Source organism: Lactuca saligna, chromosome 2 (genome assembly GCF_052625555.1).
Source record: "Lactuca saligna cultivar CGN05327 chromosome 2, ASM5262555v1, whole genome shotgun sequence".
Lineage (NCBI taxonomy): Eukaryota > Viridiplantae > Streptophyta > Magnoliopsida > Asterales > Asteraceae > Lactuca > Lactuca saligna.
Window position 1 is genome coordinate 4,336,541 of NC_136418.1, and position 72,089 is coordinate 4,408,629.

At 37.1% G+C, this 72,089-nt stretch overlaps 2 protein-coding genes and 1 long non-coding RNA gene across 4 annotated transcripts; 2 read left to right on the forward strand and 1 right to left on the reverse strand.

The window, feature by feature from the left end:
• Positions 1 to 6,877: 6,877 nt before the first annotated feature.
• Positions 6,878 to 10,252, forward strand: LOC145030598 (coiled-coil protein). 2 transcript variants are annotated; one of them, XM_078978971.1, is made up of 6 exons: positions 6,878 to 7,065; positions 8,445 to 8,664; positions 8,796 to 8,913; positions 9,303 to 9,463; positions 9,796 to 9,883; positions 9,987 to 10,252. In XM_078978971.1, exons 2-6 carry the CDS (start codon positions 8,515 to 8,517, stop codon positions 10,091 to 10,093), a joined length of 624 nt encoding a protein of 207 aa, XP_078835097.1. In that variant the 5' UTR covers positions 6,878 to 7,065; positions 8,445 to 8,514; the 3' UTR covers positions 10,094 to 10,252. The 2 variants fall into 2 exon arrangements, with proteins under 2 accessions (XP_078835097.1, XP_078835096.1); XM_078978970.1 differs by having other exon boundaries at positions 6,879 to 7,065; positions 8,451 to 8,664.
• Positions 10,253 to 10,676: 424 nt separating this feature from the next.
• On the forward strand, positions 10,677 to 12,617 carry LOC145030599 (uncharacterized). The gene is made up of 4 exons (XR_013676646.1): positions 10,677 to 11,016; positions 11,361 to 11,449; positions 12,092 to 12,143; positions 12,479 to 12,617. It is a non-coding gene; the product is annotated as an uncharacterized LOC145030599 (long non-coding RNA).
• Positions 12,618 to 18,151: 5,534 nt separating this feature from the next.
• On the reverse strand, positions 18,152 to 26,283 carry LOC145030601 (Calcium-binding EF hand family protein). The gene is made up of 13 exons (XM_078978973.1): positions 25,843 to 26,283; positions 23,468 to 24,524; positions 22,550 to 22,768; positions 21,853 to 22,085; positions 21,216 to 21,287; positions 21,025 to 21,096; positions 20,825 to 20,923; positions 20,639 to 20,710; positions 20,430 to 20,544; positions 20,247 to 20,315; positions 19,503 to 19,773; positions 19,313 to 19,397; positions 18,152 to 18,835 (listed from the first exon to the last, which is right to left on the reverse strand). Exons 1-13 carry the CDS (start codon positions 25,960 to 25,962, stop codon positions 18,314 to 18,316), a joined length of 3,006 nt encoding a protein of 1,001 aa, XP_078835099.1. The 5' UTR covers positions 25,963 to 26,283; the 3' UTR covers positions 18,152 to 18,313.
• Between the last annotated feature and the right edge of the window lie 45,806 nt (positions 26,284 to 72,089).

Genomic DNA, 72,089 nt, shown 5'->3' on the forward strand with positions numbered 1-72,089 from the left:
GTATGATTGAGATCCACTTCGAGTTTGGAGTCCAGATCTGAGGTTACGACTTCAGATCTAGACTTGTATTGGTCCAGAAAGTCATAAAGCATCAGTTATTGAATTGTTGGTGAAGCCCTTTTGCCTAAAACCCAAACCCTAATGTGTTTTGGGCCCATATCTCTTTGGTTTCATGTAAAGGTTGCAACTTTATGTGAGGGATAGATTGTAGAAGGGTGGATCTACGGATTGGAGCCTCAGCATGGCTCGAAAAGCCTCTGAATGGATTGAGAACTGGAGAGACTCGGCGAGTCACATGGGTGTACTCGACGAGTTATATGAACACGTGCATGGACTCGACGAGTTGGAAGAAAAACTCGGCGAGTCTGTTGAAGATTGCCTTGGACTCGGCGAGTCTGCTCTTGGACTCGACGAGTCAGGTCGCAGAACCCCAAACTCTTTTGGTTAAAGCCTTGGATTAGTGAGTCGGTTGGCGACTCAATGAGTTGGACAAGATGGGACTCAGAGATTGTTGGACTCGACGAGTCTTGGGGTGACTCTGCGAGTTAAGTTGTGTCATGAGAGTTTTCTGGATAAGGGAACTCGGCGAGTCGACGGGGTGACTCGGCGAGTAGAGTCAACCAGGAAGGTTGAATTTGACTGAGGACTTTGAAATTGACCAAGAGTTGACCAGTTTGACTTCCAAGGGTACTTTGGTAATATTGGTATTTATGGAATTGGTTCTTTGGTAATGTTCAGTGGCGGCGATCGTTTCGGAGGTTGGAGCAAATTGGTCTTATCTTTTCAGTCAGCAATTTCAGGTGAGTTATCCTCACTATATCAATAGGGTCTAAGGCACCAAGGCCGGCCCTTTTAGTTGTTATCTTGGTTACAGTATGCTACATGTGGTTATGATCTGTTAGATTGGTATCAGAATAGATAGTATGTTGTTATGCTCATGTGATCCGTTAGGATTGGTATGTTAGTGACTTGGTTAAGTGGATGCCTTGGTCATGAGAGATTGCTATGATCGATGATCTGTGAGATAGTTATATCCGATATTTGTACTTGTACTGTTGATGTGCTTATTGATATGTTAGATCGGCGTCCTGGTAATTGGGATAGTATTATGTTAGTGACCTGGTTTAGGCCGGTATCCTGGTATATAGGATGATGCTATGTTAGTGACCTGGTTTAGGTCGGTATCCTGGTATATAGGATGATGTTATGTTAGTGACCGGTTAGGTTGATATCCTGGTAAGGATGATGCTATGCTTTATGATCTGCTAGATCGATTTGTTTGCCTATGGACTGTTATGTGATTTCGTGTTATATGTACACATGGTTATTTGCTTGATGTTTGGGTTGAGGCGGTCCTGCTTTGTGCTGAAGGCCAACATACCCTACGAGCGGTTCGGATAGATTGTAGGCCCGTATGGCGGTCCAGTCATACCAAAGGCTCGGATAGATCCAGATAGACTGAAGGCCCGATGTGGGCGGTCCAGTCATATTGTAAACTCAGAGAGTGGACCAGGTGAACTGAAGGCCTGTTGAGGGTGGACCAGTCACGCTGCAGACTTGAGAGACATGGTTGTTCTGTATTGTGATGCAATATGTTATGATTATGGTTGTATGTGGTTGGTATTTTGGAGGTAACTCACTAAGCTTTCGGGCTTACAGTTCAGTGTATTATTTCAGGTACTTCAGGAGATTGTGGCAAGGCGAAGGCGTGATCGTACCGCTCCTCATGTTTTATGATTCATGTGATAAGGTTTTAGGGGATACTCTGATGTTTAAACTATTTTGAAAATAAGATGTATGAACTTAATGTTTTTGAATGAAATAAAATGTTTAAAATTGGCTCAAATTTTTGGTCATTACATATGGTGCAAATGCAACCCTAAATGCTTTGGATCTATGTTTTCTCTAATTATACATGCAATTTGATTTTTTCCAAAGCACTATCTTAACTAGCATACAAAGCAAGGTTACTTGAACAACAAAAACTAGTTAGATGACTTACCTCTTGTTGTAGCTTGTTAACTTGGACCTTTAAGAGCCTAGCACCCCAAATGTGATGCCTCAAATGCTTCACAAAACACCACCAACAATGGAGGACTTGAGAGAGAGTAACTTGCACAAAAATCGGCTCTTATGATCTTCTTGAACCACTAGTCCCGATTTTAGGAGCTAAGGCACTCCTTTTATAGTGTGGCAAAGTCTAGGGTTACATACATGTAATCCCTAATGGACATGACCTTTCATATTACTTAGGCTCCATGGGTTAAACCTCCATGGACTATCCATGGACTTATATCCCAACCTAAGTAACCATTGGCCCACACTATAAGAATCATTAATTTGCCAAATCAGTCCCCGTATATTTAATTAGTCTCTTTTGATCATTGAATTAATTCTAAATTAATCTCTGACCAATACTAATTAAATAATATGATTTTCACATTAATATATTAGAACTTATGATATATTAGTAAATCATAAATAACCTCTTCTCAAAGTCCATCCTGTCAAATTGTTCCGGTGAAATGCAACCCAAATGGATCATGCTACTCTTGGGTCAAGTACATATCAATTATAGTTATGGGCTTAGACACTAATTCCAATAGAACACCAATCATATTCTTCGAGATATTTAACTATACCTAAAGTAAAGTCAAATATGGAGATTATAGTATTCATATAATTCACACAAATTAAATTTAGCCAGACCCATTAATAAAGCTCTCCTTCTTTTGAGTTAAGTATGAATGCTCACACTTCGGTTGTAAGAATTTATTATTCTAGAAATAGGATTTTGATTTGGATATAGTATTTAGATATTGGAACATTTTAGTAACAACTATTACATAATATTTTGATATACTGGGATATGATCATCACATTAATACTTGGTGCATTCTATATTAACATGTTTAATCCATGAATAATCTTATTATTCTAAAAGTTCATAGTCGTTTATAATTGTGGGAGCAATTATGAAGTAAGACTAGTATGAATCAGATTGGTTGACTCTTACTGGATGAAAGTAGGCAAGTGGCTGTAACCAAGTTTCATAGGTACTTGTCAGAGAACTAGTATTGAACGGACCCACAACAAGATCAACCCATAAATTGTAGTTATAAGTGATACTTTATTAAAAGGTACTATATATGTATCTTTAATTCTTGAGATTACATAGTGGGGCATAAGTGTAGGGAGTGTTGTGCTTTGATATGGTCAAATGTTAATCCTTAATCGGGCATTTATAAAAGCCATTTTCGGGTATGGTGTGAACTATGCAATAGGCTTATATAGTCAATATGGGATTTGTTCCTCTTATGTATTGAGATTTGAGAGTTAGACATCTAACGCACCTTACCCAAAGTTGAATTACAAATGAGATTGATTGCGATCTAAGTATCATGTTCAATAGGATGTATGTAACAAGGGGATAACTGATAAACTCACCTTAATACATCACTTGAAGCTTGGAGCTTTTGGGAATTGGATGTTGATGAATGACATTCTTTGTCATATGTTATTGGGGGCAGTAAAATATTGCTAGACATTCACCACTATCTATATCAATCTATGATGATTCTTGGGAGATTGAAAGATCTATAATGACTAAGAGTCATTATAGAATGATATTGCTAATAATATATGATCATATAGGGTCACACCTTATAGCAAATTACCATCAATTGATTATTTATTAGTAAAGTTTGATTATTAATAAATATATCAACACTTGTATTTAATTGGGAAAACATTATTTTGGGAAATAATTTTTTACCAACATGTTGGGAATTATTATTTCTATAAAAAAAAACTAGTAATATATCATATAGTATGATTATTTATGTCATGTACAAACAAATTGGCACTTTGAGTTGCTAGATAGATAGATTCGATAAGAATGAAATCATGAACTCAAATGGCGTAATCAAGAAGAACATGAGAATCTAAATAAGATCTTGCTTTTAATTAGAGAATAAAGGAATGCAATTACAGTGAATGTAAGACTCCATAAAAGTTACTCTCTACTTCTAACTAACCTTTTGTTTATATGACATAAAAGAAAGCTAGAAAGGCATCTAACCAATAAGGTCAAGACACATGGATTTCCAACAACTGTCATAACAGAAAGCTAACAATTGTGAACCTAAGAAACTAAATGTGAATATGAACATACTAATTGCATTAAGTAACACAAAAGATCCAATCATACTTAACAAAATTTCACAACCAGACTCAATACAATCTATTACAATATGAACCCTACATGAGTACATTTAATAAGTATATGAAACTAGTTCATTAAATAAAGTAAATAGTTTTTGGTCTTTGTCCCCTTTGACTTGGATTTGGTCTCCTTGACCACATGGATGAAATTATCAGTAGGCATGGTCCAAAAATCCCTTTTCTTTGTTTAATATGTGTTCCATGACATGTTTATTGCTTTACGGTTACACATTTTGTGTAAATGGGATGATAGATAAAAGTGAAGGACTTGCAAGCATTTGAAGCTAGTTCTTTTGGGGAATCATTCTTTTTTTTTTTAGGTAAAATCAAGAGCTAGGGAGCTCTCCAAGGGATTCCAATTTCGAAGTTGCAATCCTTCCTTTTTTTTTTTTTTTTTTTTTTTTTTTTTTTTTTTTGCATTTTGTGATAAAGAAATGTCCATTTGTTGGTTCACCTTTGAACATATATTTGGTATATATTTCAATGGCTTATGAAAAACAAATGACAAGTATTTACTAGAATACTTTGATGGTTCTACTCTTGCTTGGTGGATACTTCTAGAGAGTTTCTTCTTTGGAGCTTAAAGTCATCTTCATCAACTTCTTAATTGCCAAAAGGAACCAAAGTCTTCAAAGGTTGTAATGATTTTCTTTTATGGTTGTTTTAATCATTCAAAGTCTTGCAAAGTGATCCTTTGGTGGGAATAAAAATAGTTTTATTTTGTTCAAATCTTAAGTCTTTCGTTGTTATGTTTATGTTTTTTAAACAATTTTTGAAAAAAAACCCAACACTCAGGCTATCCAACGTGACTACATACAACTCCTAGGACACTCCACTAGACGATTACCTACCTAATGGTACTCTAACCAGCATACCACTACTCCTATATCCTGACATACAAGGATATACACTTTAATACATAGTATAGTAGGAAACTCACATGAAATGCAGAACTGGATAACACTGCAACACTCTCAAATCCTCACACTGGACAATCTCGTGAACTGATTGCCACCCAATCAAAGAATACACCTTGATCAACAACCAAAAAATAGTTGGTTAAACCCAAGTTCAAACTGGTCAAAAGCCAACGGTCAAAGGTTAACAAAAGTCAACAGGTCAACATGTCAACGACTCCCACATCGTGGCAAGCTCTTGGACACGTCGTGGCCAGCTAAGGACAAAATAATTGAGCATTTGAGCACCTCCACATTGTGGCAAGCCCTTGGCTATGTCGTGGTTTCTGACAGAATGTCAAAATCTTCATTAAGTGCTTAATCCTTACAGATCTAAAACCATAACTTCAGATCTACTTCTTTTCAATGACTTAATAGATAAAGTTTCCAACTTTATCCATTAGGACTCCATTCGTAATCTAGATCTAAAATATTAAGTCCATTAAGTCCTTAATGGGGCCAAAACTTGTGCATGGACACAAGGTGACACCAACATGGCTCCCTTTTCCCATTCTACAAAACATATTGACCATAAGATGAGCCATACCAAGCTCTAGAGTTCCTTAAACTCCAAGAGTATCCATGGAAGGGACCAAAACCACCCAAATATGCACTCAAACTTGAATCTAGAAGAATAAGTGCAAGGTTATGAACTTTATACCTTCAACAACTCAGAAATCTGAAGAGAATGGTGGATCCAAACTTGCTCCTTGTTCCCTTGCACCAAGATGAACCTCTCCTTTCTCCAAGCTTTACAAAAATCAGTGACCATTTTTCATCTCCATCTCACACACCATCATCCAACCTTCAGGCCTTTGATCATCGTGTTCCTTTTCATACATTCTATGAGAATAACTGTATGAAGTCGAATTATGTAAAAATGAAATTTTGTGAAAATGTTTTTATATGACAAATAATAAAACAAACTTTAGTAATTTTAAAATTCTTTGAGAATGCTTTTATATGATAAATAATGAAACAAACTTTAGTAATTCTGATAGAATGCACACCACATGGTTAGAACCAAGTAACACCAATAAAACACACCACATGGTTAGAATGCTCTTTTTGTTCTTCAAGAATTTTAACATAAAATTCTGTTTTAGGTATTTCCTGTCATGCACCATATATAGACAGATATAAAAAAACATTTTGTCAAATTCATTTAACCACATGAATTCTTTCGAAACACATTAGCAAATAAGGAGGTTGAATGCTTGCGTATGACTAACTTTAACCTATAGCTTATCCTTCAACAATTTAATTGTGAAGTTAGTAAAACATTTTATAGTTCACAGATAAATGCAAACACTAAATCACAATTGGAGTAACCTGTAACCTTAACCTATAACTACCCTTTAACATAAAACAATATATATTTTTCAAAAATCAATGCAAAAAAAATCACAAAAAAGGTTGTTTCAGTTTCAGTCATAAACAAAACATATCATACAAGGCTTTATTTATGTATTATGATTCAAAATCAGAAAGATAACAACAAATTAATAAGCTTTTAATTTGTACATGTTTATAAGAAAGATCATTGAATTAACTCTAAATAAAATGAAATTTTGACTTCGGTCTTATTTAAACATATATTCGAAGGAAATACAATAAAATTATGAAAATAAGATAAGATAATATAGTTATGAAAAAAAAAATGTTGAATATAAAAACTCATACTTGATAACTTGAAAACCATAAAATATGAAAAATCGAAAAGGAAGAAACTTGAAATTGAAGTGCATGATTCGACCTAGTTTCGAGAGATCAGGTTGCGTCGTACACTCTCGTTTCCACATCGCCACCGACGAATCTCCTTCCCATCGCCATCTGCTGTCGCCGCCACCCTCACCGCCGCCAACTCCAGCCGTATCCACAACAGGTTCGTCTATCTCTCTCTCTCTCTCTCTCTCTCTCTCTCTCGTTTTTTTCTTCTGATTTTGCTTCGCTTTGATGCTCCTGTCGACTGATTTATGATATTGCTCTTCACAAGACGCCCTACCACTTCGTTTTTTATTATTATTTTTTTTCACTTTGCACTTCGTTTTATTTCTTTCCTAGATATTGCTCCTATTCGTTTTGTTTTCCTGATATTTTAGTTGCTGATTTTGTGTTTATTTGTTGAGATGGGTTATATGTTCATTCATGACTGAAATCTGTTTCTGAACCTTGATGAACCTTTGCTGATTTTGTGTTTTTTGGGGTGAAATAAATTACTGAAATTTTGTTCCTAGTTGTTGATAATGTGTTTATTGTTCTGATTTGTTCCTGTTATTGATTTGGGCTGAAATATGTTGTGAATTTACTGAAAATGGACATTTTTATCTTTTTATAAATAAAAATATTGAGTTCATAAAAAAAAAATAACGTAAGGATAAAATGGTTATTTTTATCATTCAACATTGTAATTGAGATGATCCAACCAAACAACATTTAACAATTCAGATCTAAGATTTCAGACCCTCTTAGAAATTCAGACAACTTAATTTTTCAGATCTTAAGCATTAGATCCTGCCATTCAGACATCCTATATTAATAAATTGCTGGATTTTCATGTTGTCTCAAAAAGTAATTTAAATCATTATAATTGGAAGATATATTCTAGGTTTTATAAAGGTTTCATTTTTTTGATTCTATTCATTATAATCGGATATTAAAGCTTGCATTTTGACATCCCCTCATTTGTTTACAAAGCTTCATTTTGTGCTTATGGGATTGATAAATTGTTTATGTCTATATATGGAAAGTATTTGTTTGTAAAAGCTTCTCTATAAATGGTTTGATTTGTGTTTATAAAAGCTTCATTATAAATAGTTCTATAAGTTATTTTATAAATGATTTTGTACACAGAAGGGTAAAATGATCATTTACTCAGATTCAACTAGTTTATTCAAACATACACTATATGGGAATTTCCAATTTAGGGTTTTCTTTTTGCTAACTATTATATCATATTATCATCTGTCTATGTTTTGCATATACTTAAAGTCAATTTGTGTTTATTTTTGTATCTTTCGGGTTGCAATTTGGGGTCTTTTAGTCATCTTGAGTACTTAGATATGTTCTTCTTCTTTAGCCACTTGACATGAAGAATGCCAAATAACCTATCGAATTTTAAAAACTTAAAGAGTTGTTTTTTTATGGAGAAACTCGACTCATTCTAGTTTCTAGCTGAAATTTTCATTTTTATCAATTTAACTGATCAGAGACAAAATATCAAAAACTGATAAATGTGAAGGTTTAATTAACCAAATCTGATAGTTTCAGGGCAAAATTAGCAGGAGGGTCAAACTTGTCAATATCAGTAAAGGAAGTTTTGTGATTTTCCACCATGGGAGAAGAAAAAGAAGCTGAAAATACTCAAGTTTCTGAATTATCCACAACAGAATTAGAAGAACAAAATGAAAACACATTGAATTTTCTTGATTCAGTGGATAACTATCTCATCTTGATTGAATCATTAACTTCCACACTTCGCCAGGTTTTGGATTCTTGAAATTTTCAATCAAGTTTTGATTATTCCATTAACTCATCTAAAAATTATATTATAAATACACAATTTGTATCTCTTTTTTTTAAAAAAAAATGATATTTATGTGAATTGAGATGCAGGGATGGCTGGAGTTAGCTAGTGCTAGACATTCAATGGGAGGTTCACGTGTAAACACTGCTTTGCTTACCCTTAAACAACACTCTGCTGCTACAAAAGTGGAAGTAAATTATGACAATGGTATTTCTTTACCCCTTTCCTATCTTTACAAGGGTAAAATGGTAAATTCTTTCACTTGGGAATATTGCAATAAGATTCTCACAGATGAGATGATATGTAAACATTAGGTGGATTATACTTCCTTTGTCAACTTGACATGATTTTATAGAAACGTATGATTATTTAGTCAAATGTCTAAAATGCCCTTTAACAAACTAAACCTCTTCCAACAATCTGTAATGCTAAACTAAAAGCCATTCATTTTAGCTTGAAATTTTCTTGTATTAGGTAACATTGAATTGTTGCAACTTTTTATTATTGTTACTCTAGAATTTTTGTTCACAATTGTTATGTAGATTTTCTTGTTTACAGTTGTAGGAAATAATTGGTTACTTCCTTTCTGTGTTTAGGTGGCTCAATGAAAAAGTCACCACATTTGACTTTATGCAAATGGACATCTTCTGACAAAAAAGACTCGTCTTTTGAGAAAGAAAACACTGACAATAAAGATTCAACAAAAGAAAGCAATGAATCTGAAACAACTGCATCACCACATAAAACAGAAAACCATGTGAGTGATTAAAATTACAAGTTTTTTTTTTTTTTTTTTTTTTTCAGATATTATTTTAAATCTCAAATTACTATTTTTTTCATTGTTATCGTGATAATTTTTTGTTTTATTCCACAAGATTCTCCTACTTTGCTAATATTACAAGAAGGGTGTTTCAACTGTTTCTCTTAAACTACACCAAATCATACTCTTTAGTTTAACAAGAATATATTTTGTTACTACTTAAAATGTCTAAAACGCCTTTCAATGATATGGGGAAATAGGAAAATCTGCGTGACAAAATTAAATCATATCAAAAAAGGAAATTACTAAAATACCCTTTCAATGCACAGCTTCAAAAAGAACGAGGGAAAGTACTATCAATGTTTGGGGGTTTGGTTTCTCCTAAGCTTCGGGCTTCTCAACTTTCATTTGAGAAAGGTAAAAATCACACTTTCATTTTTATAATAAATTGGAAGAAACTTTTGCTGTTAATTCCCAATGTAAAAAAATATAAAAAATTACTGTTTCTTGTTTGTTGCAGCTCTTGAAACACTTGTGGAGATAGCAAATGTACGTTCATCAATTCTTGGATCTCATCATGCATTGTTACAACACAAGGTTAAGGATACGAATAGCACTGAGGAATGAAAAAAATTGGCCAATTGGGTTTTAACTAGTGTCCAAAATAATTACACACTATAGTTTTGACTCCATTTGTTGTCCACTCTTTTATATTTGTCTCCTTGGTGATTGATATTTGTAAATTACCAGTTTTGCTATTACATAGTTGGATGTGACTTTATTAAACTATCATTCTGTCAATATTTATATTCATCTTCTATGATATGATATTTAAATATGTTTTATAATAGTTAAGGATTTTCAGCATCTATGTGGTTGGTTGAGTTTTAATATATTTTGATTTTTGGTTATTTAAACCACAACAGTGTAGCAATACTGAATCATTAGAAATTTGAAGGTCAAATTCTATAAAAACTATTGTAGTTTGGATATATTTTTTTGTGCAACCAATCAAAGAATTTTTTTTCTTGTTTAACCACTGAAACTTTATGATGCAGGAGCATCCGATCACAACCTCATTGGCTGATTTTTTTATGTTTTAGTTGATTTGTTTCCTATTTGAATTATGTTAATATATTAAGAGATTTAGTGGAAGATAATATTTGTTTACAGAATATATCTTTAATCTAAATCTTAGGAGTATTTTTTAGGAAAGTTGAGCTGTCTTTTTTTTTTCCCAAAGTTATAAGTATTTTCCATGTAGCACGTTGAGGGGAGGTTTATTATTACTATTTTTTTGATTATCGATAATAAAACATCGACACTTTCATTGTTCTCGTTTTCTTCTACCTTGTGATTTTCTGGCCATTTGATTTTACTAGCTTTTGGCATCATTTGGTATCAGAGCACAAGTTATCTCTCAAATGGTCGGACGTGGTAGATGTGATCCTCCTCCTCGTAGATACACCGACAGAGGCAACAAAGGAGAACAACCAGATCCACGAGATGTTGAGATCGAAAGGCTATAACTGTAACACCCCGAGATTCAGGTGCATTTCTTTAACTCTTATTCTTTGTCAATTGGTCATGATTAGTTCTTGAGTGGAGGGAATATAGCAAGTGAGTACGTTGGGCGTACTGGAGGGGTACGCTGCGCGTACTCATGCGCTTAAATTGGACACGGACTCGCCAAGGTACGTTGGGCGTACCTAGAGTTACGCCGGGCGTACCCGGCCCAGGTGCAAAAACCCTAATCCGTCTTGTGCACTATTTAAAGGGTGCTAAGGCTCATTTCTCGGCCTCCATATCAGTGAGTGAAACCCTAAGAGAGAGCCTCCCATCGTCCTTAGTGTGTGAGAGTGTTGTTGGAGCTAATTGTGCTTTGGTGACTTAGTGAAGAAGAAGGAAAGGAGCTCTTGGAAGCTAAAGCTTGAGGTGCCATTTTGGATCTGAGATCTACAGAGAAAAGGGCTACACTTAGAGGTATAAAGTTCAAAACTTTCCTCTTCTTTTGGTTGTTGCATATGCAATTTCTAGGGCTAAAAACCCCAAAGATGGAGACTTTATGAGTGTAAAGTGCTCCATGGTCCGAGATTTGTCCCTTTTCAGTCGTATTAGTGATTTAGAACCATAAAGTTTCCATCTTGGATGTTAGTTTGAGGTCATGCTTGCGTAATAAGCCTTCTAGAGTTAAAGGATGGAACATTATGGGAGTTGGTGGCTTGTTCAGCCATGCAAAGGCTTAAAGTCATCAACTTTATGGATTAAGAGGCTTAGATGTGGTCAGATCTAGAAATTGGACGTGGGACTTAACTGTTTAAGACCTTAAGAGCTAAGGGGGCTGAAGCTGGGGAGTACGCTGGGCGTACTCCCAGTACGCGCCGCGTACTGGGTGGCGTTCCCCGATTCTGAGATGCAGTCGGGTACGCTCAGCGTACACATCTGGTACGCGCAGAGTAACCCAGAAAGTTGACTTTTGGTTGACTTTTAGGGTATGGTCTATTGTGGGGCCTTTGAGTTATGAGAGGGGTAAAATGGTCTTTTACCCTTCTCAGAGTGTCATAAGAGGACATAGTCTAGGCTTTGAGAGTTATATTAAACATAGTATTTATTTCATATGATTAGGCGGAGGCTAGGCCAACGTTTACCGAGTCAGAGGTTTACCGAGATACCAGAGGTAAGTCTTCTCACTATACTTTACCCGGTGTGGTAACAGAGTTATGTGACAGAGTACTATAGAGTTATATACCAGTGTATTTGCATATTATTTATGTGTTGTGATTTATTGTGATATGTGATATGCATGATTCAGAGTTACAGAGTTGGGACTTTCGGGTCCCTAGAGTTAGGGCCAGAGGGCCCACAGAGAGTTGGGGCTTGAGGGCCCCACTGAGACACATTGACCAGAGGGTCAACAGAGTTACAGCCTCGAGTGGCTATTATGTATTAGAGTGGTATTTTGGGAGAACTCACTAAGCTTATGCTTACAGTGTTACGTGTTATGTGTTTCAGGTGTCAGCGATGACTGCGGGAAGGCGCCGGCTTGATTCATACACACACATGGGATTTTATGTATTTTGATCTTGGTAGATAGTTTGTGAAACAAAGACACGATAGTATAACATTTAATGAATGAATGAGTTTGGAAAAATGTGTTTGGAAATGTGAAAATTTGTTTTAATTTTTTACGGTGTTACAACAACGAGTTCGGGAATTGGAGATACAAAAAGAGGCTCAAAACCAAGATTCTCAATCAGAACACAACCTTCAAGATGACAAAGAGAGGGACATGAATCCGTTCGGTGGGGGTTTCCAAGGAAGGAACGCATATGAAACTTATCAACGGAATACCCAGAGGCAACACTATGATGACCTTTTACGAAACTTGGGAATGAAGATAGAGATCCCTGAGTTTGATGGGAAAGCACATCCCGACGATTTCATAGATTGGTTGAGCACCATAGAACGGGTCTTTGATTTAAAGGATATTCTCGACGCCTTGAAAGTAAAACTTGTAGCCATTAAGCTAATGAAGTCTGCTTCACTTTGGTGGGAACACGTGAAGAAACAATGCAACAAGAGAATAAATCAAAAATCAAAACATGGTCGAAGATGAAAAAGCTATTACATGGAAAGTTTCTCCCAGTAAATCATCATCAAGAAGCCTTCTTAGATCATCATAGTTTAGCCCAGAAAGCGTCTTCTGTTGAAGATTTCATTGTTGAGTTCGATCGACTTAGGATGCGAATAGGGCGTCTCAACAAATTTGGGGGCTCTAAGTAAAAAAAAAAAATGGGGCCCTTCAAATAAGCCAACAATTTTGAACTTGAGACCATTAGTTTTATAAACTAGCACTTCTACCACCAGGCCAAGCTCCAACTTGTTTTTATAATCCAAGAAATACGTATATATACATATATAATAGAATAAACTTTAAAATTGAGGGCACTTTAGAATTGGGGCCCTAAGCCCTTGCTTAGTTTTGCAAAGGGTAGAGCCGGCCCTAGATGCGATGTTCTGTTGAGGAAGAAGAGGAACAAATTATTGCACATTTTTTGGGAACCCTCAAACCTGAGATTGCTGATATTGTTCACCTTCAACAATATTGGACGTATGTTGATGTATGCCGTTTGGCCTTAAAGGTTGAAAACAGTTAAGTTAAGAAACAGAGGAAAACTTGGAGCTAACAGGTTTGTGTCGTCCTCCCGTTCACCATTGACACAACAAAGCAAGGGAACCAACTCTAAAATTGACACGCCAACAGGTATTGCAGCCAATCCACCTGCTACACGTGTTTTTCGATGCTTCAAATGTCAAGGTGTGGGTTATATGGCGAGGGAATGTCCAAACAAACAACTGGTCACTTTGGTGGGGGAACCGATCCTGTTTATGATACTGAAGGGAAGGATGAAAGTGATGGGGAGGAGATCGAGGTGGTGTATGCTGATCATGGCAATGCTTTATTTACTCAGCGTGTCCTAAACGTTGATGTAGAAAAACAGTAGATGATCGTTCTTGGTTGCGCAACAACATTTTTCGCACCAAATGTACATCAAAAGGCAAGGTTTGTAGTGTCATAATCGATGGGGGCAGCTGTGACAACATGGTGGCAACAACAATGGTGGAAAAGTTAGGCCTCAAGATGGAAAATCATCCATAACCATACCGATTAACGTGGCTCAAGAAGGGGAATGTTGTGAAGGTAAATAAACGTTTTTTAGTTCAGTTCTCGATCCGGAAAAAAAATATGAAGATGAAGTCTGGTGCGATGTTTTTTCCATGGATGCATGCCACGTGTTATTGGGAAGACCTTGGCCATATGATCGAAAGACCAAACACAACGGTTTTTTGAACACAATTTCAAGAAGGATGGAGTTAATATAATGTTGGCACCCCTAGACACCAGGGATAGTAGTACTGGTGACAACTTGTTTCTCTCCAAAACAGAATCCATTGGGTTAACCAAACTCATCCCTCAACCTACCATTTATGCTTTAGTTGTAACAGAGGCTGTGCCAGATCTGATCCAATCATTACTCGATGAATTTAGGGACGTCTTCTCTGAGGATATTCCACCTGGTCTACCACTTATAAGGGAGATACAACACTGCATTGATTTCTTACCCAGTTCCACTATTCCAAACAAGCCCGCCTACCGTATGAACCCAAAAGAGTTTGAGGAGTTACACCGACAAGTCAGCGAGCTACTCGACAAAGGACTAATATGAGAGAGTATGAGTCCGTGTGTCGTACCAACCTTTCTAGTTCCAAAACAGGGGGTACCTTTTCGCATGTGTATTGATAGTAGAGCCGTGAATAAAATCATGATTAAATATTGATTCCCTATTCCGTGTTTCGATGATTTAATAGATCGGTTGCATGGGTCGACGATTTTCTCCAAGATTGATTTACGGAGCGGGTACCATCAGATTCGTAAACGACCTGGGGATGAGTGGAAAACCGCCTTTAAGACACGCGACGAACTGTACGAGTGGTTGGTGATGCCCTTTGTGTTGTCAAATGCACCAAGCACTTTTATGCGGCTGATGAACCATGTTTTTAAACCTTTCATAGGTCAATTTGTTGTTATTTACTTCTATGACATTTTAGTTTATAGCCAAATTGTCGAGCAGCATGTATCACATCTTCGAGAGGTGTTTACAGTCTTGCGGGAGCAGAAACTGTAAGCCAACGGGAAGAAGTGCCATTTCCTAACCAATGAAGTTACCTTTTTTGGCTACTTAGTTTCAGGTGATGGGATTCAGAAGGATAATTCCAAGGTTGAAGCTATTACGAGCTGGCCTACACCCACTACGATCCATGATATTCGTAGCTTCCATGGGCTAGCCTCCTTCTACCGGCGTTTCATTCTAAATTTTAGTACCATTATTGACCCTATGGAGGAATGTATGAAGGGCGGGAAGTTTTCTTGGACTAAAGAGGCTGGAAATGCATTTGAAGAATTAAAACAGAAGGTTACACAAGCTCCTGTTTTGGGTTTTCCTAATTTCAACGAGGTGTTTCAAGTCGAGTACGACGCTTCGGGTCTTGGTATACGCGATGTTCTAAGTCAAAATCAAAAGCCGATTGCTTTTTTCAGCGAGAAGTTCAATGAAACGCACCGCAAATACTCTACCTATGATAATGAGTTCTATGCCATTGTTCGTAGTTTGGAATATTCGCGACATTACTTACTCGCTAACGAATTTATTCTCTATTTTGACCATGAAGCCCTCAAGTATGTCCAGGGACAGCAGAAACTCAACCCTCGCCATGCCAATTGGGTCAAATTCTTGCAAGCTTATTCCTTTGTTATTCGACATAGGGTCCGACCTTTAAATACTATTGTTGATGCTCTAAGTAGACGTCACGTGCTCCTTTCAGAAATGAAATTTCAGGTTTGTGGTTTTGATTCATTCAGGGACTTATACTAGGATGATCCAGATTTTAGAACCATCTGGAATTGCTGCCACGACAAACCCCTTCACGACTTCTCAAGACACGATGGTTACCTCTTTAAGGGTGCTCGGTTGTGCGTCCCCGTGAGCTTGTTACAGGACTCAATTATCAATAAAAGTCATGCTGGAGGTCTTGCGGGTCACTTTGGCAGGGATAAAACCTTGGACTTAATCCATGGTCGTTTTTTTGCCCAAGATGGAGCACGATGTTGCTCGTATAATTGCTCGATGCCGTGTGTGCCATGTGGCCAAAACCCACCACACTGGTGCGGGCCTATATACACCGTTGCCTGTTCTCATTGCCCCGTGGGAGGATGTTAGTTTGGATTTTGTCCTATGTTTACCTCGAAATCAAAGACAAAAAGATCCGTGATGGTTGTTGGTTTTCAAAAATGACTCGTTTTATACCCTATGCTAAGACTTATGATGCCAGCCAAATTGCAAAATTGTATTTTTCTAAAATTGTCAAGCTTCATGGAGTTCCAAAGACCATCAACTCGGATGGGGATGTTAAATTCATGAGTCATTTTTGGCGGACTCTTTGGAAAAGTATGGGTTCTAAGCTGCAATTTAGTAGCTCTCACCATCCGCAAACGGATGGCCAAACCGAAGTTACAAACTGAAGTTTGGGGAATCTTTTACGGAGTCTTATTGGTGATAACCCCACATAATGGGATTTAACCCTTGCTCAGGCTGAGTTTGTCTATAACCGTTCCACGAACCGCACTACTGGGTTGAGCCCGTTCATGGCCGTATACGGTCGAAACCCCCTTACTACGCTTGATTTGACACCTATTCCCCTGGTTGACCATGTTAGTGTTGAGGCGGAAAATCAATCACATCATATCAAAACTCTCCATCAAAAGGTTCGTGATGAAATCATTAAACATAATACGACGTATCAAAACCGAGCAAACAAGCATAGGAAGCAAGTTGTCTACAAGGAGGGTGATTTGGTTTGGATTCGTTTGAGAAAATAACGTTTTCCATCCGGTCGTTTTGGGAAGTTGAAGCCCCGTGTTGATTGTCCTTTCTGGGTGCTCAAGAAGATTAATGATAATGCCTATAAAATTGAACTGTCTGGTCATTACAACATGTCAGCAATTTTTAATGTTGTTGATTTATCGCCATTTCGGGAGGGAACAGATGAAGGAGCACACTCGAAGGCGGTTCCTTTTCAAGGCATGGAGGATGATGCATGAGCATCTTATCACAGCCTCCTATCGGCTGACTTTTTTATGTTTTAGTCAATTATTGAGTTGATTAGTTTCCTATTTTGAATTATGTTAAAATAATAATAGATCTTTAATCTAAATCTTAGGAGTATTTTTTAGGAAAGTTGAACTGTTTTTTTTTTTTCTTTAGAGTTATAAGTATTTTCCGTGTAGCACGTTCAAGGGAGTTTTTGTTTATTTTATTTTATTTTTATTTTTTTTATTGATAATAAAACATTGAGACTTTCATTGTTCGTGTTTTTTTTCTACCTTGTGATTTTCTGGCCGTTTGATTTTGCTAGCTTTTGACATCATTTCTTTATATTCTTTTTCAAAAAAAAAAACTACTCTTTCGTTTTTTCCTGAGTTGCAAATAACAAATAGAGGTTACTTTTTTTTTTCAATATCGATGGTTAATTTGAAAAGATTTATTTTTTCAAGTGGTTAAATCAAACAATTTTCAAACTCATAGTGGTTTCTACAAAAATCAAAGTTTGTAGTGGTTTTTTAAAAATAAAAAGGAAGCTCTCAATGGTTAAAATAGAAAGAAAGAAAATCTGTGGCTAAACTGAAGAAAAAAAAAACTACAGTAGTTTTTATGGAATTATTACAATTTCTATTTTCTAATAACAATCTACCAGATTGCAAGCATATTCTTTTGTGATTCATATAAAACTTCAAAAATATCTCGTATTAATTTGCTTTTTTTACAAATTTGTCTTGCATCTTTTTTTTTAAACAATAACTTGATAAATTATACCATTAATCTTATTATACATATAATTAGCTAATTTCACTTCAATATATAACATAATAATACAAGCAACAAATGTTATTATTAAAAAAGTTATATAATTAACTGAAATAGAGATGCAAAAACTGAAGCTTAAAGAGCCAAAATGTAGTACACATGAAAGTTCAACAGAAAATGGTGTACAATAATAACATATAACACCAACCAACAAACTTGGTGTTATATGAAAAATGGGTACACGTCTAAAAGAAGCATCCAACAATCAAAACCAAGTATTTCATAATAATAACAATCAACAAATATAGGTAATTCTAGTCAAAATTATACCAAAGAGACATAGTCAAAGATGAAGCAAATGATACAAACACAACTATCAAACCAATAGCACAAAACAAAAAATTACATGAAATGATATATATAACTAGAACGCCCATTTATCAGATTCATTTTTACCCGTTTGACTATCTGTTGACACCTTAAACGGTCCACTCGACCCAAACGGATCCGAATCATCAAACGAATACGCTTGACCATGGTCATACCCCGCACTGCTGCTCATAGAATCAAACCTTGCAAAATTACGATCCTGTGTTGTGCTACTCATCGAGTCAAACCTCGAGAAGTTGTTATTATCCTGTGTGGTGCTGCTCATGGAGTCGAACCGTGAGAACGTATCTCGTTTTGGTGAACCGCGATCCGTGGCACTGAATGAGTCGTATTGCGAGAAATTGTCGAAGAAGGAATTCTCTGCTCCTCCCCCGCTGTAACGCGGTGAGGTCCCGGCTCGAGATGCAGGTGATCCAGGGACAGAATCGTCAAATCCGAATGGACTCTTTTTTTGGAAGAAGGTGTTGGAGTGAGGGGAATCGGTTCTCCTTGGACTTGCGGTGAAGCTGCTTGAATCGAAGAAATAATTCTCTCCGTGTTTTTCATGATCGGGTTCCTGCGAAAAAAATTATATTTATTCACAAGGGTGTAAATGTCATTTCATGACTCCTATGAAGTTTGACTTTCGCAACAAATTGCATTAAGATTATTTGCAAAGGGCATATACGTCATTTTGAAGGATGCCACTTCCGCGAAATAAAGTCGCATAAGTTATTTGCAAGGGTATAAATGTCATTTCAAGACTCCTACGAAGTCTGACTTTCACAAAAACTTGTGTAAGTTTATTTGCAAGGGCATAAACGTCATTTCAAGACTTCTACGAAATTAACTTTCACAAAAGAAAAGTTGCATAAGTTAATTCCAAGGGCATAAATGTCATTGGAGACTAAAAAGTTGCCATTTTTTGTCTCATCCAAAAAGGTGGACATGGATTCGCTCTGTCAATTGTTTGTGCAAAAGACATAAACGCCCTCATCATGAAAAATAGCCTAAAAAACTAAATGTAATGAGAACATGTGAGAAATGAAGTCACCTTAGTGGCTTCACTATTGAAGCCCCACACTGAGTCCACATCATCATTGTTGTCAAAAGTACCCCATCCTTGATCATCAAAGCCACTAAAAGGAAAACAAGAACATGGGTTTAGTTTCTATTTTTTTTATTTCACCAAATAAGGTTACATGCATTAATGCACAAAGTACAACCCCGAATACAAAAGGTACCTTTGAGTATCTGTGTCTGCATCAAAGCTCTTTCCGAAATGGCTAAACGAATCCTCCTTTGTTGGACTTTCAAATATTTTTTGTGCTGTGGGACTGCCAGCTGGACTTTTTGCTGACTCATCTTCATATGCTGACTCAGTCTCGAAAGGCTTCTCTGATTCCACGTCAGCATTTGAATATGAATCCTGAGAAAAGTTATCCATTGGAGCCGACTTTTCTGGTTGAGATGTGGATTTAGGATTTGTAGGTCCCACAACATCAAATGAGAATCCTGTCATTACAAAAATATATTTAAATCCAAAATCTAATTACAAGTCAAAATGGGTAATTAAAAACTGTATTATTAAAACAATAATCTAATTATTTTTGAAAGAATGACTTAAGAGGTTGTAGTCATTTGAATAAATAATAATAATAATAATAATACCAACAAATTTCCTTTTTAGCTAATTTTTTATTTTAACCATTTGACACATCGGAGCTAAATAATTAACGTATTAACTATTAAACAATAATCCAATTTGTCAATTTTTTGTTTTATAAATAATTAATGTTTTAAATGTGATTTTAAAAACTATATCATTAAGAAAATAATCTAATTTTTTTTTCCCATAGAACGACTTAATAGGTTGTATCATCCAACTCATTCCATTGATTTCTTATTTAGCTATTTCCTATCTATTTATTTTAGCTAAACTATAAATCAAATCAACCCCTTTTTTATGTAAGAAAAAAAAGTCAAACCTTCATCTTCAAATTTATCCCAATCTTCATCCCACACTGCAGATATCTCTGGAACTCCAGGCTGCCACCCTTCAATAACAAAAAAAAAGGGCAAAATTAGATCATAATAATAATTATTATTATCATAATATGAAATTACTGAGGTTATTGCTAAATAAAGCATCATCATATGAAAGATTATACCTTGTGGAAGCTCAATAATTGCAGTTGATTTGACACTGATTCCATGCTTCTTACAACGTTCTGATAATGCCTTCAGTAGTTCCTCAAGATCCGATTGTATACGATCAGCTCGAACCTAGATCCAAACATATGTTTATCATGAACTTGTAGGGTGGGTGGGGTGGGGTAGGGTAGGGTAGGGTAGGGTAGGGTAGGGTAGGTGAACTTACTTGAAGGATGCCATCAGCACTACCACCCTGTTCCATTTTCACAAGAGCTTGATTCAACTCCATCTTTCTCTCCTATAAAAATAAAAGCCATCAAGAATCTCTAATTCAAATAACAAAAAGATTTGTAATAATATATAAAGTTGGATTATTAATTTTATAGAATATGAAAAGGGTAAAATCTTTTACCTGAATATCACGGAAAGATGCCTCCTCGATAGTTAATTTAGAGGCCACGTCAGCCACCAGCTTGTATTTCTCTTCGTATTTCTTGGCAAGAGACTCTGCCTGAAATAAAACAATGACAATTTTTTTTAAAAAAAAATTAACAAAAAAGTAAACGAAAGATATAAAATAAGAAGACATGGTTTTTTTAATCGAAAAAATACCTCACGTTTATCAGCTAAGGCACGTTCTGTGATCTCATTAAGACGATTATCACATCTGCTTTTGTATAACACCTGTAAATATATAGATTATATTTATGTATGTATATAAGTTTCAAGATAATTTATAGCTCATGGTTAAAACAAATGCACAAAGACACGAAAAAAATAATTAGATAAAAACAGGTACTTACAAGGTCTTGCATTTTGTTTCTGAAGAAGGTCATCTTTTCTCTAGAATCAAGAATCAACTTCTTATCCTCAACCTTTTAACAACAATGGAAACCAGCCACAGTGAGCATTTTACCAAAATAACCACTCAACTGATGTCTAATGTTTATCCTAAATAATAATAATAATAAATCATAATTCATGATTGACCACTTTTACCCAAACTCTCAAAACTAATTATTGCTGCAAGTTAAATTTGAAAATGCCAAATTAAATACACATTCAATTCAAACACACATTAATTCTTTGGTTTGAAGTTTTCTTTATACCATGGATGTTGGCCATCTAAGTTTAGCTTTAGAATATGATCAATTATATAAAAGTAATCAAATGTACATAAAAATAGTTGTAATCACACATAAAGATACTTAAAACTCATCAACCCCATTCTCCAAGAAGTTCATGTATCAGAAAACAAATAAACTGAGACATTTTGTCACAAATAAGACTAATAGCATAAAGATAAGAGTTCTACCACTTTTTCTGGTAAATGGAAAAGTACAAATCCAGTAGTATTATTGATATGATAACAATTCCAAAACATCAAAAACTTGAATTGAAGGTAAATGGAAAAGTAAAAACTCAGAAGAAAAGTTTTACCACTTTTTCTGGTTCATTTGTGGAACGAGTAGTATGTTGATCACCATTAGTGAGATTATTTGCATGAGAAGTATCCATTGAGTGATTAGGTCCTTTCTGCTGATTATTATTATTATTATTATTACTATTATTATTAAATAGCAATGGCTGAGGACCAGTCATAGGAGGCCTCATTAAACCAGTATGTGGAGGCATTGGTTGACCACCAGGCATCACTTGCTGAGGTGGCGGACCTAAACAGGATAGAAAAAAATATATATATTCAGAATAATAATTTAGTAGTATCTAAATTTCAATTTTCATGGTTTATGAAAAGATACATTTCATATATTCAAATTTTAATCAACCACTAATGTGCCCAATAATGGCGATAAAGGACTAGAAGTTTGCTAAAAAAAAAAGAAGAAATTTTCATGTTTTCAGACCACTATGATCATGTTTGGTTAATTTGGGAAAATGTTTGAGACTATTATAGTTTGATTGGAAAAAATAAAGCATCAATCGTGAAAAGTTTATAAAGATTCATGCAATTAAAGAACCATATAAAAAAATATGGGTTATATTACAGTTCTCATTCCAATCCACACATAAGGAATGAAAATAACAAAATGGAAGGGGCAGAATGGTCCATTCCATTCCATCATAGCAAACACTATTTTAAATTTTAAAATAATGAAATGGAATGTAAAACAATTACCAGAAGTGGGCCCCCAGTTTGGAGGTCTAAAAGAAGGATTAGGTGGACCAGTGAGAGACAAGAGAGTTTCATCAAGTAAGACATTACTAGGAAGTGTTGGTGGAAGGTTGTGGCCTTCTCTGTATCTTTCCATTAAATACAAAGCAATGCAGAATTCCCTTAAGGAAAGCATGCTGTCATTATCTTGATCAGATAAGTCCCAAACCTGTTTCAGAATTTCTGTGAACAAAAAAAAAAAAAAAAAAAAAAAAAAAAAAGAGAATATTATGGGTTTTGTGTTAAACGAAAATATGTTATCAGACAGAAATAACATCTTTACTCCAGACAATCAGAAAACTGATTAAATTCAAGCTAGGGATAGGGATAGGGATAGGTAAGTAATTTTACAAATATCCAAATAAACAGTTTTCTTCTGCTTCTACAAATCTTTTTAGTGATCCAAGTAACCAGAAAATCATAATCATAATAATTTTTACCTAAACACTCAAACATGTATATTGCGACTACAAGTCTGCAAATTATAATAATCAATTTAAACGCACATCCAAATAAATAATACTTGTGTAGTGTCATGTAGTTACCAAAGTTTTTCTTACAATTTACGCCAGATTGCAGGAAATAGCAATGTACTTACACTGTTTAACAATGATATCCATATGTAAACACATAATAGCAACATACTTACATTTCTTTACACTTAATAGCAACTCCATTGCAATTACGTATACTTCCATTTACAATAGCAATATGCAAAATGAAACTTGTAAGCATTTCACAAGTTTCATGTTATATATTGCTACTATCAGTAAAGAAACGGAAGCATGTTGATATTACATATAAAAAAACTATGATACTATTATGTATAAACAACAAAGCACATTGCTTGTATTTATAGCAAGAAAAAAAAAAAGTTGATACCTCTTGGTAGTTTCCAACTTGTAAACAAATTACGTGCCTGATCACCAGTAATTTTCCCATCTCTATCAGAATCAACTTCCATGAACACTTTCATATACTTATTAACACCTGCCCTTGTCATTTTTGGCCACTGAGGTTGTGACAACACATTTGGACCTTGTGTTTTCACCTCAGCTGGAAACCCAGACGACCCAAATGAATTGTTTTGAGTTTGAGTTGGACCCGGTTGACTCGGTCTCGGACCTGGTTGCCTTGTGAAAGCGGTCAATGCACCAAGAGGGTCAATCTTGACCGGACCCTGTGGCTCAGAAGTTGCGGTTTGTGTTGGATTGGATAAAGATTTTGAAGCAGAAAACACATCACCTCCAAACATAGCATCAGAAATGTTTCCACTTCCTAATGATGGTCTAGGAGTTGGAACACCGGGGCCCGCGAGACCTGACAGCCCGCCACCTGGCAGCAAACTAGGCCCACCACCAACACTAGGGTTTGGTCTCACTGATTGATTTTGGGATGGGAAATACTGAACAGAAGAAGGTGGGGCCACTGAAGAATTCGGAGGGACTTGTCCTCTTATACCAAAAGCTTGGGGAGGAATGGAATTGCTAATTCCAGGCTGCTGTACAGGAGGGCTTGGAGCCATTGAATTCAGTTGAGCTGGAGGAATGGAATTGACGATTCCGGGCTGCTGTGTAGGAGGAGGACGTTGAGGTTGAGTCATTGGAGGGATGGAATTGATGATTCCGGGCTGCTGTACAGGAGGGCTTGGAGCAGCCATTGAATTCGGTTGAGATGGAGGAATGGAATTGACGATTCCGGGCTGCTGTGTAGGAGGGCGTTGAGGTGGAGTCATTGGATTGGGTTGAGATGGAGGAAGAGCTGAAAGGTTTATCTGAGGAGGGGGGATTTTAGCTGAAGCGGGCCCATATAAGGCTGCTTTTACTATATCTGGTGTTAATTCTCTTTTGCTTTGTGCAACAGTTACAAGTTTAAGGGCATTATAGAATTCTTGACGCCCAAGGAAGCCAGTTCTATTCTGATCAGCATGCTGCCATATCTGTAATTTTATGTAATATATTAATTAATATACTAATTATACAAATATTAAAAAAGATTGATGAGAATGACGTTGTACCATATGAAAATAGAGTAAATTACAAATATGGTCCCTGTGCTTTCGGATTCAAACCGTCTTTAGTCCAGAACTGAAATCTTTTTTCAAAACCGGTCCTTCTTTTCAGGGTTTCAGGGGTCAAAATCAGTATGAAGCCTTTAAATAAGAACCAAAACTGAAAAAGGTTTCAATTTTGGAGTAATCAAGGTAAAAATCAGAAAGCACAGGGACCGTTTTTGTAATTTCCTGCAAAACTACTTGTTTGGTTCTGAGTCGGTTTAAATCTATTACCCAAGCCACCTATTTTTCCACATGTAAGTCAATACTAAACTCAACTTTTGTACCTAGTGCTAGAAGTTACTACATGGAATTAGTTTCCTATGTTTTTTAAATGTAAAAACATGGTGTGTTGCATGGTCTAGTAATATGATAGGAAAATAAACGATTTTCCAGAATGAAATGTAAATAAGTGAATTTTGTGCATAACATCCCATTAAAGTTGCAACAATTTCCATTTCGGGGTATATGTATATCGTAAATATCAAAAAATATCATTTACTTTTGGAAATTTTCAAGATAAAGGTACCTAGTTGATAATTGTCACCTACAACTTAATGACAGAATTAGTAATGACCAAATATATGTTGCATTATTGAAGGTGTTTTAGACATCTATGAGACAGACATCTTTAATCTACCTGAACTACTTTAAAGGTATTACAGACTTTAACTCACAATATGCATATGGGAACTACTTTACAGATCTTGCTATTCACAATAGTTTTGGGAGAATTGAAGGAAATGTTCCAATGTCTATCAACTTCGTTCCAGTGTGAATAGGAAGATCCAAATGCACTTGAACCCCTACATTCTTCTAACTTCCTACAACTCCTAGCTTCTAATTACCAGTATTACAAACTTTGATTCCTCACTTCTAATATTCAAGTTAGTGGACTCTCATTATACTATTACTCTACAGTCAACTCAATTCATCCGCACTGTTCCTAGAGATGCTCACGAATCAAAATTCAGTGGAGAGTGGAAACCCAAAATGGCTTGTAACGGTTTATAGCACAAGATATGATACGAATTCTCCTTAATATTCAAGTATTCAACCATCTGTCAGACTGCTCCTCGACTATAGAACGGATATAGTATGAAATATTAAATAGATTAGTCAATGACTGCAGAAAGTGGATATCTAAAACCCCTTACAAATTCAATCGGGAGTTCAATACACAGAGATGTTGAATTTTAAGTACCTGAGCAAGCACTGGCTTAGGTAAATTAGAACCCTGAAAGAAAGCAACAGCTTCAGCTCCACTGATTCTTCCATCATGATCCAAATCTGCTCTTCGGAAAAGCGCATCGAATTGATCCATTCTCCGCTTCAAGTATATCGTCGATTTCCAAAATCAATTGAAAAAAAAAAAAAAAAAAAAAACCCCACCGTCAAAGCGATTCCCAGATCAGTAAGAACATAATTCGAATCAAAAACCCCAATTGATAAGTGGAAGGATATGACAAGATCTTCAACCAGATCGCGAAAAAAGTACTGTGACACAAGAACTGAAATTATCTACAGGGATCAGAAGGGTAATTTGGTGGATTTGGCAATCAGATCGAGAATCGACACAAGGAAAAAACGGGGACGGGGATTTTCTAGAAAATAGAAATGAAACAGATGTGGTCATGTGGTGTAATGTTGTCTGTTTTTTACCAGTAATGTGTAAAAGTAATGGAAGTAGAATTATGTATATTTACGAAATGTCCCCGTTTATTTGGAAAATGATTTACAATGGTAATTATTTTTTTTGTCTTTTTTACTTTTTGTTAATTTTATTTTTTATATATTTTTTCTTACATATTAGACCGTTACATGGTCAAATATGTATAAAAAGAATTAAGTTATTTAAAAAATAACTATAAACATTTTTTTTATAAACTAGAAAGGTTACCTCCACTATGCGGGGTCAGAAGCTTTCAATGTTGTTTTCGAATTGATAAATATGACAGACATAGAAAGTGCAAAGATGAAAAGTCCGGGCTTTGCTCCGGATAAAAAATGTAAAAGTTTTGACTGTAAGGATCAGAAGTGCGAAAATAGCTAAAGAATTAAAATGGTAGGAATTAGCAACTTTTTAGAAAAGGGATCAAAGTTGTCAAACCGTTAAAGTTTTATGGCCAAACTTTAAATATTAAAATGTTCCAAAAAAGTGTAAAAATATTGATTGCAATGACCAAAAGTGTCAAAATGGGTAAAGAATAATGAGCAAAGTTGTCAAAAAACATCCAAATTTAGTATTCCTAACTTCCAACAATAATACAGGGACCAATTCTGCCAAAAAAATGGGAAGTTGAATGGAATCCAAACAAAAGGATATGAATAAATTAATTAAAGAAGGACAGGGACCGGATATGTAAATCAAGAGACCAACCAAACCTGGACAAAGTATGCCAAGTTTACTCTTCCTTTCTTCCACAACTTTAATATATACTAGGTGGGGACCCCCTCGTTGCGGGGTCGGATACGACAATTTTTTTTCCGTTGTTTGTTCTTTGTAAATGTCATTTGATCAACTATTGATAAACACAGAATTCCTAAATACCCTGTAATGAAGAACACATAAATCAATTTTTCTGACCAAAATACTAAAAAAAATAGATTTCAAAATAATCACATTTTTAGCTGCAACTTTCCATCTGACCATAGCAGCCTATTATTATGAAAAATTGCCTAAAATATCCCTTAAACAGCTTCAGTAATAAAGTCATAAAATAAAATAATGTTTCAGTTTAATAAACAAGTTGCATATCTTTTAATAAAATAGTCTATTATTACGATCAGAAGTTTTATGGGAAAAAATTTCAATAAAAACAAGAAATATTTTTTAAATTTGAAGTACAGTGCTGTTCACTGCATCTATAACCTAAAAATGGAAAACTAATCAAAATGACAATGCAAAAAAAAAAAAAAGGAAAAGAAAAATAGGTACAACTTCAAAGTACATTGTTATTTAGGGCATTTTAGTACAAAAAATAGAAAATATACCTAATGGCAATGTAGTTAGGTTTTTGGAAAAAAGAATCAAAAGAAAAATGGAAAAAAAAAACGTGAAAATTCAAAGTATGTCGCTATTTACTGCAATTATACAAATGCTTCCATGTCACATGCAATATTAAAACAAACAATTATTAAAAATGAGTAGTTGTAATTGGAGGTCTATAACAAACAAAATGATAGTATTCGTTTAAATTTAACAAAAAATAAAAAATGTTCCAACCTTGCAATTATAAATGTATAAATGCAAAGTTCATTGCTATTTAGAGCATATTACTCCTAAAAATGGAAAATGCACCATTAGCCAATGTAGTTAGGTTTTTGGAAAAGAAAAATCAGAAGAAATTATTAAAAAAAAGGGAATTTTTTTTTAAATTCATAGTACATTGCTATTTACTACATTTACAAACTAAATATGGAAATATTTAATGTCATATAAGTGTCAAATATAGATCATATGCCTTATTTTCCAATTGATTATCAATGAAAAACAATAATTTTTAATTATAACCCTCTAGTTAACTGTCCAAGTTTCATGGTTGGAACTCAATAGGGGCTTAGGGGGACCATGGTTGGAACTCATCATGCCACCTTTCTTGTCGATCATCCTAAAAACCACTTGTTAAATCAACCGAGGATCTCCCCATCAGCAGATCATCTGCAAAAAATAAATAAATAAATAAACTTGTGCACCAACGGGAACAGGGAATGTGAGATCATGGAGGAAGCCATTGATGTTACATGTAAAAATAATCAAAAACTATTTATTATCTAATAAACTACGAAATCAGCAGGAATATCCAGCCGAGCAATGTTGTCGCCTCGAAAGGACTTGGCACCTTTTGACTTTGAGTCGGTTTTCTACTATTCGCAGCTGCTCACAAACTTCTACGATAGCTTTGTAATTTCCATTGCTGCCAACAGCCTTAATCAAAGGGATACACAACACAAAACCATACATTGTAAAATCATGAATCCACAGACCTAAAATTCCCAAGAAATGCCTAAAAATGTTTAAATGAGAATTTAAGAATTTAGCATATTCATAGGACTTATCATATAAGTTGCAAACAGTTCAGATTGATACCTCTTACAATTATGTGGGGGAAGTGTAATATCATCAACCTACAAAAGAACATGAAATCATGCCAACCATTAGATAACGGAAAACTGTTTCATACTTAGATTACATTGTTATAATTAGGCTAAATGTTAATAGTAGAATGTTGTAATAAGAGTTAAGAATGAAAGAATGATGATATAAGGAACAAATCAGTAGAATCACATTGCTAATTGTTGCACCTAACCCTAACTATGAATTAGGGGTGTCAATTTATGACACGACACGACAAAAATACACGACACGAAACGAAATCAGGACGAAATCAAAATTCGAATTCGTTTTCGTGTCGTGTTCGTGTCAAGTTTAAAAAACACGATGTCGTGTCGTGTCGTGTTCGTGTTTACAAATCCACACAAAATTGACACGATTGAGCATGTATTTGTCGTGTTTTCGTGTTTGTCGTTTTTATCGTGTTATATATGATTAAATATGAATTAAATAAAATAATAGTTATGTAATATTATCTTTGTCGTGTCGTGTCGTGTTGTCATTTTTTTTAATTGGTTCGTTTTCGTGTTAGTGAGAAAAAACACGACATCGTGTCGTGTCTTGTTCGTGTTACAAAAAAAATTGTCGTGTCGTGTCGTGTCAGACAAAAACACGACACGACGGTCCGATTTGACAGGCCTACTATGAATCTTAATTACCCCTTAAAATACCCTCTATACAGGGTCTAGGAAGGTGTCAATTTTTGTTTACCCCTTCCATCCATCCATCTACCTGCATAGGAACAACGCAAATATCAACACAAACATTTTTGCCACTAATAGTAACATGATAGTAACAAAGAGATTGAAGGGCATCGATATGAGGTTTAGAGTACAATATTGCAACAGGAGAATATCAAAGTAGGATGGTATAATTGGTCGTACCGGTGGCTCTGATACCAACAACAGTAGTTTGGTAAACCTATAACAAAATGAAAAAACCAAAAAAAAAAGTTTGCATTCTAACACCTCTTTTCCACCTTCTTATCAACAATAGTACAATATTTCTGGTGTTTTTACGATATTGTCTTCAACTAACTTTGTTGTTGAATTAAATTTTGGGAGTCGTGGAGGAGGTGGCATCATTCCATCGGTCATCAAAATTGGAATAGGTGATTCCATCTTTGTACTACTTTTGGAATCATATCCATTTGGAATTGATTTTCCAGCTGGCTTCTCAGCTTTTTGCAAGAGGAGCACCCATTTCACCCCTGTAAAAAATTATATTATAAAATATAAACCCTAGAAGAAAAATGAATTAAAAATAAATTATACCTGCTGCATGTCTAATGCATATGAGACGTTTGAATCTTCTTCATTGGAAGTGTTCTTGTTAAGGACAGGAGATTGTGCAGGATCAGGTATTGAGTCATCAGATGTAACGCTTTGTTGGTGTATTTGTTGTTGTTGTTGTTCAATCTCATCAACTTTTGAATTGTTATTTGCTGCTTTAAATCGTAATTTGTTTTTAAATTTCATTTATCTTTGACAATAATGTTAAAGAAAAAGTCAAAGAGTTTACCGCTATCTTTAGAACCAGTTGATATTTGTTTACTTGACTGTAAATGGATTAGATTTTGTTGTTGTGCTGACGTGGCAGTGTTGGGACTTGCTGGCAGTGCCCCACCCAATCCACTTGAGCTTTGGGAATTAAACTGTGAACATATTAACATAACAATAACATCATTTAGTTAAAATAAAAATAATCTGAAGAATTACAAAATATGAAATATGAAGGAGAAACCTGTTGTAGAAGAGGGTTTTGCTCTGTTGAAAATTACTTATAAGTTCCTCAAGAAATAGGCGGCATTCCAGGAAGGGTGCCGCTTCCTTGTTGTTGTACTTGTTAGAATCTCTGCAAAAATTTCTTCCTTTGATCTGGTGCTATTTCAGTTTGTAACACTAGTCAAAATAGGTCAATAGACAATCACATGTGATTATGCCAATCATGTAATGTGATTATGTTAACCTAGTAATGTGGTAAGAATGTTATGTAGTTCATGATAAATTCTAATACAAATATGAACTTTCTTTATGATAGAACTCAAAGTATACGTCCATACGATTCCAAAAATATAGAGAACGTCTGAATCTGACTTCGCATGAAGAAGTTATGATAACCGAACACTATACATCTCTATAATAAGAGAAATTTAAAATATAATTAGAATTAGTTATTTAAGCCTAAAAAAGAGTTGTAGTACTCGTAAATACCTACGCATGCATATAAAGAACGTCAAAAACGGAGTTCGTATGCAAAAGTTATGGCCTTCCGAAGATTCAACTTTTAGAAACCCTAAGCTAACTAAATTCACGACGTGAGCTTTATGACACTCACGACGCGAGGAGTCATTTTGCCACATTTTGGAATCTAGAAGGTGTGACGAGGCTGCGAGGGGATAGGATCCAAACTCACGACGTGAACAAGGTGTTTTTCACGACGTGAGGAGTCACATGGCCACCTTCCGAAGCTAGGGACGCAAATGGCTAGTCTACGGGGTGATCATGCAAGACTCACGACGTGATCCTTATGACACTCACGACGTGAGATTCCTAAATTCTTACTATAAATAGCAGGTCCGACTTCAGCTATTCCTTACATCATTTCCTTATCTCCTTTCTCCCTTGCTGAAGCCATCTTGCATCCCGAGCCCCGACGATCTTGCACGCTGACCGTTTTACTTAGATAACATAAAATCACGCTACTAGGGTGAGTTTCACGGCCCCACTTTCTAATATTTCGGGAGAAAATGCATGCTAGTCATTGTATATATGTTATTATTATGTCTATATGATAGTATATAGTTATGATAATCGAGATATGATTGTTCTAAATATAACATTTTTAATACATACAACTATTATTAACTTATCATTATGTTAATTTACTAATGTAGATCTTGAGTTATACTTAGGATTCTACATATATGTTGTGTGCGATATAATACCGAAGTAATATTCGAAAGTTCTAAATGTTAAGTTATATAGTATGTTGTTATTGTTAGTTTTATGTCAAGATAAAACTGGATATGTTATATGTTGTTATTGTTAGTTTTATGTCAAGATAAAACTTGGTATTGTTATTGATAGTTTTATGTCAAGATAAAACTAGAAACATTATATGTTGTTATTATTGGTTTTAGGTCAAGATAAAACCTGGTTTTTACTTCAAGATATAGCTGTTATACTGCCTAAATATTATGAAGTTAGGAGTAATGTTTAAAAGCAAAGTCTAGTAACTTAAGGTTTTAGACATGAAGATGCTTTTGTTGTTAGAGCTATAGGAAGCCGTCAAAGTCTACATGAGTAATTGTATTCATCAACTAAGATTGGGGATCTTAGCGGAAATCCTCTTAAGTATAACCGTTAATCCCGTGTGAGCGAGGAAGTCGTGTATAATTAGTATACGGGCTGACCACCCCACTTGTGACTGTTAGCTACAGTCAACCAAAAACAAGTGATGAACTATCCTTTTATTTGTTATTATTCCAGCATCGATAAAGCGTACGGTGTTGTTTATCATGTTAAATCATGAGTGTGTTTGTTCTCATGGTAAATCATGAGTGTATTGTTCTATCAGAGGTATTATGTCATAGCAGCGGTTACAGGCTCATGGTAGCAAACTGTTAGAAACATTATACCTTGTCGTATACAAGTATTAATATTAAGTATAAGTTTTCCCCTAATTATACCTTAAGATTAAGAAATGTTTAGGTATAACACTTAATTGATAAGTATACTATTATACCTAATGTTGGAGAATCAAAATGATACTTTCAAAACTATACTTTTGAATGTGTAAAAATGTATTATTTTATGGAGTCAAAACCTATGGACTCACCAACTTTATGTTGACGTATTTTAAAATGCATGTGTTTTCAGGAACTTGAAAAGCTGATATGTATTCCAACAGGAGAAGCTTTACTATTATCTTTCTGTTTATTAAGAAGTATGTCATAGTCGGATATTATGTAATAAATACTAGGAAAACAATAATGTAACTTTCAATCATTAATAACGGTATGTATTTTCTTTAAGTATTGTTCAATGTATGTTATATAACTGTGATACGAAAAATAACGTTACACTACCCGGTGTTTCCGTCGATGGCCCGGGTGTGACAGATTGGTATTAAAGCTATTAACTATAGTGAACTAGTACTTTCTTAGGAAAACACGTCTATAGTTTAGGACTTACTCTATTAGGTTTAGGTATATCCCTTAGCCTATAAATAAAAAGTATTATTAATTATACTACTGAGGGACTACTTACGGGAGCGGTGACAAGGATAGACATGTCGATTTGGGTTGTTGGATTGCAGAACGACTATATGCTAAAATGATTCTGCCCTTTCGACAGTCCTGACTGGCCGGAGCCTTATCAGATAGGCCTGAAGTAACAAAAAATAGTAAAAGCGTGAATATAATAAATAAGAATATAGAGTCATATATAAAGACTCAGACCCGCGATGAGAATACACCTTAATACCCGGAATCTTTTTTATCTCAAGGATTTAGATCAAACATTCCAACTAAAGTTTATATGTGCATAGATCCTATCACAACTAGGTGTAGGTGCGCAACTACATTTTATTATGATCAGATCATATGAACTATTTAATTTGGGAGAAATATTTGATAGAATAAACTCTTGGTGATCCAAAATGTATAGGAATCCGACATGGCACATTCACGAGAATGGATAATCATCGAGGATACGAATGAAGAAGAGGAACTTTCATTCCCTATGATGTTAGGCAATCCTTACTATCCTGTAACTCCAACCACCTTTCATCCAATACCTTCTGATGATGGAGCACCTTTACCCTCCAACGAATGGGAAGAGAGTGAACCAATGGAAGAAAGCGAATCCATGGAGGAGATAGAGTCGGTGGCATCATCTCTACCACCACTGAACAATCTTTATCGTAAAGTTCCAGGAGGAGTAAAAATGAAACGCACTGCACGTAAATCTATACCGATATGGAAAAAGCTTAAGAATAGTCAGAAGGCAACATCTTCAGGAAGTCATAGAGTTCAAGATGAACCTCCATGGATCACGCAAACAGTTGATAAATGGGTGGCGGAAGAAAAAAAGTTGCCAAGATGTATGAGACTGGTCAGTCATCTCGACCACATCTCCCACATTCTTCTGAAGATAACACTTTATCTCAATTGTTTGAGAAAAGTGAAAATTGAAGATAAGATGGAAATTGTCGAAGGGAGGGCTACTCATCTCTTTGGAAGAGTGCGAAGGCTAGAAGGACAAAGGACATAAGATCAGGAATCGGTGATGGATGTCCATCATCGTATAAATTTTGCTTATAATGACATGATTAATCACGATGCCAGGATTGCAGAGTTAGAGCTCTACAATCAAACCTCAAGAAATGAAGAACGCACGGGAATTCTTGAGCAGAGAACTCAAGCACTTGAAGAGCAAGTGGTTAATGTCACTGACATGTTGGGTCATCACTTAGGTTTATGGTAGATAAGCTACAACTAGTGGTTATGTAAAGAGAAAATCAGTCTAGTTAAAGCGAAAAGAGGAAAGTTTATAGCAAGGATGTAGAAAACCTTGCAAATTTTGCAATGTTTATAGAAACTTTTCTCTTATAAACCTAAATAAACTGATGTAACCACTGGTAATAATATGAAGCATACGTTATAGTAATCATTATGTTTTTATTATGTTCTACGCTATGAATAATGTGATAACCCAAAATTTATATTATGTACGAACATATCAAGTCAATAGAAGTCAGAACAGTTGCTGTCAATTTTCAGACTTTTTAGAATAAGTTTGAGTATTTCAGGATTTCACACTTTGGTGATATCAGGAGAGAGAGGATGCACTAGGGTTATTGTGCAACAGTGTTATACCAATACTCTAAGAAATTAGAGTTCACTGCCTGAATAAAATATTTTCTGACAAAAACCCTAAATCTGAGAGTATATATATGAGATGTTGTCATTATTCTCATTTCTTTCAAAAACTCAAGATCCAAAACCATTCTCTCTCAAGTATCATCCAAAAAGATTTTCAAGATCTTCAATCTAGTAAGTGTTTCTAGTTTCCTTAAGTGATTATATGCTTAGATCTAGTGATTTGAAACACCTCTAACCGTGAAATCTTTCCAAAAAGGTTGATTCTTCCTTTTCACCAAGAACACACACTAGTGTTCTTGGACTTTTAGCTCATTTCAAGCTTCCACAAAGTAAGTACTTCTATCCTAGAGTCATTTAAACCTTGCTATACATCTTAACATCAAGGAAATCACCCAAGAACACCAAGAATTAGGTGTTCACGGTTCAAGAAGTTCTTGAACTGTAAACACCAAGTTAAGGTGCCTTTGGGTGCTTTAGTCCATCACAAGCCTTTATAACAAGTCTAGATCCTTCCTTGATGTGTTTATCACATGAAAAATCACAAGAAAACACTCATTTATATGTGTTTACGGTTTGGGGATCTCCCAAAACCGTAAACACCTTAAAAGTGGTATAAATGTCCCATATTTGTTCCTTATGCCTAGCATCTAACCTAGACTATTACCATGATGAGCTAAGGACTTAAAAACACCCCAAATACCATAAAACTTATGGGTTTACGGTATTAAACCCAAAGGAAAATGTTTTAGGGACCGTAAACTCCAATTAGGAGTGAAATGGTGCCCTAGTACCTTCCATAGTCACATACATCAAGTAGAAAAGCTTCTAGGGACTCTTAAAGCTTCAAACAACAAATGGTCACAAAGGGGGTGAGCTTACGACCGTAAACCCTTTTGCTAGAGACCATAAGACCGTAAACTCCCTAAAGGAGTGTTCCTTGAACCCCAAGCACACTAGCCTTTCCCTACAACACTTAGATGCAACCCATGGGACTTTTAACACTTGTATAAGGTGTTTAGCATGTCCTAGGGTGTCTTAACTTTGTTTATTAGTTGTTTAAAGACTAATTATATACATATATGTGATATTATATGTTAACTAGGATCATAGAGTGTGTTCAAGACTTCACTTGACACCTAACAATCCTACATCTTCAATTCATCCGTACCATTCACTACAGGTGAGTTCATACCCCTTAATCAATGGTTTAAATGTTTTAAATGCTTTTATAGGGGGGATACAAGTTAAATACTTATATTTATTACATCAAACACATGTGATTAATAACTACAAAACCAATGGTTTTCTTGCTGTTCAAATTGTTTATCAAACTGTTTTGATTCAAACTGTTTTACAAACTTTTCTACTTATCAAATACTTTTACTTAAACTCTTTCATACTCATATATTGTCAAATGTCTGCCTATATATATGTATAGTTATATAAGAAATGTTTAAAGGACTTAGGAAGTCTAGCTCGTTTTAATTCCTTTTCCTTGTTTGGATGTGGCTTTAAGGCATCGGTTATTCGTCCGAAGGTAGTTTAAATATTAATTGTATATCCTGTATACATATATAGTCATAAAAGTTCTTTCATTCAGATCCATACCTTTGGTTAGCAAAGGTATTCAATCATGATCATACATTGCTAGTAAACTACTATAAGAGTAGTTTAGGAAGACACTAATACTATTACTAGAACAATGAAACATACAATGAGTCAGTTCATACATGAGTCAAGAGATACAATGCCCTTGGGTAGCAAGGGTATACAAACATGTTAACACTATAATGAGAAATAAACAATAGACACTATGATGAGAAACAAACAATAGACACCATGACGAGAAACAAACATACAGGCTAGACAGAGAAAGAACACACAATACAGCTAGCACATACATTACATTCAGTTATGTGAGCCATTAGATGGGTCATGGCACTACCTTCCATGACCGTTTTTGTATCCAGAATCTCCTTAATTGGGGAGCGTATGAGTTTGCATATAGATCTATACTGGATTGACTATCCTACACCTTGTTGCTCGCTACAGTGGGACTTGCAAGTCTACGGGTGCCAAATGTCATTTCTTACGTCGTCTTACATCGTCGTTTTACTAGAGTCGGTAGCAGGATACATGTCGATCACATGTTACTTTAAACGCCTTTTGTTTTAAGGTAGTTAGTACAGCGGTAGTCACTTATTACAAATTCTACGGTACTATAATATTTTCCCATTACTTTCACTTCGTGAATATTCACCCGATGCACGGTAATGTAAAAACTATATTTTTGGATAATGATAGTCGAATTTGGGAAAATACACACTCTTACAAGAGACACACACAGTTACTAGATGCCTTGGTAGAAGGCTACAGTTAGTAGGAAACATAGGGTTTTCTAGGAGAGTTCAAGCATTTTACAAAACATTGTACAAAACATCTTACGGAACATCTTACAAATGCTTTCATACAAACAAAGACATTAATATACTAATGATCTCACCAGCTTTAAGCTGATACTCGCTTTCAAAATAACTTGTATTCTCAAGTCACCAATAGACAGGTACAGGTGCTAGGCTTTTGAGAAGATGGAGTTCGTTCAAGACTCATGTTTTATTTTGATATGTATATTTTGGTGTCTATAAAACTTGACAGAACATGCATGTATGAAATTATATTATTAATGCAATGGATGATGTTGTTGCTTGTTTACTATTATTCATTGATATGATACTGTACATGACGTCCTCCGCCCCAGAACGTTCCGCCGTTCAGGTTTTGGGGTGTGACTGATTGGTATCAAAGCATTGTTCATAGTGAATTGAGTATATCAACCCATAAAAGATATACTAACTATAAATATGTTGGGATTAAAATACTCTGACCAAGATTTTATACTTTAAATATTAAAATATTTAATTAAGTATATGTGCCTGCATTCATACTAAAATCATTGTCACTAGGACAACACAAAAGAATTACGATTGTGATGGGTTTTGGTCATAAGACATCCTATGTGCTCATACAAACCCTAATGCTTGGATCTAGGTTTCTCTATTGTACATGCTTTGAATCCAAGACTATAAACCCTAATTCTAACATATAAGTAATCATATTAATATGTAATTAGGTTTAAGATGTTACCTTGATTGTTATGTAGCAATAACAATCCCAATTCATTCTTGAATTGACTTTGGAAGGCTTAGAGTCACAAGTGTCACTCCTCTAATGGCTTACAAACACCATAAGCAAGTGGAGAAGGTATAAAGAGAGAGGTGAGAGGTTAGAATTCGTATCTAGGACCTCTTGGGAAGGGATACACGAATTCATGATCCTAGGGGTGTTTATATAGGTGTAGAGATAGGGTTTCAGTCATTATCCTTATCTAGTTGATTATCCATTAAGCAACCAATAAGATAATCCTTGAATCCTTATCATACTCGAATTCTAAGGCTTTCCAACCTTAAATTCGTCCACCATATAAATAAGATAATCCTTACCTTATTTTGTAACTATCACATAATTACAAATCAGTCCCTCTAGTTTAATTAATTACATTTGATCACAAAACTAATTCTTAATTAATTATTGACCAATATTAATTAAACAAATATGATTTCTCCTTTAATATATTATTCTTATAACATATTAATAAATCATATTATCCTCTCTCTCTTTATTCATTTCTCCAATCAAGTTGCTTTGGTGAAGGCAACCCAAAAGGACCATGCACCATCGGGTCAAGTACATACCAAAATAGTTATGGACTTAGACACTAATCCAACAGTCTCCCACTTGGATAAGTCTAACAACTATTCTGCGTATGACTTCAGATCCTGATCTGCAATCGTAGCTTTCCAAAGCCGTTGTCAACTCTGATCATATCAGATACGCGTGTCCTTAGATAAGGGATCATATATTCCTCCATTCTAGATATCGTATGAGATATGATTTCTAATCATTCTCTTTGTACTATATCTCGATTTCCGATTTATGACGACAGACTAATTGAACAAATCAAATTAGCCCTAGCCCGGCCGAGCATTTACGTATGTCATCACTAAACCATCGAGGGGCCCAAAGATATCGCTTTTATCCTACTTTGGATAGAAGGAACGGATAAACTTTGATACAATGCTCGCTTGCACTCACTCACCGAATTACGCACAATAATATGTTTTATAACACCAAGTTACTGGTGCGTTTACATATTATCAATGTGCAACCGATTCGCAAGATACAATGCACACATCTCGGTTTCAAGAATATAAGATGTTACCGTCTCACTAATCACTCGTAATACAATTCATGGAGTGATCCAAGTGAGCGTGGGTTTAATCCAATGCTCAAATCATATTCATAAGCACTCATGAACGTTGCAGCAAACATTTACTTATGTCTAATACTCTTCTAGACAATCCACACACCAATTCATGACAGTCTTCATTCATACCTACTTCCAACATATGAACAACTGTGGTCCGTTTGAATAATTCGATTATTCTTAATAAACTCAATTATTCTGGAAGTCAAAACATGCAAGGTGAAACACAAGAATAATACTAATCCCATATGGCCTCAAACTGTTGGGCTTTGAATATTGCGTCTTTTGGGCTCATCTGTTTATGCTTTTATTTATATTCCGGTTTGGGCCTGTCCAACCGTTAGTCTTTTATTCTTTGTATATAAGCTAATGCTTGCATGCATATTAGGAAAAGGTTTTAGAGATCTGAGAATACGATTTTTCCAGACGACTAAAGGTTTCTTTGATCATTCTTGTAACCTTCCAATCCTCTACAGTTGATGTTCTTAATCGAGCTCTTCTGAGGATTTTGTTTTAATCATTCGACACGTTTGATTCAATCTTGTTCTGTTATTTTACAGTGTTTGTATCGTCGTTATTTACTTACTTGTTCAAGATCTAATCGATCTTCACAGATTAAAAGAAACTTTAATCTCATCAATTGGTATCAGAGCAGGAGGCTGTGTAATTGATACACATCTTTTCTGTGAAAAAGATTTCCATTAGGGTTTTTCCGCAATCATTAATATTTATTGAGCCGTCATCTCTTTATTGACGTATTTTGATATTTATTACTTTGCCCTAATCTGCTTTATTACAAGTCTGATCTTTGAACAGGTTTTTACGATCATAATGGACGCGACACAATCAAACGTTATTAATATTTCAAACAGCATTGGTTCGACGACAAAGATTCCGATCTTATACACCCACGATTATGAAGTATAGGCACATCATTTCGAAGACTATGTTATTGGATCGGAGGAAAATAGGTATTTGATTTGGGAAGCCATCACCAACGGACCGTTTTCTCATTCTGCAACGTCCAGAATCATTAAAACTCAAAAAGAATACAATGATCTGCTCAAGGACGTGAAAGACATTGCACAAGATGAAAAGGATAAGTTCCAATGCAATATCAAAGCACTAAGATTAATCCGGTTCGCCCTTCAGTCCGATACATTCAGATTGGTTAGCTCGTGCACGACGGCGAAGGATGTTTGGGACAGACTTCGAGAACTGTACTCTACAGATGAAGATCTTGAACATTCTATTCAAACTCTGCTTCTATCTGAGTTTGGAGAATTCAGACAAGGGGCTGAAGAATCTGTGACCCAGACGTTCGATCGGTTCAATCATCTTCTGAGCAAGATGATCAAACATGATATCGAAAGGAAGCTCATCGAACAGAAGGTTACATTCCTGAATGGTCTAAGGTCTGAATGGAGAGCAGTAGTTTCCACGGTTAAAGCCCATGAGCAATTTAAATCATATTCTTTGGCGAAACTGGTGGGAATTCTCAAGTCTCAAGAGAAAAACGTGGTGCAAGAAAAGAATGTCGTTTCCGGTCTCGGTTCGTTGGCTCTCCTGTCAAAAAGTAAAGCCGTTATGGAGGATGAAGACCTCAGCCTGGATGAATATGATCTCACATCAGAAGATTATGCCTTGATGGTATCCAATCCCAAAAAGTTCATAAAGAAGAAATTTCCCAGCAACAAAAACCGAAACTGGCAGGGGAGTTATAGCTCTGAAAAGGTGGTTAATGAACCGAAAGCTGAGGAGCACAAGAAGGAACCGAAGGTTGACGGAGACTCAGGGGTGAGCTGTTTCTACTGTGGTGGGAAAAATCATTATGCTAAGGACTGTGTCCTCAAGAAAATGGCTGAAAAAGATGATGGGAACAATGAGGAAGCTGTGTTGCAGAAAAGATTGGATGAGTTGAGAAAGAAGAAGTCTGCTGCTAACCCACCTGGTAATGCTCTTATTGTGCAGGGTTCTGTTCCAGGTGATGAGTTCGGTAGCACGGAAGTTTGGTCTACCGACTCAGAAGACGAGGAAGTGAGGCAGCCTACTCATGGAAAGGCGTTTGTGTCTAAGGAAGAAGGCAATGGTGGTAAATGCCTTATGGTTTCTGATGTATCTCAATTGAGGGGGTACAACACCGATGGAGGCAATGATGGACAGAATGCAAAGGAGGACATGTGCTTCACAGCCAAACCGCTCAGCCAGCAGTTCAATGAGCTTGATGAACTGATAAAGAAGGTACAATCTGTTTTTATTTCATGTAAAGTACCATCATCCTCTTATGAGAAAGAACTAAAAAATGTCAATACAAGAATATCTCATCTAGATAGTAGCTTAACTCAAACTCAGGTCACAAATTCTAACCTAACTGATCAATTGAGCAGGGCAGCGTCGAAGAGTGAGGAACGGAGAATGTGGATAGAGTTAAAGGAATCGGAATTAGTCAAAGTTAAAGATGAAAACATTTATTTGCAAAGAGACAATTTGAAATTGTTAAAACAACGAAATGTTTTTTGTTTAATTGCTAAACGTCTGTATTCTAATATTACTCAGCTTCACTTGGATTGTGAAATAGGCCAAAGGATTCACCGCATGATCTTGCCCTTCCTAGAATTTAAGGAAGATGAAATCGATGCCGAAGCCTATAATTGTGAAAGTGTGATATCGTCTGATGACATAAATCCCACCTACATGTATGGACTGGACAAAATTGAGTCCTTCATTAAATCCAAAGACCACAAGCTCATGCTTAAAAATCTTTTGGATGAAAATGACAGACTTAAACTGAGAACCGAAACCATGCAAAGATTTGACTCTTTAAACGCCAACGTAAGCTCAGAAAACAAAATTGATGTTGAAAATGCATCTGAGCTTAACGAGGACGATAATATGAGTGAAATTTCTGTAGAGGACACGGTTGACTGCTCAGAATTTATTAAAACCGAGCCAGAAAATCACAAGAATCTAATTTCTGAAAATTCTGTAGAGTTCGCTCGGTTGTCCCATCAAAAGTCCCCGAAATTAGTAGAGAAAGCTGTTGTGTATCAAAAGGTCAGGACTACTCCAAATCAAGTATACAAGGTAACAGGAGTAACCGAACATCAAACAGCTGGACTTGCAGCCATTGTAAACGAAGACAATGCTGATGGCTGTGATGAATACTTCTGGGAAGCTCCTATTGATAATGCAGACGAAACCATTGGTTTATCTGAAAGAACTTCCTGGAAGAGCAAAGGAAGATACATACCCGAACCGTTGAATAAGCCAAACAACTTCAATGAGCCGAGCACTAGTGGTACAAAAGATACTCCTCAGAAGAATGTTCATTCACCAAAAGAAGACATTCCTTCGGCTCCTTCAGCTCAAAGTAATTCTACTGCAGTTCAAATGGAACCGATCAAGGAGTCAACAAAAACGAAAGCAAATGTTCATCATCAACCTTCTCAGATGCGGAATAGGAAGATAGAAAGGAATTATAGATACAGGAAGAACCTTTCTGAAAGGAAACAATTCTGGCATTCCCAAAATGCATACTTCACTCATCAAGACAAAAATCTAAAGTATGAAAACATTCCTGCAGGAAAGTTTGAAAGTCACAAAAACCGAAAGCCAAGGTTCGGTTCACAAGAAGATATCAACCGAAGGCAGAAGTTCGGTTCTGAAAAGGATATCAACCAGAACCAAAGGTTCGGTTCCAAAGGTAGCTCCAACCGAACGCAAAGGTTCGGTTCTGAAGACAAAAGAGTACAAAACTCTAAGGTCGGTCCCTCCAATGATCAAAAACAAAAGGGTCACCTAGAGTCTACTTCTAAGTCTAATTCTTCTCATTCTTCTAATTCTTCCTCACCCTCTGTTTCATCTCGATCTCGTTCTAAATCTGATTCTTCTTGTTCTGAAAAATCTCATTCATCAACTGAGCAAAAGTGGAAGCAGAAGGTCAGTAAATCCACATCAGAGACCGAATCTAACTCTACTAATCTTAACAAAATAAAAGTTTACACCATTAAAAGGAAAGATAAAACAACTCTCGTAAAAAGAACTTATCTTGTTGATATCTCTCTCATTGCTCCTGTTTCCATGCAAAGCTCACGTGGACCCAAGAAACTTTGGGTTCCTAAATATGTCTAAATTTTGCAGGTTATAAGTGACGAGCAGTTCGACGAAGAATGGTACATTGATAGTGGCTGCTCGCGTCACATGACAGGGAGGAAAGAGGAGCTTAGGGAGTACAGATCTCTTGCAAATGGTGGCAACGTCAAGTTCGGAAACAATTCTTTCGGCACCATAAAGGGATACGGGATGATAACCAATGGGGACTTCTCTATAAGGAAGGTGGCTTATGTGGAAGGACTCCAACACAACCTCATTAGTGTATCTCAACTGGTTGGAGGTACAGGTCTCAAAGTCTCTTTCGATGATGAAGGTTCAGAAATCATAGAGAAAAAGTCAAATAAAGTGATTTTCAAGTCAGAGCGAAAGGGTGAAATGTTTCCCTTAAACATGAAACCCATCAAAGGAAACCCAGCTGTATGCTTATTGTCAAAAGCGCAATCCGATGAAAGCTGGTTGTGGCACCGAAGATTATCTCATCTTAACTTTAAAGATATCAACCGTCTTGTTACAGGAGGTCATGTAAGGGGCCTTCCTTTACTCAAGTTCGACAGGGATCATCTGTGTGCTGCATGTGAAATGGGAAAGCAGAGTCGTCAAAGTCATCCATCTATAATCAACACAAAAGTTGTTGAACCACTCGAATTAATTCATATTGATTTGTGTGGTCCTTCATCTATCGAAAGCATCGGTGGTAGCAAGTATGTTCTTGTTATCATTGATGATTTTTCACGATTTACATGGGTGTTCTTTCTAAAGCTCAAATCTGAAGCGACTCATAAGCTGAAAATGTTTATCAAGCAAATTGAAGTACAGCTCAAGAAGGTTGTTCGCAACATCAGAAGCGACAATGGTCTCGAATTCAAGAACAGGGAGTTTGAAGAGTTTCTTGCAGAAAAGGGAATCAGTCATAATTTCTCAGCTCCCTACACACCACAACAGAACGGAATAGTCGAAAGACGAAACCGATCCTTGTGTGAAGCTGCCCGAACTATGCTAAGTTTCGCTTCTTTACCTCTTTATTTTTGGGCTGATGCTATTTCTGCTGCTTGTTTTACACAGAACAGGTCATATCTCAACAAAAGGTTCGCGCTCACCCCATATGAGATATTGAACAACAGGAAGCCAAATGTGAAATTTTTCCATGTGTTCGGCTCAAGGTGTTTTATCTTCAACTCTAAAGAACACCGCAACAAGTTTGATGTCAAAGCCGACGAAGGAATATTTCTGGGTTACTCTCTCACATCCAAGGCATACAGGGTCCTAAACAAGCGTTCAAGAAAAATTGAAGAGACGTATTATGTGACCTTTGACAACAACTATGTCAAGAAGCTGCAGGCTAAAGAAAATATCACTGGGGAAATCTTTCCTCTAAATGGCATGGTTACAGTCTCGGTTGCTAATCTATTCGAGACATTTCTGGAGCTCTTTGACGAACCAGAGAATGCTTCACTTTCTGAAGCAGGTGCAGCAGATAACAAGGTTGATCGCATGGAGCAGATTGTCGAAGATGCCGCAAGGAGAATGTATGAAGATGTATCAATCTCTAATGACTCTCCTTCCAACGAAGCTCAAATCGAGGGGGAGCCAAGTGCTCAAGTCGAGGGGTAGCCAAACACTCAAGTCTAGGGGGAGCCAAATTCCTCAACTTCAACAGAAGAGGTCTCAACACCAGAAAGCTCAGGCCCACTAGAATCACACGAACCTCATATCTTCCAAAGTACACTAACTGAGGTGGAACATGATGATGTGACACTCGGTTATGACAGCCAATCTGAGTTAGACGAAATAATTAATGCTGAATTAGACCCAACCTTTGATCCAAATTACCCTCCTCTTATCAAATGGACCAGAGATCATCCTGTCTCTCAAGTTGTTGGGGATGTATCTGAAAAGGTTCTTACCCGATCACAACTGAAGGCAAAACAAACTTCCTTATTTTCAAAGGTAGAGTTTTGCATGTTCAATTCATTCGTATCAAAAGTTGAACCAAAGACAGTTAACACTGCTCTCGATCACTCTGATTGGGTTCAAGCAATGCAAGACGAGTTGAACGAATTTGAAAGGAACAAAGTCTGGCGCCTAATTCCAACTCCTCCAGATGCTTCGGTTGTTGGCCTCAAATGGGTTTTTAGGAACAAAATGGACAAGGAAGGTAATGTTATACGGAACAAGGCTCGTCTGGTGGTAAAGGGATATTGTCAGGAGGAAGGGATAGACTATGAAGAGACTTTCGCTCCAGTAGCTCGGCTAGAATCTGTTAGAATATTTCTGGCTTATGCTGCCCACAAGAACTTTGAAGTTTTCCAAATGGACGTCAAGTGTGCATTTCTCAATGGAGAACTTGAAGAAACGGTGTACGTGGAGCAACCTCCTGGGTTCGTGAACGAAAAGCATCCAAATCATTGCTATATTCTGGATAAAGTTGTGTACGGCCTTAAACAAGCTCCGAGAGCCTGGTATGAAACGCTTACAAAATTTTTAAAGATGTCTAACTTCAAACAAGGTTCGGTTGACCCAACCTTCTTTCGCAAAAAGGAAGGTAACCACCTTATGATAGTTCAAATTTATGTCGATGACATCATCTTTGGCTCCACGAATCCAAGCTTAACGGCTGAATTTAGAAAGCTGATGGAGACTAAGTTTGAAATGAGCTCAATGGGTCCAATTAACTTTTTCCTTGGTTTAAACATAAGACAGGGACCCGAAGGCATCTTTATTAATCAGGAAGCTTACACGAAGACTCTCCTAGCAAAGTTCGGTATGATGGGAGACTCGAAAGTTAAAGTCCCAATGGCATTCGGCACTAAGCTTACCCCATCTCTAGACAAACCAGCTGTTGATATCACGCTCTATCGTCAAATGATTGGATCGTTAATGTATCTAACTGCTAGCAGGCCTGATATCATGTTTTCTGTGTGTTATTGTGCTCGATTTCAGGCAAACCCACGTGAACCTCACATGCTTACAGTGAAGAACATCTTACGATATCTCAAGCGAACCACCTCCTTAGGTATGTGGTATCCATCCAACTCAGGCTTCTTTGTTCAAGCCTATTCTGATGCTGACCTTGGAGGATGTGGACTCGACCGTAAAAGCACAACTGGTGGATGTCAATTTCTTGACGGGAAGTTAGTCAGCTGGCAATCCAAGAAACAGACATGCGTGTTGCTGTCTACTGCCGAAGCGGAATACATTGCAGCTGCATCATGCACGTCACAAGTGATTTGGATCCAAAGTCAAATTCGAGACTATGGACTCAATATGAAGAAGATCCCACTATATTGTGACTCTGAAAGTGCAATTAGGATCTGTCATAACCCAGTGCAACACTCCAAAACCAAACACATAGCACTAAGGTATCACTTCCTCAAAGATCACGTGGAGGATGGAAACATCGAAGTTCACTTTGTAAGAACCACTGATCAACTGGCTGACGTCTTTACAAAAGCTCTTCCTGAAGCATCTTTCAATCAGATATTGCAAGGCTTAGGTATGATGATTGCAGAATCGGTCCCAAATCCTCAAGTCTCTAGTTAAGTTTCTGGTAAAATAAAAGAACCGAACCAACCAGACCGCTCGGTCACTCTCTGCTCTGGTAAAATAAATGAACCGAACCAGCCAGACCGCTCGGTCACTCTCTGCTCTGGTAAAATAAATGAACCGAACCAGCCAGACTGCTCGATCACTCTCTGCTCTGGTAAAATAAATGAACCGAACCAGCCAGACCGCTCGGTCACTCTCTGCTCTGGTAAAATAAATGAACCGAACCAGCCAGACCGCTCGGTCACTCTCTGCTCTGGTAAACTAAATGAACCAAACCAGCCAGACCGCTCGGTCACTCTCTGTCTCTGCAACATAAAGGCGTTCATTCAAACAGACCGCTCGGTTCTTCCTAATCATGAAACCCTCATCGAAATACTCCGTTCGTTCGGTCTATCTCTGCCTCTTTTGTTTGTACAAACTTATTTATCTGTTTTTATTTCTTTTTTAGAAAAGTCCAAATTAACAAAAATATTTTCTCTTTCTGGTTTTATTTTATTTTTTTTGAAAATTCCAAAATTACAAAAATATTTTGTTTTTCAGTATTTATTTATCTCTTAATAAATTTCAAAATTACAAAAACATTTTACACTTCTAGTATGTGTACTTCTTGCTCGAATGTATACAAGCATCTCCTCATGTAATGTTCATCCAGGTATAATTTATTACTGTCAGACTAGTTAAACGTCCCTAGAAGCATGCTGCTGTATGTTGTCTCAAGCCTCTATGACCTCGAGCATGCCTTAATGATTCGATCAATACCTATCGTTTCTTCCCAATCAGGATATTCTCAAACTCGGTCTAGAGCTACCTTCTTTTACTCATCTGAAACATGAGTTGCTCTGCTTTGTCCCATTTCAGTAGCAGAAGGTACGTTCGGTCTCTTAACCATCTCTTCAACTTCTTCATTTGCATTCACTCACCAAAGTAACCCTTGATGCTCTCGGTCTTTACCACTGAGGCTTATGGTTGCACAACATCTGTGTTTATGATCTTAGATTCGTTTACCACGTTCTGAGTGAAACCCAAAATCCAACACCTAAAATGAATTGACGGTGAGTAATTAACTCAAGCTTTTACTTGGAAATCTTCTTTTCTTTATGAGTGATCTTTTATGAAACTATCTCGTCCTAAGACATTTCTTCCCAAAGAGGTCCAGTTTAATTTTTTTTTGAGATTTTTGTTTATATCATTCTTATCACGAAATACTTCACACCTACCTGTTCAACAGATCACATCGGTCTCACAGGTAACTCAACCAACACTCAGTTTTATGTCAAGACTTAATGTTTGGTTTGAGTTCAGCCACCCTTTAGCCATTATCAAAAGATGCCTTTCACTGTTTCTCTAAAGACAACTGATCGTATTTCTCGGGAAACCACACAAACACTTCAGGTCTCTCTTGGCTCTGAAGGAAGCAATTCTTGCCCGGAATCTTCTGCTTTCTGTCTTCTATCTAGACAGCACCCACTTCCAAACACTTTAGATTTATTTCTTTGTCCTTCACACTCTTATGCACGGAATTTTTTTTCCAACATTCTAATTGCTGTTTGGCACATGGTTCTAAGTTTCAGTTGTAACCAAACAAGGGTACAAGGAATTTCAAACGGTACGAAAAAGATTTGGGCGCGTGCAAAGGATTCATTTCACACCCACGTGTGCTGACGTCTTCCTGGGATACACCATAACTTCTAATCGCGCTTTTTCAGGCGACGTTTTGGGTTCATCATCATCACGATTTTCTCTCTCCTGAGAACGGTATAAATAAGATGTGATCGTGTTCTTTGGCAGTTACCTCTCAAAGAATTACTTCTCTGAAAAAGTTACCACTGTTCATCTTCTTCCAAAACTCAACAATGGCGACTTCTTCTTCCGCTCACGATCAATCTGCATCTTCTTCTCTACTCACAATCAAACCAAATCAGAACATGATCATAGAAATGTCTCCATTCCTCTATGACTCATATATGCTTTACGTGGTGGAATGTCTCAAATATTCCCCACTGGTGTTAGCACTTACGCAAATGGAGGCCGTCCCTATGTCCCTGCTTTCCCAAGTCTACACCACGGCCAGCTACGACAGGCACAAAGACCGCATCTTCTTTACTATTCACGACAAGAAGACTTCCGTATCCAAAACACGGTTTTGCTCTCTTCTAGGGCTTGCCGTCGACTCCTCTGTCATTTCACCGGACTTCATCACCACCGCCCAGATATTTACGATGATGTACGAGATGGGGTATACAGATGTTCTAACATCTATTGCCAAAGTCAAGAAATCCTGTCTTCCATCTCAGTGGAACGGATTGCTTACCCTTTTGATTAAGGGTTTGGCGGAGAGATGTGGTGGTTCCGACACCACAAGCAAAGGATTTCTAACAATCCTGTACGGGCTTTACAATGGCATTAATCTAGACTATGGGTCTATTATTTGGGCTCAAATGGTTCAGAGTCTCAACACTACAGCCCGGCACTCCGAGATTTCTTGCGCCAGGTTCTGGACCCTTATCACCAGAAGGGCTATTACTTCTCTAGACATCCCAGTAATGAAGGATGTTCTTACGGCTTCAATTGCCACTTTCCACACCAAGAAAATAATAGTCTCAGATCCAAGTAAGTTTCAGCACTATGGACTAATCCCTGAGTCTATGTACATATGCGTCACACCCCACAGCAAGATTATGGCAGACTATAGCTCAAGGACCCCACTGCCTCCTAGGGTTTTTTCTGATGAACAACGTGCCGCTCTTGAGGCTCTGGATCAGCCTGCTAACCGGGGCAAGAGAGTGAGCAAAAAGCCGAAGGCAGAGAAGAAAGAAACCGCACCCCAAAAGGAGAAAAAGAGAAGGTCCTCCAAACGCAAATCCGACGCAGAGGCACTTTCTCAGTCCAGATCGAAAAAAGTCAAGAAGATGGCTAAAAGAGCCACAGGATCTCCTTCCTCTGAATCTGAACCGAATGTACCATCCGAAACAGACGCTGCTGATCCTCAACCCGAAACTACACCCGTTTCGTCTCCACAACTACCATCCGCCCCTGTCTCTCCTCATATTCCCAACTCACCCTCTCCACCTAAATCTCCCCAAATAACCAAATTACCTTCTCCTCCTACTTCCCCAAAATTTCCAACCCCAACCCAATCACCCAAACAGAACATCAAAAGTTCTGTTCCAACATCAATTCCCCAAACCTCAACCGAACCTACTATTCCCTTCTCCGTTTCTCAACCTTCATCTTCCATCTCCAAGCCCATTATCACTGAATCCGCCACCATCACCACTACCCAACCACCAGTAACGGTCAACGTATCTGATACGGGGGCTGCTTCTGTGGTTGAAACCCCCGTCATCAACCTTCAATCCACCCCTTCTCCATCTTCCAACTCCGGTGCTACCTTAGGGGGTGATGATGAGGACTTCGATTCCATCTATTACAGCCCCTACCGGATACCTACCGACACCGATGCAGATACCCCTGCGTCAAGTCAGCAGCTTCAAGAAATTCATGCCAAACTTGACAGTCTGCTGGCTGACAGTAAAGCCTATGGGGGTGCTGTGCTGAAGGCCTTTATCGAGTTAGCGATCCAGACTTACACCGAAGCCTTGGATCGTTCTACTGACGCTATAGAGAATTCAACGGCCTCGTGCTCCAAAGCCACTAAGGAAGTTTTAGAGGTTGTTCATACAACTCAGATCTTTCTTGATTCTCTCAAGGCTCATGCTGACTCTAATGCTTCCAAATTTCAAGCGTCAGTAGACTCGTTTTCAGCCACCCTTCAGGGAGAAACCAGGAAATTTGAGGCTCTGCGTGCTGACCTCAAAACTGAATCCACTTCTTTGCTCAAATCTTTGGATTCACGTTTTACCTCTCTGGCAGCCGAGAGCACCTTGAAGGAAGATCTTATCAAACACCAGGCAACTATTGACTTACAGAAGGTTCAACTGGCCCAGGCACAACAAGAAATCACTTTGCTTCAAACTCAGCGGGCAGTCCTTCAAAGTTGCGCTGGTGATGTTAAAAATATGTTAACAGGCGTTCTTGACTCCCATGATCCCTTCCTAACCCTCACTATTCGTCAGCATCTCCAGATAAAACTCCTTCCTGCAATTACAATCTTAAGTGAAATGAAGGGTGTCTCGGAGAAGCTTGTTCTTCCGAGACAAGGGGGAGAGGAAGGTGTGTCCAAAACAGAACCGAAGGTTAATGTAGCTTCGGGTTCTGGTAAACAAGTCCTGGTTGAGAGCGAATCAGAATCAGATGAAACCATTACTGAAGCTCTTCAACGCAAGAAAAGGGAAAGAGAGCTTGATGAAACCTTGAAAATAGCTCGTGAGGCAGAGGCCAGAGAAAGGAAAATCCGGGAGGATGAGGAGGCTATTCAAGCTAAAAAGACTCTGTTCCCAGATTGGGACAGAGACACACTCATCACTCAAGCGATTGAGTTTCCTTCCATTTACTGGTTGGAACCGATTGCATCTTTTGAGTGTGAAAATTCTAGAGACTCGCAGTTCGACATGCCCATTACGCGTAAAGCCTTCACATTTCACTGCTTTGATGTCACTGCTAATGTCCCTCATCCAAACCCTAAGGTTGACAGGGAACTCATCGATTTCTATCTGAAATTCGGTCAACCACAGTACTTGACTTGGAGTGCCCAGAAAATTATTAAAGTCAAGGTACTGAAACCAATCTAGGCTGGGAGATATGTGAATGTCAATTTCAAAATCAACAGAGTAACGGCCAACACCGAACATCTTATTTCTCTGGCAGATCTTCCCAGTCTGAACCCACACGATTGGATCTTGCTATACAACATTCTTCTCTCCAACCAGAGAGAATATGAACCAATTCTTTCTCATCTTAAAAGAATGTTGGCTTCCTACGTCCATGAGCTCGCCACTATGGATCAGGAAATAGCAAAGGTGATGAACAAGAAACCAACTGTCAAGCCTACTTCCAAGACTGGAGATGTTCACAAAATGAAGTTGGGGCAGATCGATTCTTCCAATCTGACGGTTATGTTCACCAGGGGCGACAAGCACAAGTTTCTGTTTGCTTTGGTAGACAAGCATCTGTTCTCTACAGAGTGTCTGGAGCATATCATCAATATCATTCACCGATGCAAACAGAACTCAACAGCAGATAAAAAGAACTTCACAGATATGCTTCGTTGGTATATTACCTTCAGGCATCATATTCTGGCTTTGATACCGAAATTTTTTGAAACGGTTAAGAAGTCATCTGCTTTGAAAAGAGAGTGAAGGTCTCGCCCCAAATTGACGCAAAGGGGGAGATTCTTGGGCTTTGAAGATTGCGTCTTTTGGGCTCATCTATTTATGCTTTTATTTATATTCCGGTTTGGGCCTGTCCAACCGTTAGTCTTTTATTCTTTGTATATAAGCTAATGCTTGCATGCATATTAGGAAAAGGTTTTAGAGATCTGAGAATACGATTTTTCCAGACGACTAAAGGTTTCTTTGATCATTCTTGTAACCTTCCAATCCTCTACAGTTGATGTTCTTAATCGAGCTCTTCTGAGGATTTTGTTTTAATCATTCGACACGTTTGATTCAATCTTGTTCTGTTATTTTACAGTGTTTGTATCGTCGTTATTTACTTACTTGTTCAAGATCTAATCGATCTTCACAGATTAAAAGAAACTTTAATCTCATCACAAACCTTTGAGTATAAACAAAACATGTTTTATTTATCACCATATCGATTACTCATTATTTGTCGTTTCGGGTAATCAACTTCTTACTTGAATTCCAACACTTGTCCCATGCTCCTAGCATGCACACAATGTTTACCTATGGTTCTTACTTTTGTAAAATAGACAAATTGAACACGTTTCCAATCATTCTCATTTTACAACTCCAAATCCATTTTCTTAAGTGTAAGAATATCAAATTCTTGTTACTTATAGAATATACTAGATTCTAACACTTTATGCAACGATCCTTTTGTAATGTCACTGCACCAAAGTCTCCAAGACCATTGCCAACGATATTACAAAGTCCTCTAACGGAGATTGTTACAAGACAATTCCTTAGATACAATGTCTCTCACTCAAAGTACATTCCTTTGAACATCCTTTTGCATAAAGGTTTCTAATCTAGACATAGATTTTCAATATTTACTTCCTAATATGGACACGCTTCCATATTTTCCATATGACAACTAATTTCTTAATAGAATCTTATCTATTCGTAATTATGTCGATATTGTCCATCCAATATGGAAACATTTCCATAATTTCCAATACTATACTTCCAACTACTCACAAGCGACCAATCCTCGTCGAACTTTGGATTGTCCTTTGATAGTTGTTTAATTATTTTAGTCAAAACCGATTCTAGTCCCTTTTCCCTCTAAATGCGCTAGACATTTGGAAAATTTTAGAATGGTCAAACATTAAAGCATTTGCAATCAATCCTATACCCATAGCGTATGGGACACGATGCACAATGTTTTATTTGCTATGTTCTCAAAATTCGAATTGTGAAGAGGAATGCTGTAATCATAATCGAAATTTTAAGAACACACTATGTACCTTTGACTAAATTTATTAACATTCCACAACCTAATTTTTTAGATTTGAAATGAAGCATAATATTCTGTCCCTTAATTATAGCAAAACAACTATACAACCCTTACGACTTTGCAAGGTATAACTCTTGTTTTTGTATAATTAATATTGCCAACTATGCAATACGTGCCTTAATAATCATACAATCATAATATTTATGCTCCCACTATCATGATGGTTATTGTAAAACATAACACTTATGCTCCCACTAGCTTTGACATGTATTCATAAACATCTTAACTTTCAGAAAAACAATACTTATTGAATTTCTTAAGTTCATGTTTCTAATACTTAGTGCTTTGATAATCTTTTATCAAGACTTCTTGAACTTATACACTTTTGCCTTAGATAGTTCATATGTGTGTCTTAACAATTAAGACTAATTGCCAAACCTCACAATTCAAATTATGGAAAGGGATGCCGTAACCATGATCGAATTCGAGAATGCAATTTTACAATCACTATCTTTTAAAATCTTTCTTAGTGAAAGCATTTTCTCACAATCATTTTCATGAAGGAGGAAATCTTATGACACTTAGATTTAAACAGTGTATGTGTTCCTATCCATGTGAATTTGTTAAAAACCAAAGTTTACGACAAATTCAAACTCATATAGATCGAACTTTCTTAATCTTGATTTCTTGCCTTATGGTAGCACAGCTGCCCACCACGTTTTCCAAGTAGTTAAGCAGCTCACCTTTTCCTATCAATGTACTTTTCATTGATCAAGGTCCTTGCCTTTTATGCATTCAAATGAGAACTCATAGGACTCACATGCATAATTAACTCGATTGGATTGGCACAGAAACAAAATAATGTCTTCACGATAGGTTGTAAACCTCAACTCGTGTGCTAGTGATAATCGATAAGGTTTATTTGATTTGTTCTTGAAACTTTTCAAGACTATTAAGACTCCCACTGACTCCTTGACATATAAGATTCTTTTGTCAATAAACATTTCTTGACAAACAAATATTCAAGAGTTAGTGTAGCTTTTATCAAAACAAAACACTTCATACTTTTGGTCTTAGTTGGTCTTTGTCTTATCCAAGACATCACAACTTTCCACAATCGATGAATGTTATAAACCTTCTTAATACTATTCAGTCGATGTCACAATCTTGACTTTAAGAATTGTTTTGGAACGTAGTATGATTGACTTCTTGATTTGACCATTTCTTCAATCTTTGAATCCTCTTCTTGGACATACAATTGTACCAAGACTCACTTAGAGGATCAATTGAGATATGGTTCTCAATCATTAAGACCTATCATAAAGCATAAAAGGTACTCTCCCTTCTTTTTAGAATGGAGAAACTTTTATCTCTCTGCCCACATGATTCTTGTTATTCGTTCTACTATTGATCTAAACCCTTTAATCAATTCAGAATTACACTTAATCTTATAAGTATAATCATATTTACCAAACCTTTAGTAAATCATGACGAATATATTTGTTACTCTTATGGTGAACTTGATCAACACACAACTTTGTGTACTCGATCTCCTAGTCCTTCACTTGACACTTTGTCAATGAATTAGTCCAATTTCCAAATACGAAATTTCTCATTCATCGTGCATCCACGTTGCATGATTCCAAGTTTCTGTCCAATTGAAACTTGGGCGACGAGAAACTCTCCCTATTTGGTAAATTCTTGACATTTCCATAACATAACTAAGAATCATATCCATTCGTTGTAGAAATATGTAAACATCAATTTTTCATAACGATTTCATTGCAAGTAAGCAAATAAATGAATAAGTCAAACAAAATTTATTTTATTTATAAAAGCAGCGGAAAAACATTTGTCCTTACAATGCAAAATCTATTGAAAACTATGTAAAGGAAAATTTCTAACTCTATCATAACTATTTAAGCTCAAAATCCAATCTTTAAGTCCATGCGATCGAGATCCATCACTTGTGATTAGATTCATCTTGCTCTCTTATCAAGCTTCCTTTCTTTTCACCGATCCTTCAAAACATTCAAATGCAATCTTATTACATCATGTATTAAGAATTAATGAATAGGAACTTAATGGAGTTAGATAGTGGATTCTTACCTAAAGCGTAGTCATACTTTTGACTCTCCCATCTCTTAGATCTCTTAGGTAAATAGGGCAACTTCGTTTCCAATGCCCCTCCTCTTGGCAATAAAAGCAAACTGACTCTTTTGGAACAACACATGGAACTACCTCAGACATCGCCTTTCTCTTATGATCAAACTTTTCGATCATTGCATGTATTTCATTTCCATTGTCTATATCCATAGAGGTCTTGAAGGCAGATTCACCAATCAACTTTGCTTTTCTATTGCGCCAAACCATTGTTGATTCAGCAGCAATAAGCATGTAGGTGAGATCTATAAGTGTCACGTCGTGGTTCATCATATAGTACTCTCTTACGAACTCACTATACGAGTTAGGAAGTGACTGAAGAACCCAATCAACAGCCATCTCTTCACCGATAATGGATCCCATCATTCTTAACCTATCAATGTGTGACTTCATCCCTAAGACGTGTGCACACACCGACTTGCCCTCTTTATGTTTACTTGCCAAAAGGGCTTGAGTGATATTGAACTTTTCAATTTTACAATCTTGTGGGTTAGGGTGAATAATTGGAGGAGGAGGAGGAAGTGAAGCGTGATTTCTTGTTCCTCGATCGAATCGTGGAATGTCATCTTCATGTGGAATGCTTGTTCCACGGGATTTGAGAAGACCATAGTTGTCGAACTTTGACATCGGGAGAAAAACGAATTCAAGTTAGTTGATTGATTGAGTCCTTGGTAAATCACCCAAATGAAATTCCAAGGCTAGGACCCAACACAATATCCTACAACTCGGGAGAGGGATGCCGTAACCCAAATTGCAGAACATTTGAAGGTAAGTGAATGACGATTCACTAATTTCCACCATGAAAAACGAAAAAAGAAATTTAAGTTTTAAATCTATGAAAACTCGTAGATCCTTTGAGATTCATTGAACATTTCAATGGCATGTTTAAATCTCGATATGCCCCTCTTGTTTGTGACTGGGATGCCGAGGATCACAAAGCGGGTGTGAATAACCATGCAAACTACATGGTGCCCTCACATGTTACAATCACCTATTCGATGTGCCGGTAAACCACACACGCTCCACCGAACTATGAAAAACATTGAGTCACCCTTTGCTACCTTTGCTTAGAACCATTTAGTGTGCTGGTAAACCACACACACTCTACTAACGTCTTCGCAAGGGCACAAAGTGTAATTTCATGGAATTGCATCAAGTCACTTTTGCCTAAGTAACTAAGATTGGGAATTTGAAAAACATTTAGTTACTTGGTATTTCATTATACTTATAATGGAAGGTTTCGTCCTATCCTACCCGTTCGGCTAACGACCCTCCACTAGTCAAGAGTGCGGTGGGTAAGAGTGGATACCCATTCAATCGCCATTTTATAGGCAATTTCCTTAAACACCCCTTATAGACCAGCTTCGTGAATGAGGCCTACTAACGGTAAGACTGACTTTTACTCATACATATATATAATGTTAGACTTTTAATGTTATATATAGTATAGGGTGTATTTTATACTTTTAAAATACTATATGGTTAACTTTAACAATTACACTTTTAATTCAATTAAAAGGTTAACCTAAACCTTTATGGATTTATTAAACCTCTTTTAATTATACTCCTTAATTAATTAATAAAACCATAAGGGTGTGATTTGAACTTTTCAAAACATCACTAGGGTTTTAGAATTTAACATTTCTAATTAAACCTTTAATCAACTTTTAAATTCCAAAACTTGAGGGCAAGTTTTGAAACCTTTTTTTTCAAACATTAGGGTTTTAACTATTTAAATTTCAAAACTCCAAAACTTTTGGGTTCAAATTTAAACTATAAAACCTAAAGGGGAAAATATGAAACTTTTCATAATAACAAGGATCAAATAACAAATAATCTAAACTAACATTTAGTTACATAATTATCCATATTTGATTTGTTTAATGATTTCTTGCAAAACAATTTATCAATTTACTCAAAATAATTAATCAATTATCTTATAAGGAAACAATTATCTTGTTAATTGATAATTATCTTTAATTAGATCAAGAATATAGTCATATATATCATAAAATCGGATTTATATTGATCTAACATGATAAGGTAACTATCCATATGCAAAAACAGCAAGAAATCCCGAGATAAGCATTATCTGACGAGTTGACTCGTCGAGTCAGGCATGGACTCGTCGAGTCTGCATGGACTCGGCGAGTTCAGCCATGGACTCGGCGAGTCCAGCCTCCACAATCCAAAAAATCGAATTTTTCAGTTATACAATGCATCAATACAATTGAAACCAAGCTAGGCTCTGATACCACTGATGGGTTTTGGTCATAAGACATCCTATGTGCTCATACAAACCCTAATGCTTGGATCTAGGTTTCTCTATTGTACATGCTTTGAATCCAGGACTATAAACCCTAATTCTAACATATAAGTAATCATATTAATATGTAATTAGGTTTAAGATGTTACCTTGATTGTTATGTAGCAATAACAATCCCAATTCATTCTTGAATTGACTTTGGAAGGCTTAGAGTCACAAGTGTCACTCCTCTAATGGCTTACAAACACCATAAGCAAGTGGAGAAGGTATAAAGAGAGAGGTGAGAGGTTAGAATTCGTATCTAGGACCTCTTGGGAAGGGATACACGAATTCATGACCCTAGGGGTGTTTATATAGGTGTAGAGATAGGGTTTCAGTCATTATCCTTATCTAGTTGATTATCCATTAAGCAACCAATAAGATAATCCTTGAATCCTTATCATACTCGAATTCTAAGGCTTTCCAACCTTAAATTCGTCCACCATATAAATAAGATAATCCTTACCTTATTTTGTAACTATCACATAATTACAAATCAGTCCCTCTAGTTTAATTAATTACATTTGATCACAAAACTAATTCTTAATTAATTATTGACCAATATTAATTAAACAAATATGATTTCTCGTTTAATATATTATTCTTATAGCATATTAATAAATCATATTATACTCTCTCTCTTTATTCATTTCTCCAATCAAGTTGCTTTGGTGAAGGCAACCCAAAAGGACCATGCACCATCGGGTCAAGTACATACCAAAATAGTTATGGACTTAGACACTAATCCAACAGATTGTTGGGCAGCACAAGTAGACTAAGAGACATATAGTCAAAACTGGGAAGATATAGACTGATCAACTATATTATCCAAGGGTTGACTAGCATGTGCCTAAGTGTAGTTGTGAGGTTGCAACAAGTCTAAAATCTTACCAACAATACCACAATGAGAACAGTAGAACTTAAAACTAAAATACTATAGGAGTATTTTGCATTACTATAAGTTACTTATGTGCTAGATTCTTATACCTCTCTTCTCGCATAGATTAAATGGATGGATTCCACATTCCCGGAGACCTGTACTATCCCAACCACGACAATGCAGTATGGCTAGAAGATGAACCAGAAGATGATCACCCTAGCCCTGTCGAAAATACCCGATACCCGAATTACCCGCCCGATTTTTTCGGGTAACGGGTAAATCGGGTAAATTTTTCCGGGTAATCGGGTTACCCGGTTTTTTTCGGGTCGGGTAAAGGGTACATTTTTTGGATTTCGGGTATACCCGAATTACCCGAATTACCCAAATTATTTTAAATTTTCATTTTTCTTATAGAGCTTATACTATATAGCAAGTATTTGATCATGCTTAAACTAATATCATTATTATAAAACATAAATATATTTATTATGACAATACGACACTAACAATATTAAAAGTAATTTTTATATATCATCACGTTCTTTAAAACTTAACTGTTTTCTATATTATAGTTTTTATTACAATTAACAAACTCATTATCTTGACGAAACTTTAAAACATGGCAAAACTTATGACTACGTTTATCTTAAACATTTTAAACTTTTAAATTAAGATCTTTAGGTATTTGTTTTTTTAACATCTTATTAGATTAGATTAAGTCGTTACAAAAATACTTGATATCTCATGTATTATTGAGTAGAAAATCTCAATGTTCAAAGCTTGAGTAACTTCGTTTATGTCTCGTTTGTTTATATAAACAAGACTAATAAAGCACGACGTATTTATTCCATTAAATTTATTTTTAGGTGAAATTCAAAAAAAAAATCATATATTTCGGGTAATACCCGAATTACCCAAACCCGACCCGATACCCGAATTACCCAAACCCGAATTACCCGAATTTAGTTTGGGTAGGGTAACGGGTAATTTTTCTAACATGAAAAACCCGAATTACCCGACCCGAATTACCCGAAACCCGAAAAAATTACCCGTTCAACACCCCTAGATCACCCAATTCCTTTGGATGATCATGAAGCTGAAGGCTTTTCTGATGGTTTTGACTCAGATCCAGAAGTCAACAACTTGCCCCCAGCTGATCAAAACCCTCGTCCATCATTTCAAGGACCCATACCTCTGTGGGCAACAAACTTGAATACATGGAGCGATGATCAGGGTCAACCCATTCCCTACAATGGAGACAGAAGTTTCTACAACCTCACTAATGGAGGTTCTGCTGACAGAGTCCTACCCATCATGGTTCGTAGGATTTCTCGGAACAAGATACTGGGTCAATCATCTATCAACCGAGTCTTGGAGATTGACGCCAACACTGGTGTTAACACTGTCCGCATTCGCCAACTAGAGTCTGCTCATGAAAGGGCTCTGGTTACAATGCAGCTCTTCAGAGGGAACTTACTGAAATGCGAGCTGAAGTCAGAGAACTTCAAGCTCAGCAAGCAAGAGCTGACAGGCGCATGAGGGACATAGAACGTCTCCTGTCGGGAACAAGAACTCACTCTGGTAGTTCTCGTTGCCGATAGATTCTCATCGACTTTTCTCTTTTGGATATAACCTAGTTATGTAAAACTCTAGTCTAATTCCCTATCTTTGTAAATCGTAGGCCTGTTAGGTCTTGGTTAGGATTCAATACTGTCAAAATTTTCCCATTTTAGTTGATGTAAGGCCTCTTTATGTTGGCCGTTTTTCCCGAACTTGTTACATCTATAATTCTAGTAATATTGATAGGTACCTATTCTTATGGGAATTATTATCCAAATGTGATCAACTATTAGTTCTAGATCTACAATCAATCGTATTGTTGGGCTATGTAGAGTTAGTCCATGAGTCCTGTTCATAAATTCTTCCATCAAATTTTTATCAATGTTTTCATCCTCATAAACTTATAGATCAAAGATGTCGCCTCCCAGAAATCCAAGGAGAAACCTTAATAACGAATCACCACCACCTCCTCCACCTCCTCAACCACCTACTCCTCAGTTCGACGCGACAACCTTGAATGCTGCTGTAGTTGCAGCTGTGGCTACAGCCATGGATTAGTACCATTCATCAGGTTCCACTGGAGGAGGAACCCCTGTTCAGTCTATTCAGGTTGAAGCTCATGTGCGCTCGAGAGAGTGTTCCTATAAGGACTTCACGAACTGCAAGCCATTGTCCTTTAATGGGACTGGTGGAGTCATTGCCCTCTCGCAATGGTTCGAGAAAACCAAATCGGTTTTCGAAATCTGCTCTTGTTCCGAGGAGAGCAAGGTGAAGTTCGCTGCTTACACCTTCGAAACTAAAGCCCTAACATGGTGGAATAGCCATGTTAAGTCACTATCTCTTATAATGGCTAATGATATGAGCTGGGGATCTTTAAAAGACCTCATGATTGAGGAATACTGCCCAAGGGGCGAGATCCAAAAGCTGGAGGAAGAGCTATGGGGCCTAACCATGAAGGGCTCCAACGTAGTCGCATACACTGCCAGGTTACCGTGAACTGGTGGCCCTCTGTCCCAACATGATTCCTTCAGAGGGAAAGAAGATTGAGAGATACATATGGGGACTGGTGCCCCATACCAGAGAAATGTTTTGGCATCACATCCAACTACATTTGATAGTGCCAAGCGATTAGCACAACAACTCATAGACCATGGGGTTCGTACCCCGGTCGCAACAACTACCCTGGCCATCTCAGAACCTGCAAGAACCGCTGAATCCAAGCGGAAGTTCTGGGATGACAAGAAGAAAGCTAAGGCTGCCAAAAAGCAGCAGGTCGTGGCAGTGCATGTTGCGATAACACCTGCCGTTGCTGCTCCGGTAAAGCAGTATTCTGGAAGTTTGCCCAAGTGCAACAAATGCAACTTCCATCACGTCGGCGCCTGCCGGAAAATGCAGTGTATGAACTGCAACAGGAAGGGGAACACTGCCCGTTTCTGTAAAGCTCCGGCAAAGCCAATCAACGAAGTCCCTGGTACAGGAGTAGGCCAAGCTTGCTACGGATGTGGCGAAGTAGGCCACTTCAAGAGAAACTGCCCGAAGGCAGGGTTTGCCAGTGGAGCGGCAAGAGTTCTGGCCATAGGCCATGAGGAAGCGGTTGCCGACCCCACAATGGTCACTGGTACGTTCCTCTTCGATAACTCTTATGCATGCATTCTATTTGATAGTGGAGCGGAGAGGAGTTTCGTGAACCAAAAATTTGCTCATTTACTTAGGCAAAAATCACGCGCACTTAATGAACCGTTCACTGTAGAAATGGCTAATGGGAAGACAGAGAGCACTAGCAGTATATTCATAGGGTGTACCCTAACTATAGATAGCCATTCATTTTCGATCGATCTCATGCCGGTCTCAATTAAAAGTTTCGACGTCATTATCGGCATGGATTGGTTGAGTCTTCATCGTTTCGATATCATGTGTTACGAAAAGGCTGTTCGCCTTAATCTGCTGTCTGGCGAAACCTTAGTAGTTTATGGCGACAAACCCGGCACGAACCTTCGTATCATCTCGAGCATCCAAGATCAGATTTTCTTACGAAAGGAATGTCGTGCATTCCTTGCTCATGTGGTCGATGTGAGCCAAGAAACAAAGGACATTTAGAACATTCCAGTAGTACGAGAATTTCCCGACATTTTTTCAGAAGAACTCCCAGGATTACCTCTGCAACGTCAAGTCGAGTTCCAAATCGACTTAGTTCCAGGGGCTACGCCCGTAGCCAAATCGCCCTATAGTCTAGCACCTGCAGAGATGCAAGAACTGTCCGATCAACTTAATGAACTGCTCAGCAAGGAATTTATAAGGCCAAGCTTCTCACCATGGGGAGCTCCAGTCTTGTTCGTTAAGAAGAAAGACGGATCGTTTCGTATGTGCATCGACTACAGGGAGCTCAACAAGCTTACCGTCGAAAATCGTTATCCGTTGCCTTGGATCCACGATTTATTTAACCAACTTCAAGGGGCGAACTTCTTTTCAAAAATTGACTTGAGATCCGGTTATCACCAACTACGAGTGCTAGGGGAGGATGTTCCGAAGACAACCTTCCAGACTCATTATGGACACTACGAATTTGTAGTGATGCCTTTCGGATTGCCAAACGCGCCCGCAGTATTCATGGACTTAATGAATAGGGTGTGTCGTCCTTACTTGCATCAGTTCGTCATCGTCTTCATCGATGACATACTTATCTACTCTCGAAGTAAGGAGGAGCATAGTCAACATCTACGACAAGTCCTCGAAACATTACGTTCAGAGAAGCTCTACGCGAAGTTCTCGAAATGCGAACTTTGGATTCGACGAGTCGAATTCTTAGGGCACGTGGTTAGCGAAGAGGGTATACACGTGGACCCTTCCAAAATCAAGGCCATTGAGAATTGGTCAGCACCGAAGACACCTACAAAAATTCGTCAATTTCTAGGCCTCGCTGGCTACTATCGCAGGTTCATTCAGAACTTCTCCTGCATAGCGAAACCTCTTACGACACAGACCCAGAAGGGCGTGGCCTTTGATTGGGAAGAGAAGCAGGAGAGAGCGTTTCAAACGCTCAAACGGGCCTTGTGCACCGTACCAATACTATCCCTTCCCGAAGGAATAGAAGACTTCGTAGTCTATTGCGATGCATCAATTCAAGGGCTCTGATGTGTTCTGATGCAGCGAGGTAAGGTCATCGCCTATGCCTCGAGACAACTGAAGACACATGAGGTCAACTACACGACCCACGATCTTGAACTAGGAGCTGTTGTGTTTGGTCTGAAGATCTGGAGACATTACTTGTACATAACGAAGAGCACTATCTTTACAGACCACAAGAGCTTACAACACATCTTCGACCAGAAGGAGCTCAACATGAGATAACGACGGTGGGTCGAGCTACTCAGTGATTACGAATGCGAAATTCGTTATCATCCGGGTAAAGCCAACATAGTAGCTGACGCCCTGAGTCGGAAGGAATATTCTGGTCGTAGAGTCAAATTATTGACTATGACTATCCATTCACACTTGTCCACACAAATTAAGGTAGCTCAGCTTGATGCTTTGAAGCCTGAAAATGGGGCGGATGAATCCCTAAGAGGGATGGATAAGAACTAGGAGGTTAAGGGTGGCGGAGCTTATTATTTCATGGATCAGATCTGGACCCCAAAACTAGGTGGGTTCAGAGACTTGGTCATGAACGAGGCACACAACACTCGTTATTCCGTGCACCCGGGTTCAGATAAGATGTATCTGGACCTTAAAAAGTTATACTGGTGGCCTAACATGAAAGCAGAGATTGCTACCTTCGTGTGTAAATGCCTTACTTGCGCAAAGGTCAAGGTCGAATACCAGAAACCCTCCGGTCTATTGCAACAGCTTGAGATACCGGAATGGAAGTGGGAGCGGATAACTATGGATTTCATAACCAAGTTTCCCAAGACAACGGGTGGACTTGATACCATATGGGTCATCGTCGATAGACTGACCAAGTCTGCACAGTTCCTTCCGATCAAAGAAACAGACAAGATGGAGAAACTTACAAGAACTTAAATTAGGGAGATTGTAAGGCTGCATGGTGTTCCCTTATCCATTATCTCAGATAGAGATAGTAGATTCACTTCGAGGTTCTGGCAGTCGTTACAAAGTTCCTTAGGAACTAGGTTGGACATGAGTACAGCCTACCATCCACAGACTAACGGGAAAAGTGAGAGAACTATCCAAACCTTGGAAGATATGTTGTGAGCCTGCGTGATAGACTTCGGGAAAGCATGGGATACTCATTTACCCCTTGTCGAATTTTCCTACAGCAACAGTTATCACACGAGCATAAAGGCTGCTCCATTCGAGCCCTCTATGGCCGAAAGTGCAGATCCCCTCTGTACTGGGGTGAGGTGGGTGATACCCAGATAGCTAAAGGACGAGTTCCTGAAAGCACTCTCACAGGTCCGGAAATCATACGGGAAACGACGGAGAAGATCGTTCAGATCCGCGAACGATTGAAAGCCTCCAGAGACCGACAGAAAAGCTACGCTGATAAACGTAGGAAACCGTTGGAATTCCAGGTCGGTGACCGTGTTCTATTGAAGGTCTCACCCTGGAAGGGCTTGATACGCTTCGGAAAGCGTGGAAAGCTGATTACAAGGTACATTGGGGCTTTCGATATTCTCGCAAGAATAGTCCCTGTAGCTTACAAACTTAACTTACCGCGCGAACTTAGTAACGTACATTCTACCTTCCAAGTATCGAACTTGAAAAAGTGTCTGTCCGATGAGACTCTTGTTATCCCACTCGACGAGATCGAGATCAATGAGAGCCTCAACTTCGTGGAGGAACCAATAGAGATCATGGACCGAGAGGTCAAGCAAACTAAACAAAACCGTATCCCGATAGTGAAGGTTCGTTGGAACGCCAAGCGAGGACCAAAATTCACTTGGGAGCGTGAGGATCAGATGAAACTAAAATATCCTCGTCTTTTTACTTAGTTATTTGTAACTACTTATTTGCTTAATTTCTAATTTCGGGATGAAATTCCTTCTAAGGAGGCGATGATGTGACAACCCAAAATTTCTATTATGTATGAACATATCAAGTCAATAGAAGTCAGAACAGTTGCTGTCAATTTTCAGACTTTTTAGAATAAGTTTGAGTATTTCAGGATTCCACACTTTGGTGATATCAGGAGAGAGAGGATGCACTAGGGTTATTGTGCAACAGTGTTATTCCAATACTCTAAGAAATTAGAGTTCACTGCCTGAATAAAATATTTTCTAACAAAAACCCTAAATCTGAGAGTATATATATATGAGATCTTGTCATTATTCTCATTTCTTTCAAAAACTCAAGATCCAAAACCATTCTCTCTCAAGTATCATCCAAAAAGATTTTCAAGATCTTCAATCTAGTAAGTGTTTCTAGTTTCCTTAAGTGGTTATATGCTTAGATCTAGTGATTTGAAACACTTCTAACTGTGAAATCATTCCAAAAAGGTTGATTCTTCCTTTTCACCAAGAACACCAAGAACACACACTAGTGTTCTTGGACTTTTAGTTCATTTCAAGCTTCCACAAAGTAAGTACTTCTATCCTAGAGTCATTTAAACCTTGCTATACATCTTAACATCAAGGAAATCACCCAAGAACATCAAGAATTAGGTGTTCACGGTTCAAGAAGTTCTTGAACCGTAAACACCAAGTTAAGGTGCCTTTGGGTGCTTTAGTCCATCACAAGCCTTTATAACAAGTCTAGATCCTTCCTTGATGTGTTTATCACATGAAAAATCACAAGAAAACACTCATTTATATGTGTTTACGGTTTGGGGATCTCCCAAAACCGTAAACACCCCAAAAGTGGTATAAATGTCCCATATTTGTTCCTCATGCCTAGCATCTAACCTAGACTATTACCATGATGAGCTAAGGACTTAAAAACACCCCAAATACCATAACCCTTATGGGTTTACGGTATTAAACCCAAAGGAAAATGTTTTAGGGACCGTAAACTCCAATTAGGAGTGAAATGGTGCCCTAGTACCTTCCATAGTCACATACATCAAGTAGAAAAGCTTCTAGGGACTCTTAAAGCTTCAAACAACAAATGGTCACAAAGGGGGTGAGCTTACGACCGTAAACCCTTTTGCTAGAGACCATAAGACCGTAAACTCCCTAAAGGAGTGTTCCTTGAACCCCAAGCACACTAGCCTTTCCCTACAACACTTAGATGCAACCCATGGGACTTTTAACACTTGTATAAGGTGTTTAGCATGTCCTAGGGTGTCTTAACTTTGTTTATTAGTTGTTTAAAGACTAATTATATACATATATGTGATATTATATGTTAACTAGGATCATAGAGTGTGTTCAAGAATTCACTTGACACCTAACAATCCTACATCTTCAATTCATCCGTACCACTCACTACAGGTGAGTTCATACCCCTTAATCAATGGTTTAAATGTTTTAAATGCTTTTATAGGGGAGGGGGGGAATACAAGTTAAATACTTATAGTTATTAGATCAATCACATGTGATTAATAACTACAAAACCAGTGGTTTTCTTACTGTTCAAACTGTTTTGATTTAAACTGTTTTACAAACTTTTCTACTTATCAAATACTTTTACTTAAACTCTTTCATACTTATATATTGTCAAATGCCTGCCTATATATATGTATAGTTATATAAGAAATGTTTAAAGGACTTAGTAAGTCTAGCTCGTTTTAATTCCTTTTCCTTGTTTAGATGTGGCTTTAAGGCATCGGTTATTCGTCCGAAGGTAGTTTAAATATTAACTGTATATCCTGTATACATATATAGTCATAAAAGTTCTTTCATTCAGATCCATACCTTTGGATAGTAAAGGTATTCAATCATGATCATACATTGCTACTAAACTACTATAAGAGTAGTTTAGGAAGACACTAATACTATTACTAGAACAATGAAACATACAATGAGTCAGTTCATACATGAGTCAAGAGATACAATGCCCTTGGGTAGCAAGGGTATACAAACATGTTAACACTATGATGAGAAATAAACAATAGACACTATCATGAGAAACAAACAATAGACACCATGACGAGAAACAAACATACAGGCTAGATAGAGAAAGAACACACAATACAGCTAGCACATACATTACATTCAGTTATGTGAGCCATTAAATGGGTCATGGCACTACCTGCCATGACCGTTTTTGTATCCAGAATCTCCTTAATTGGGGAGCGTATGAGTTTGCATATAGATCTATACTGGATTGACTATCCTACACCTTGCTGCTCGCTACAATGGGACTTGCAAGTCTACGGGTGCCAAATGTCATTTCTTACGTCGTCTTACATCGTCGTCTTACTAGAGTCGGTAGTAGGATACAGGTCGATCACATGTTACTTTAAAAGCCTTTTGTTTTAAGGTAGTTAGTACAGCGGTAATCACTTATTACAAATACTATGGTACTATAATATTTTCCCATTACTTTCACTTCGTGAATATTCACCCGATGCACGGTTATGTAAAAACTATATTTTTGGATAATAATAGTCGAATTTGGGAAAATACACACTCTTACAAGAGACACACACAGTTAGTAGATGCCTGGGTAGAAAGCTACAGTTAGTAGGAAACATTGGGTTTTCTAGGAGAGTTCAAGCATTTTACAAAACATCTTACGAAACATCTTACAAATGCTTTCATACAAACAAAGACATTAATATACTTATGATCTCACCAGCTTTAAGCTGATACTCACTTTCAAAATAACTTGTATTCTCAAGTCACCAATAGACAAGTACAGGTGCTAGGCTTTTGAGAAGATGGAGTTCGTTCAAGACTCATGTTTTATTTTGATATGTATATTTTGGTGTCTATAAAACTTGACAGAACACACATGTATGAAATTATATTATTAATGCAATGGATGATGTTATTGCTTGTTTACTATTATTCATTGATATGATACTGTACATGACGTCCTGCGCCCAGAACGTTCCGCCGTTCAGGTTTTGGGGTGTGACAGATAATAACTAGAGTATTTAGTACTCGTGTATTAAATGATCAACAAAACTCAAAAAATTCTTATTATTTATAATAGGAACTAAAACAAAATGCCTAGAAGGAGTAATCGGCTAAACCCTAACCGACCATCAGCACCACAACAACAACCACAACCACCGCCAGAAATAAACCCCTCAATAAGTACAGTGCAACTTGAAGAAATCATAGCTCAAAGAATTGTTGCGACTCCATCTAATGTCACAAGAGATGGAGTTAGAAATGAAGGCCATGTAGGGACCGCTAGAACATGTACCTACAAAGATTTTATGAATTGTAGGCTAAAAATCTTTCATGGAAATGAAGGGGTAGTGAATTTGACAAGGTGGAGAGAAAAGACAGAATCCGTCTTTCAAATAAGCTTTTGTCCAGATGATTGTAAAGTATGATTTGCAGCATGTACTTTCACTGACGCAGCACTTACATGCTGGAATATCCATGTGAATACAATGGGAATTGATACTGCAAATTCCATGAAATGGGAGGAGCTAAAAATGATGCTAGTAGAGGAGTATTGTCCTAGGGAAGAAATACATAAACTGGAACAAGAACTGTAGACCCTAACCATGAAGGGTTCAGAGATAAAAGCTTATACCGCTAGATTTAATGATCTTGCTGTAATGTGTACAACACTTGTGACCCCTGAATATAAAAAGATTGAGCGATATATCTGGGGTTTAGCATCGCAAATCAAAGGCATGGTGATCGCATCAAAGCCTACGACTTATGACAGCACCAAGAGGATAGCTTATCAGCTAACCCTCACAGAGATCCAAGGAACAGAAGTGGTCTCAAAGGCTGGGTCTCCCAAAGCTAGAACAAAAAAGCGCAAGTTTAATAAGAAGAATCCCAAACAATCATCTGAGAAAAGACAAGAAGTGGCAACCAACTACGCAGTCACAACAACAGTACCTACTCAACCAAATTTTGCATGGTGCAACCACTGCAACCGTCATCACCCAAGTGACCGTTTTGTTTGCACAAAATGCAAAAAGAAGTGGCATACTGCTAGTTACTTCAGGAGCACAACACCTGCAACAGTCAATCAGCAAACAAATACTGGAACAAGTCGTGGTGAAGAAATGTCACACCCCCGAACCAGACGGCGAAAACGTCCGAGGGCTGTTGTGACTCAATTGAATACCATTACATTGAATATACATGAAACATAAAATCAATCATTAACTGATAGAGTTTACACTTAGTACGTTGTTTCAAACATTACATCCCCAAAAGTAAATTGTTCGATAATAGTTAAACAAACAGCAAGTCGTCACTAAGTACATTTTCCTTGGTTTACCTGTTACCTGAGAATACAAGTATTTTGAAAAACGTCAACATATGAAATGTTGGTGAGTTCATAAGTAATGTTTGAAATAAAACGTTTTGTATTGTTTTGAAAACCACCAGAAAATCCGATATTTTCTGAAAAGAGTATTGTATAAAAGTGTGAAGATCCGTAAGTATGCTTGTTTGTTTCTATAAAAAAAATTTGTTGTACTTGGTAATGCATCTCGCAGTTGTATGTATTGAAAAAACCTAGGAAAACCCGATGTTTTCCTAATTCTTTAAATTACGCTTTTTGTGTGGTGTTGTATCGTTGCGACATGTGAAGTCAATGATTCCAGGTGACATTGAATTAAATGCACATTGTGAATTGTCATAAACACGTTAATAGAAACGACTAGTTTACAACCATACTAACGATCCCTTAGGCGTCGTCCATACTATTCACTTAATCCAACCACCCTGACTTCTTGTAGCCTCACAACCGAGGAGAAAAGAGGGCACGAAGACCTCAATAATTCCATAAGTCGTTCAAGGCTATAGTGAATGCGAAGGGCCCTTGGCCCATCCTGCATTTTTGAGAATTCTCGACTTTACTAGCCGTACCAAAGGACCCTTGGGGTCCAATAGCCTAAAAGCCATTGAAAGTCCTTTTACACGGAGTTAGGTCATGTAAGGCCCAACAGTCATGTAAGTAAGTTGTCTTCGGGCCTAAAGATCAGGTCATTGGGATAGCTAGGCCCAACAAGCAAGATTTGACACTTTTGGGCCCAAAGATGGTGTATCGACGTCTGTGTATTCCCACATATGTATTCACTTCCCGAAATTTTCACATGTGCATTGATTATCGTCGTGTTAGTAGTTTCGGATTCGTTATTAATTCGAGACCGAATCAATTCGTTTAGTAACAATTTTTGGTGTTGATGGTGTATTAGGTTTTGTCGGTACTCGCGGTACCAGTGTTTTATCTCAACGGATTTATTGTTTAAACTTTGGAGTTTTTCTGTTTACAGCCCCTTTCTTTTATGAGTTTACACTTTTAACCCTTTGAGTAATAGAATTTCCAATTTAGTCCTTAGACCACTTTTCTTGACATTTTAATATCAAAACTTGTTAAAAATGATATTTTTCAATTCATATTTATTTGAAAACAGTTTTAGTCCCTCAAAATGAAGTTTTCTCGGTTAAATCCTCATTTTTCGCAACTTTTACACTTTTGGCCCAAAATAGAAATTTTTTGCATCTTTGGTCCTTTCTAAATATGAAAAGTGTTTTTAACCCTTGAAATGGACTTGGAGAACTAGTAGTCCCCTGTTTTACAGAAAAATACAATTTCAGCCCTTCAAATTTGAAAATCTCGCATATTAGGCCTTATTGGGCCGAATATCCATTTTTGGCCCATTATGCTTAATATTTTGCATTTTAATCCCCTCAAAAGATTATATTTCCAGAAAATACCTTATTGAAACTGTTTTGGCATATTTCAACCATCAGAATTGCTAGTTTGTCATTTTGGGCCCTTATGTTTTATATTTTTGACATTTTGAGTCCAAAAATGGGTTTTTGGCCCAAAGAAATTCATATTAACCATCTTGGTTATTTTTCTAGAAATGATTTATATGTATTAATATAATTTATACTAATATCATATAACTTGATGCAAATCTCGGTTTTAAGGGCTTTTTGACTAGATCCAACATCACAATCACATAAAAACACAAATATAAACATAAAAATCACACAAAGCATACATATACACATAGATCTACACATTTGCTTGTATTCCCCCCCATAAAACTTGTAAAACCGAAAAATAGAGAGTATGAAGCTCACCTTTGGGTGTGGTTTTGGTTTTGGAGAAGAGATGGAAGAAAATGAGATGATTTTCGGCCTAAGCAACCTTTCCTTGGAAGATCTCGAGTTTAGGAGCTTCTAAGGTGCAAGATCATGATTTCTTATGAGTTAAGAAGAGATGTTTGATAAATCAAGGAACTTAGATCATAGATTTACTTATAAACTTACCTTAGATGATGATTCTTGTGGAAAATCTCTTTGGAATGCTCTTAAGTCTCGAAAATTTTGTGAAGAGAGGTGAGGGTGTTCCTTGAGAGAGTTTGATAAACAAAAGTGATTGAAGTGTGTGTGTGGGTGAACTCTCGGCCGAGAATAAGGAGAAGAAGAGAGAAGGAGTTGAGGTGACACTTCTAGATGCATGTTGGTCCATGCATGGAGGCATGTGAGGTATAAGTGAGGTGACACTTCTCAAGTCAACTCTTCACCCTTGGATTTGGGCTTTGGGCTGAGATTTTGAAAGAAAAAGGAGAGTATTGGGCTTTAATGCCCCTAAGCCCATATTAGAGTTAGGTTGGGATGATTTTTATCCCTATAAAATATAAGTGTGATTTTTATGCTTTATTAGGCTAGATTAGGTTAATTATGGTCCATAATATTTCATAATATTTAATTTATTTCATTCTAGGCCCAATATGGCCCAAAATGTTGAAATAAATGAAAGTGGTTCCAATTAGAGCCCATTTAAAGGTTCTAAGCCCATGATAGTCAAATTGGAAGCTTATTGGTCCATTGGGCCCAATAAGGAAGTCCTAGTCCAAAATGGACCTAAACAAGAACTTCTAGGGTTTCCAATTGCTTGTTGACTATTTGTAGTGCTTTTATGAAGTGTTTGATTGAAAATTTGTTGCCATGAAGTAAGCATC

Bases quoted from the DNA above. Each gene is read 5' to 3' on its own strand.
- LOC145030601 (XM_078978973.1), bottom strand. From the start codon at position 25,962: ATGGATCAATTCGATGCGCTTTTCCGAAGAGCAGATTTGGATCATGAT. The intron at 22,769-23,467 runs GTATCAACTTTT...TTTTGTTCACAG, and splicing joins AAGTTGGAAACTACCAAGAG to AAATTCTGAAACAGGTTTGG. The intron at 20,316-20,429 runs GTATAATCTTTC...TTGTTATTGAAG, and splicing joins AATTATTGAGCTTCCACAAG to GGTGGCAGCCTGGAGTTCCA.
- LOC145030598 (XM_078978971.1), top strand. From the start codon at position 8,515: ATGGGAGAAGAAAAAGAAGCTGAAAATACTCAAGTTTCTGAATTATCC. The intron at 8,665-8,795 runs GTTTTGGATTCT...ATTGAGATGCAG, and splicing joins TAACTTCCACACTTCGCCAG to GGATGGCTGGAGTTAGCTAG. The intron at 8,914-9,302 runs GTATTTCTTTAC...TTCTGTGTTTAG, and splicing joins GGAAGTAAATTATGACAATG to GTGGCTCAATGAAAAAGTCA.